Here is a 63660-nt window from a genome sequence, read left to right on the forward strand (position 1 = left end):
AGTTGTTAAACTTGATATTTGATGAACTGTTGATGTATACTCCATTATCTGTTCGTATGCCTGATGTGATATAAGCTAAGTAAGTATGATCTATTAGCAAATAAAGTGCTTTTGTTTGGGACGTGTTTAAGGTATGTGATTTATTTAGATATGTTATTGTGTCTGAATATGTTATACTCCATTATCTGAATATGTTATTGTGTCTGATATTGAATCTGATATGAATCATTAAGATTTGATCAATCTGTTCAACTAAATGTGGATGCCCATGCCCATGCCTTCTGTTTTGTTTCTGTTAAGGTAAAACTGGTTAAAACTAACTAACTTCCATTGAACTTAGAGGTGTTTATTTGTAATGTAGGTTCTTGAGTTGAACCAATTTTCCAAAAGGGACAAAGCCAAGAATGCGCCAAAGTGGTTGATCATAGTGCGATGTTATGCGTTACAGAAGAACACTTTTAGGAATATTTTTTAGATGGCGAATAGTATTATACGACACGAATATGTCTATCTTATCAAAGATTTAAGTTGTAATGTTTTATACTACTTTTAAGAGCCTGTTACAAATGATAAATGTTTCGTTCAAATCTTTCAACTTAATTTTTTTGAAAAATAAATAAAAAGTACATCCAATAAGGTTTTTTCCAATTGAATTTTTTTTAAGTATGTAAGTATTGTGATATCATATATTCGGATCTGGTAAATTGGGTTAGTAGGGTGTTACAAGTTAATTGGTATTAGATTTTTCAATTTAGTCGATCTTTTGGAAGTTGATTTAGAATCTGTCTTATATGCATAAAATGTCGGACCTGACTTAATCCCTCGAGTAAGTTAAAGATTTTTGTTAGATGAATACTTTAGCACATTATTAGTATTGTGGTAAATAAGACAGATGGAAATAAAAATGATAGTTTCATTGCTAAAAGAAGAAAAGTAATACAAATTGAACAAAGAAATTAGATACAAGAAAAGAAAAAGGTTTTCAGTTTCCCTCCTCTGCAGGCTGATTAGTTGGGTCAATAGGGGCTTCTTCTATCTAGGGGTGTTTTCTGGGGACTTCTTCAATATCAATTGAATCTTCGAAATTCTCCTCCTCTATTTTTGGCTTACTAAGAATAAAGAAGTTGGTCGATTGTTTTCATTACCTCTAGAACTTCTCCCAATCTTTTCCCTTAATATTGTAAACATTAAGTTCAGGGATTTAGTGGTGACCTTCTTATGCAATTGAAGTTCACCTGACTCAGGTTGAGAGGACCCGCAACAACTTGAGTGTGAAGGACTAGATTGGATCGTAGAATGGGCAAGGTCTCTATCAAATTTTTCTTAGTTTCCTCTCAGTACTTTTTCAGAGCTTCTTCATTGGATTGGAATAGATGATCGAACTCTAATAAATGTCGTTGGTCTTGAGAACTGTATTTCTCCTCCTAAGAGGACTCTCTGGCCTTTAGTTGACTGTTTTCCTCCTCCATCTGATTGAATCGGATTTCTAAATCTTCATATTTGGCTTTCCAAGATGAGATAGTGGAGTTGAGTTCCTTGATTTGGCTCACAAATTTTTGATGAGTCTAGCGTAGTTGAACCAATGACTGTTCGCCAAAATGCACAGTTTCCACTAGGCTTGCCAATTTGATGTTATTTTGATTGCAAACCTACTAAAGGGCCCAGCTCATAAGCCCATACTCAGTAGCTAATACTTGACAAGACCCTGTCAGTATTGAGAATTGTGGAAGATGAGGATTTGAGGAGAGGGAAGAAAGGAAAGGCTATTTTACCTACTAAGATAAGTTATTATTCTATTGTTGGATGGCATTGAGAGAGAAGGGATATTTCCTTGGCCTTATTAGATCACATTATTAGAAGAGTTTTCCTGTTTCACCAGATGGAGTGGTCATAAGTAAAGAACCAAGAAGGGCCTTTGGTTGACTTTGACATATTGTCTCTGACGTGAATGTAGCCACAATAGGAAACGAGACGTGGATTGGAGAGTCTGTAGAATTGGCAGACTCTATTGGTGAAACTAAAATAGATAGAAGGGCAGGAACATGAGGCAAGGTAGGAGCAGGAGGAGCAATGGCTCTTATAGGTGTATGCCCTCTCCTAAGCCTACGATGAGTCAACTATGGACAGCCACTACCCTCTGTGTCCTGGGTGCTTCCTTATACCCTTGGCCTTTTCTAAGACCTATCAACCATTGTACTTGGAAGGGAGATAATAACTATTTAATTTTTGCACACTAAGTCTAATAAGGCTAAGACGTCCAAATTGGCTGTTGGATTGGCAGAGGAATACTATATGTACGAGGAGAAGAAGATCCTACAATAACAACAAGAGAGTTAACCCAATTAGGAGAAGGAGTGGAAGACGTATAATAACTAATGATATTCCGAGGGTGTGGACGTATTCCACGTGTTTCATAGAAATAAAAGGGAGGTTCCCCCGTCCTTCCCACTAAAATCTGTGCCAAATTATCGTTGGCGTTGTAAGGCCAGACTATCTTAGCAAAAGGGACATTGTGAGAATCCACCCAAAGTAAAAGATCATTTGCCTGACGACTGTTTGGGCTCATCCCTTGCAAGTAGTATTGGAAGAGATTTTGATCAGTAACAACCTCTCCTAATTTTATGATACACCCCTTCCTTAAGCTCCGTAAGCATATTTCTTCTTAGGGTATGGACCATAAAGTGGGAAAGCTAAAACTACTTTTGAGCTTGCACGTGACCCTCACAAACTTGTCTTTTATGAGATGGAGGTTTAAGGCCCAATTATGGATGATGGGCTCGTAAATCTGGCTTGTACTAAAGTCGAATCTTTAGTTGATAGATTTTTTGGAAAATGCCAATAATAGGTAGCTCGTTGTGCAACAATAATCGATGAAATAAGCCACTAATGTCCACCAGGAAAAGGCAGAGAGTTGCCTTGGTGCAATGCCCTATTCATTGAGCACTGAACAAAAGAAAGCGTGAAGAGGCAAGTGAAAGTCAGCCTCAAGTAGGAAGAAGGGAAGAATAAAGCCCTTGGTGTTGTCACTCTGGTGACACTCCCCTTAAAGTAGACGGAAGTCGTAACCAAAGTTTGGATGAAAGATGAGCCACTAGACATTGGGCCAATTCCTCCTTTTAGCATTCGTACATAGGAGCAAGTACGCGACGAGTACCATTAAGACCTTTGGGTCCGATCACGGCAGCATTTCTAGGACTGTCTCTTCTACTACTTTGGGCTAGACCACCATGTCCTCTTCCACGTGTAGTTGATCTGACTATTTTGTATAATAGTAAAGATAAAATAAGGGGGGATTACCTTTGAAAAAAGTGTGAACTGAAAGCGAAAGGAAGCAAAATGACCTTGGTAAAGACAGAAATTAGGGTTCCAATGATGCAGTGAAAATTTTTGAGGGGGAATTGTTGAACACCCAGTATTTATAAAGAACCAAACATCCATGAGAAGTTTCAAATTTAAAGCCAATTGTTCAAATTCTTTAATCATAGCTCAACAATTGTTAAGGCTAAGGCTACAAGATGCTTAAAAACTCACGGGTACCCGCTAACCATGCCCACGAGTTTGGAATTCGCTAATCAATACTATTTGTCTACATTCGCACTAGTTGGAATCTTTTGAGTATACACTCCAGACGAGAAGACTGTTGTGACTATGTGTGGGCATTTCGCCAAGTAGTATACTACACTTGACCAGGAAGTTGGCCACACATCATGGGTAATGGGGTTTACTAGGTTGATAAATATTTCGAGGATGAAATTTCCCTGAAAGAGGGGAGAGTTGTCACACCTCAAGAAAGGCGGATCCAAAAAGGTGTGTAAAGTATGTATGTAAACTATTTGGTGCATTGTTGTAGCATTATCCACCACTATGTTGGCTTGATGGCAAGTTAGAGTATTGGCGCATACTAATGTTAAAGTATCTACCTATTAGTGATATCTAAGAATTTAATTACAGGGTATCTTCAAGGAAAGAAAGATTATTCCCAAGAAAGAGTACGGCTAAGGAAGAGCAAACCTCAGAGTATTGGTTGAGCACGAAGAGCCTATCAAGTGTCTGAGGAAGTTGTAGGAAACTTAATTGTCTTTACGACCACACCATCGCGAGTCACTCTCAAAGTATAGTACACTCCGTTTTCTTGAGACTGTTCAAGTTGGTTCTTGTGACGAGATTTATTAGGAGTTAGTTGAATTAATTTGACCCTCCTCATGACTTGTCAAATAGTAATGAAGATATTCGACAAATTCTATTCACCTTCCCTCATTTTTTTGCGGGAAATTAGGATATTTGGGTTACGTAAGCATTGTCACTTGTTAAGGTCCACAATAGGGGGACATGGAGTTTATATCTAGTAAGAGAAAAGACATTTTATATGACTTTACTTTCTACTTTAAGTTCTAGTTTCTATTTTACATTTGTCTACTAGGGTTTCTGCATGTCCTAAGGGCGATAATGGGTAAAACTTAGGTGATTTTGAGTTTACGAAAATTCATATTGTCAAACATAACAAGCTATATGGTGCCTTAGTGGAAAACCAAACCATACCTTTGTGGCAAGTCATATATAAAACCTTTGTGGTAGGTTACTTGTAAAGCCTATATGACGTAATGTCTGAAAAGCCTATCACGCGAATTTTGTAACACCTAAGTGGCGAGTTGTTAGTCTGCCTCTGTGGTGAGATCTGGGTATGCGTTTGAGGCATTTTTGGAAGGTTTCCTTGGCAGAGTACTCGACTGATGAATCTGTCATAAAAACTCACTAGGTTAGGAAAAGAGCTTGGTGTATAAGTAATTATGGGTGGTGTAAATGTCTACCAAATTTGGAAGTTCTCCCATTTTGTATCGAAGTTATCTAAATTTCTATTGGGTGATCTAAAATCTTACTTTCATTGAATTTAATATGTTGTCTGGATCTACGTGAAGTTACAGCGTGACTGGTATTCTGACATCCACCAAAGCCAGTATATGAAGCCTGTAATCCGCCAATCGAGTGGAACCTGTACAAGGATCTCGAGTAAAAGGCTGGGGTATAGTTATCTGTCAGGAATTAGAAAAGTACCTTTCAAAATCTGAAAGGAAGTCCTAAATTATTAAGTCGAGGAAATCAACACCATTGTTTAAAGGTAAAACTAGTTGTGACTCACTAAGTTCTATTGAACTTATAGGTGTTTATTTGTATTGCTAGTTCTTGAGTTAAACTAGTTCGCGAGAAGGGACCAAGTCAGGAATGTGCCAAGGTGGTTGATCGTAGTACGATGTTATGCATACATAGGGGAAATTTTGGGAATACGTTTTTAGATGGTGAATAGCATTTACACCATGTGTCGTATCCAAAAAATTGGGTTAGTAGAAATTGGGGTTTATGAACCAAGAGTGGTCATGACTCAATTTTCAAAAGTTATTTTTATGCATTAGATAATAATAAGTATTTAGTCTAGTGGTTAAGTAATGGTAGATTTTTCCTTGAAGATTTGATTTCGCGTCCTTTCCCTTATATAATTTTCTATTTTGAGCAATTTTGCTTTAAAATCCTAGTTTGTGTTTTGCCTTGTTTAAAAATAAATGTCGTTAGAATTTAACAAAACTTGGGAATGACATAGTGGTTAAGTACCTTAGGTAACTCCTAAGTGAACCAACCATGCTATCATCTTTTTCTAAATATTTTATCAAAGATGGTTATTCATTCCATGCAAAACCATCCATATTTGTGCACGTAACTCATATTTTCAGTTGTTTTACAACTCTTTTATTCAAAATTCAAAGGTGTAACTTCCATATTTAAGTGATGTTATTTTTCTAAGATCTTTTGCTCCAACTTGAATGTAATGTTGGAGATTTATGTTTGTGCCTTCCATCTTTCTCTCCCGTTCACTTATTTTCTTTGAATTTTCATCCACATTTTCTTTTTCTCCTCCTTGAATGGTTTTACTTATTGGGAAAAATTTATAGAGAAATTTTTCTGCTAGATCATTACATATAGTAATGGAGCCTAGCTCTAATGAGTCTAATCAATCAGTCGCATTATCGCACAAAGAAAATAGGAATAACCAAAGATGCATGGCATCATCGAATACCCTGTTGTACTTGAAGGTGTCACATAATTGCAAGAATTGCTTCAAGTGTTGGTTCAGGTCTTCCACCATGTTTCCGTTAAATTGCCACGCGTTTTGGATCATCTGAATGGTGGTCACTTGTATCTCAAAATTTTTGGCGTTAATTGCTGGTCATTTAATGCTACCTCACGCTGCATCGAGTGTAGGTAAAGCGTCCTCATGCAACGTTCTTTGATCCATTGGGACTTCTTCTCAGATATTCACTTGTAGCTCTTATGGATATTTAAATAATGGATTTTCTCAAGGTAAATTAATTACCGTGGGTGGATCGGTGTTCATTGGCTGATAAGTGTGCCTAAGTAGTTGCTCTGTATCTGAGTATGGTTTGATTGGAGTGTTAGAGCTTCAGGTCATAAATAACTTGAAAAATTAAAAACAAATTAAACAAATAAATATAAATTAGGAATTAGAAATTTTGTATCTATAGGTTTTAACGTTCTTACTTATCTTATTAATTGTAAAGTTGTTTCCTAAATTTAATGTTGAAACCTTCTCGACAACAGCACCAACAACTTGACCACCTATAAACGTGTTATCATTTATAGTAAAACATCACACCAAAAAAATATAAGATTAAATCGGCGGTGTCCCCAAGTATACGAGTCAAATTGTAATATAGTATATGTGTACAATGGAACAAAAGAAGTATTCCAAGGATTGTACCCAAGGGAGGATGGAATAAATCTATATAAAATATCTTTACAATAATAAGTCTAAATAGTAATAATTAAATACTATATTATGACAAATCATAAAAGGAATTAACTGCAGTCCAGTCAGTCACATATATATCTCTATCTTTTGAGAGTCATCCACGCTGATACCTAATACAAGGTATCTCCCCAATTGGACTTGATAGACAGCATATTAGACTTTCAATCGATTGCTCAATCTCGACTAGACTAGGGAATCTTTTAGATTATCTACTAATATAAGTCACATTTCTGTGTATTATGATTCAACCATATAATACAATTTAGTATTAGATAAACGTTAGATAATCAGTGAATCAATATTTGCTTTCATTTTGCTTTGCGAGCAAAAATTGTTGAGGACAATATATGAAGATATTAATGAAACTGAAGAATATTTTATTAAACCAATTTGTTCAAAAAATACAAGTACATAAATATGAAAATGCTACACTAAGGCATTAGATCCTAACACTTAAAGCACTCTTCGATGCTTTCTAATAGTAGATGTTATGGTCCCTTTACACTAGTAACTAGGTGTAAATTTATCATCAAATTTGAAACAAAGTACTTACATCCTTCGTTTTTGCATCTTATCTCATATGATGTGCTTCACTAGAGTACTTGACTTATTTTGAATTGGAAGTGAAGAAGGCAATTGGGCAAATGGTTGCAACTTTTTCCTGAGTTATTTGCTCATCTCTCATTCAAACCGAACTAATAGTTGCCTTTAGTAGTTTCAGTTTGAACAACCATATCCTATCTATAAGTTTTTGTTTGAACCCGCCCATGAATGTACTTACCAAGGCCTTTTGATTCCATCCTTGTATACTATGGCCCAACCTCTAAAACTCCCTTTGATAATCTCATAATGAGCCAAGTTGTCAGATATTTCACAAAGATTCATCAAAGTCTTCACAATCTATAAGACCAAATCGTGACCATAATTCCTCCATGAAAATTTCCCATGTACCTTCTTTTCCTTCTCCCTAGTAAGCTCATCACAACCATTGTCACCATTGGTTGGCTTCTTTTTCCATATGGAATGAGACTAATGTCACTTTTTGCAAAGATAGAGTGCTATGGTATTCAAAGAATTGTTCTACTTTTGTAAATCATTCAGTGGGATCATCTCAAAAATACTTGGGAAATTCAAATTTTGATCATTTGGAAGAGAACATTGGCCTCCTTCCCTTTATAATTTCTTCCTAGTTCTTATGGTAATGGATGGTATAATAGTTGGTGTTGTTGGTCCAATATTTGCTAAAAAAGCATGGCCTCAAATAGTTTTAATTTTGCATCCTCCAAGTGTCGTAACTTATCGATAAAATCAAGTTTCAACCTACTCATGTTGAAGTTGTCCTAGCCATCCTCCAAATTTTCAATTTTTTTCCTTAGTTTTCGTACCTTTGACACCAATGATAGGTCACAACCAAAGTTTATAAAATAATTAGAGATAGAAATTAAATTCTACTTGTGGTAAAAAAGAACCAGTGAGTTTATAATTGGAATAATGCTTGCCTTTATTGATGACTGAAAAAAGGTTTATATAGACCAATGAAATAACAGCTAGAGCTGGCAAACAGGCAGGCTTAAATGGGCTTGGGTAAAGCTTACTTTGAACTTAAATTTTTTGAGCTCAAATTAGTTTGGGCTTGGGTTTTCTCAAGCTTAGATCTATTGCGGGCTGGAAGTTTCTTGAGGTCGGGCCCTTTTTGGACTCAATTTTTTTAGATTTGGGCTCTAACGAGTTCAAATAATTTCAAATTTTATAGGTTATAAATATTTCAATTTCGAACGTAATAATTCATTTTACTTTGATATGATGAAAAATCACAAATTATATATATAATAAAGTTATTTTAAATAAAATAATTAAAGTGCTCATTATATGTAAAATTTATTATGCTATGATATTATATGAATTAATGAAAATATCTTTTATTGTTCATCATTATATTATATTGACAATTGAATAACCTTTTATCTTTCTTATTAAATTTATAAACTTAATACTTATATTTTAAAATATTTATTCCAAAGCTTAGATATATTATACTAAACCCAAACCCAAATAATATACATACCCAAACTCAAAATAAATTACTTATATCCCAAATCTCAAGTCCAAAATAAAAAGATATTAAGCTCAATACCAAAATACAATTTGTAAAAGTTAAAGCCCAATTCAAAATCTAATTTAATAAAAATAATATTTTATTAAGATATTAAATTTTTAATAATATTTTATGTATTGCTAGTTATAATTATAAACATATATTTTGATAAACTAATTACTCATAATTAGTGATGTAACGATCCAATTTTCAATGGTGTCTAAAAATGCGGTTTCGGAACCTCATTTCTGTAAATCAATTCTGTCAAGATAAAAAAGGAATATTTATGGAGTTATTATGTATATATTGAAGATTGGTTAAGTAATTTAACCGAGAAAATAGTTAATTAAAGTTTAGAGACTAAATTATAAAAGTTAAATCGCTTTTGATTTTTAATTAAGAATATGCTTGGGGACCTAGATAGCAACTATCTAAAGGACCAAAATGGTTAATTAACCAAGTTTAAATAGTAGATAGTGGAGTGTAATGATGTTAGCCATTAAGTTTGGTTAATTATAATTAAAGAATAAAATTAAGATTAATTAAAGTAATAGTTATGATTAACTAAATTAATCAAAGCTTGATCATGATATAAATAGTTGAATTAATTGGAAACCAATTCATCTTCTTCCTTGCTATCGAAAAAGAAAGAAAAGGAAAGGATAAAACTTCATTTGAAAGCTTGCATTCGACCAAGCAAATTACAAAGGTAACTAAGCTAAATTTATGTTTTTTTATAGATTAATGATCATTGAAGTTTGATTTAGCTAGCCCATGTATCAATTTGTTTAGTTTTTAAGTTTTTAGCAAGTTACCATTAGAGAAAAATTGATAATTTGGAGCTTAATTTGAAGGAATTGATAATTAGTAAGCTTAGATTGTAAAAAAGACTAAATTGGAAATTGAATTAAGTTTGATAGAGAACTTTGTAACATTAGGGACTAAATTGAATAAATAGAAAATATGTCGTGAGATTATGCTATGAATAGAAAGTATAGGGTCCCTAATGAAAGAATGCGAAATCGAATTTTAATCCAATGTTAGATATCAAAAAAATATGTGTATCCAAGTATAGGGACTAAATTGAATAAAATGCAAAATAAGATTGACTATGTATTTGGATGTGAATTGAGTGTAAACTAATTTTATTTTTTTATTGAATTATCAAACATAGCTAAAGACGATGTCGGGTCATTGTGAATGAAGGGAAAGTCAAGAACGATAAACAAGTAGAGGGAAATTTGGTTCATACTTTTATGATTCGAGATCATTATATATATACATATGCATGTCAATTGCATGATTAACTATCGAGGTAAGCTTATATTGTCAAATGAATTAATTTGTAATGAATGTTATTAAATATCGAGAATTGGACTGAATTGAAGATATTAGAAATAAGCATGATATAAATTGATAAATGCTTTATAATATGAATTAATGATGGAAATGGTATGGAATTATGTATTGCATATATGATGTTTTTCAATTGGATCATTGGTACCCTATTAATTGTTTGAGAAGAGTCGGATATAGTTGGCATGTCATAGGATTAGATTGTATACGGGTTTATGCACTTTGTGTGCTAGTATGCATTGTGTGTTAGTATGTACTATATGTGCTAGTATATTTGCTTCGTTTAGTCCGATAATGCACTATGTGTGCTAGTGTACTTGTTCTGGTTTGTCTGATGATGTAACAGCTCGTTTTCGGTGAAATAGGAACAGTGGTTTCGAGACCACAAATCTGAAGAGTAAATTATTATTTTATTATTAATTTAATGTCTATGAGATGTTAGTAAGGTGGTATTAAAATTTCGTTGAGAAATTTTGATGTTTGCATAATTAATGAAGTGAAAAGGACTAAATTGTAAAAAGTGTAAAAGTAGAGTTCTAGTTGTTAAAAATGCCAAAAGGCTATAAAAATTTAAAGTGAGTGGACTTAGATGGTAATTAAACCATTTCTAATGTTAATGAATATTCATGGCAAGGTTTTGTTGTAAATTTTAATAAGTAATAAGGCTAAAATGGTAATTAAAGAATTAAAAGGAAAATTAAGTAAGAAAAGATTAAATAATGTCATCTTTTCATTTTTTCTTCTTGCTTGGTCGAATACACCACTAAAAGGGGGGAGAAAGCTTTGTTTTGAATTTCACTTGCATGGTATGAATTTTAAACTCGTTTTTAATGATTTTTATGTTTTTGAAGTGCTCTAGAATAACGTATTTTTATGTCTTAATCATGTGTTTATTCTGAGCTTGATCCTACTAATTTGAGCTATTTATGTCCTTTTATCGATTAGGGACTGATTTGGAGGCAAAAGTAAAATTAAGGGACAAAAGTGCGAATTTGGAGACACAATGGGCTGATATGCGACGCAGGAAAAAGATTGTCCAAAAGTGCAAGCATGGAAGACACAAGGACTAAAAACGCAAAAAGAAGAGATTTTATTTTATAAGACTCCATTTTATTAGGATAATTAATATTAAGATAATTATTAGGATTATTTAATTTTAGGATTTTATTTTAATTATCTTTATTTATCTTTAATTAATTGTATTTATCTTTTTAGAATTTAAGTTAAATTAGACTGTCTCCCTAGCACTATAAATAGGGGGTGAAGTGACTCTATTGAGTGTTCATCTTTTTCTGTAAACACTCTACCCCTGAAAGTCTAGGCTTTTGTTTCTTCATATTTTCTTTCAATAAAATTTCTTTTTCCATTTTTATATTTATTTCTTTTTCCACCATTATCATGAGCCACTAAAACCTATCTAGCCGAAAGTTGTCAATATTCCCCAAAAAGGGTTCTTGAGGCCTAGAATCTGTACTTAGCCTTCTCGCCAAGTATTCATCATTTCTCCGCACTACGGGCTGACGCTTCCGTCCATGGCCCTTAAGAAGTAAGCTTTTCAGCATATGCAAAGGCGGCCGCTTTGTATGTTTTGGAAGGATTGCATAGTCGGTTCATTAACTTATTGCATCAGAGGTTGGCGAGCCAAAGAGACAAAATGACGTGGGATTCGCCATTGAGAAGCGTTGATCTAGCATAGATTACTTGCTAGAGTCAGGTTCCCTAAAAATCGTAAGTCTAATCTTTGGAGCTGGTGGTCGTAGGCGTCCTCTTCCACTATAACTAGCTTACTTGAGTTAAGAAGGGTCATTTAAAAGCCAAGGATCGAACCCAAGGCGGAATGAGACAACTGGAGGCTAGAATCTACCAATAAGAATTTCTTTTCCTTTAACTCTCTTTATTATTTTTATTATTTTCATAATCACAATTTCAGTCAACTTTAGATTCTAGTTTTCATTCTTTTCCAAATCAAATCTTTAATTCTGTTATTTTTATTTTTTCTGTCACGCAGGTTTTCTTGGGCATGATTCTGCCCAGGATTTTGAGAAACAAGAATTCGTATAATCCGATCCCTGAGGATTCGACCCTACTTCCCCTTTACTGTTCTTTTTCATTATTTTACAAGGAATAGGATATTTTTTGTGCTCTTAACGACGCATCAAATCTTGGCGCCATTGCCGGGGATCGGTAACGTACTAATCTTGTTTTTTGTTTCTTATAACCAGATCTACTCCAGGAACTCTTGCGTTTGATTCAGAGATTGAAAAGACTACAAGAGCTAATCGCAAGGAAACAAAGCTAAAGAAAAAGCAATCAGTGGTGGTTGGGACTCAAAGTAATCCACCGCCAGAAATCAGAATTGACGATGAAGCAGAGTCTAGGGTTAACAAAAACCCTACTTAAACTTTTGAAGGAGAAAAAGTAGTAGTCGATTCCTCTAAAGAAGTGCTCAACACTAGGGTTGACGAAAACCCTAATTTAGCACCTCAACCTATGGCTCAGATAATTCGGTAACTGGCCGAAGTGCCGGCAGAACAACCGCCACTATGCATCGTGTATCCTACTATGGATACTGATTTTGAATTAAAATCAGGCTTGATCCAGCTACTGCCAACTTTTCGGGGGTTACAGAACGAAAATCCCCACAAGCATTTGAAAGAATTCCATATGGTTTGCCTTAGTATGAAACCTCAGGGGGTAACTGAAGATCAAATTAAATTGCGCGCTTTCCCTTTTTCCCTAGCAGATTCAGCTAGGGAATGGTTATTTTATTTACCTCCTGGATCCATTACAACTTGGGCTGATCTATCTCACTTATTTCTTAACAGGTTTTTCCTAGCGTCGCGTGCAGCCGAGTTAAGAAGAGAAATCGTGGGAACAAGGCAAAAAGACGCAGAGTCTCTGTACGACTACTGGGAGCGATTTAAGAAGTTGTGTGCAAGTTGCCCACAACACTGTATAACGGAATAGTCTTTGCTTCAGTACTTTTATGAAGGCCTAAAACCCATGGAGATGAATATGGTAGACACTGCGAGTGGAGGAGCGTTGGTCAATATGACTCCACAACAAGCAAGAAACTTAATCTCCACAATGGCTGCAAATTCTCAACAATTCCGAGCCAACCCTGAACCCCCTAGAAGGGTTCACCAGCTAAGTAATTCGACCTTAGAAGATAAGGTTGATATAATTGATAATATTCTAAATTCTCTTGTTGCAGAAAAAGTAAAGATAGCCTGAGTATGCGAAATATGTGCTATCCCTGAACATACAACTGATGCATGTCCTAGTTTGAATGATGATACTATGGCTCATTTAGATGCTGCGGTAAATTTTCTTGGGCCACCACAAATGCGATATGACCCTTACGGAAATACCTATAACCCAGGATGGAGGGACCAGCCTAACTTAAGTTATGGGGTCAATCCACGATATAACCAGCCATACCAAAATCGGGTTCCACAACAGCCACAAGATTTAGGTAATTCTCTAGAAACATTGGTCAATAAATTAGCAACTAATATGCTTGATTTTCAATAGAAAACCGAGGCATCTATAAGAGAATTGACCATATCAATTGAGAAATTAAACTCACAAGGGAAGTTGCCATCACAAACAGAATCTAATCCAAGACAACACGCAAATGCAGTGACGTTGCGAAGTGGAAAGGTACTGGAACCAATTCCTGGCAGAAATCTTGGCCAAGAAAGTGCCCAAGAAAAACCTGAAAATGATGAACAGGACCCAGTGAAACCCCCGCTACCGAAAATCCAACCTCCATTCCCAGGACAATTAAATCTGTGTCAAAAAAGTAAGGAAGACAAGGAGATCCTCGAAACATTCAGGAATGTCGAGATCAATTTACCACTGTTAAATTCATCAGATAGATTCCGCGGTATGCCAAGTTCCTCAAAGAGCTTTGCACCAACAAATGAAAACTAATAGGTACTGAAAAGGTAAGTGTTGGTGACAATGTTTCCGTAGTGCTACAGCGGAAAATGCCGGTTAAATGTAAAGATAGGGGTATGTTCGCTATTCCATGCAAAATTGGCCATTTAGGAATTAAAAAGGCTATGTGTAATTTAGGGGTTTCCATAAATGTAATGTCTTATTCTATTTATGAATCACTTAACGCGGGTTTTTTGACAAAGACAGGTGTTATCATTCAGTTGACAGACAGGTCCATTTTGCATCCTGAAGGAGTCCTCAAGGACGTATTAGTCAAAGTTAATGGGCTTATCTTCCCTGCAGATTTCTATGTGATAAAAATGGAGGAGGATAATGCTCCTGGGTCTTCAGACATCTTATTGGGGCGGCCTTTCCTTAGTACTGCGAATACTAAGATTGACGTACGAAGTAGAACTCTCACGATGGAGTTTGATAGGGAGATCGTGAAGTTTAACGTTTATGGCACTATTAGTCACCCAAGTGAAGTCTTGGATGTAAACCGTGTCGACATAATTGACTCATCAGTAGAAAAAACATTTGAGTCATCTTATGGAGATAAATCTAAAATGATGTTTGATGATTTTGAATCTGTTAATAAATTATTGGCTCCTATGAATACTAAACTTCTACCTTCTGTTGTGTAGGCACCAGATCTGAAATTAAAACCACTTCCCGAACATCTCAAATGCACATTTTTGGAGAATGATGAGACCATTGCCAACTTAAAAGGGATCAACCCCTTGGAGGAAAATAAGGAACCAATGAAAGAGGCGCAAGGACGATTAAACCCAAATATGGTGGACGTGATAAAAAATTAGAATTTCCAAGCCCATACAAATGAAAGAATTCAGCTAGAACAGCCCCAATACTAGTTGAGGTGTCAAGCTAGCGACGTTAAACAAGCGCTTCTTGGGAGGCAACCCAATTTTTATTTTATTTTATTTTATTTTTATTTATTTTATCTTATTATTTTATTATTTATTATTTTCAGATATTAATAAAATTCTCTTCTTCTAGGTAAACCGAAACGAAGATAGGAAGAAATGAGAAATGACAAATCTGCAGCCAAACAGCCCCTACTCTACACTTTTGGCCAGCAACTAGTGGATCTCATTGCCATCATACGTGAACGATAGTAATTACACGGGGAGTTCCTCTACACATTTTTCTCCTATTTTATTTATTCCACATCGAGGACTATATGTTTTAAGTAGGGGGAGGCATTTCTTATTATTTCTGTCATTTTAGCTACTGATTTGGTTGTTGCTGCCCATATAATTTTTTTTGAAGCATATTTTGCCTCTTTTCTTGCTTAAGAATTTGACCACGACTTGCCCACTGTTTGACCCACATGCATGAGTCTTATCTACTGAGTTAATTATGATTTTGCTTGATAGATTTCATCTCTACTGTTTTATTTCTTTTAGTTTAAATAATTATGATTAATGAAGTTAACCCTATCTTGATTTTGGTAAATTTGATTAAATCTAAATACAAGAGGACACTTAATATAATTGCATGCTTAAAATATTTCCATGAATATTAAGGTGGTTACTGAAACTTATTTTTGACACTTGATTGTTTTTCCTAAGTCCACCAAAATTAAAATTTCGTTTAATAATAATAATGTTTCCGTGGTTATGAGTGCAGCTTAAGACGTGACTAGCTGAGTAACTGGGGTAGGGTGCTTGGGTTGTTATCCTATTTCGCGTCAAAAGGTTGTGTGACGTGTTAGGTAAAACTCCGCTAACCGGAATTAATTTCTAAGAATGTGTTGGGCTGAGTAACAGGGGTGAGGTGCTTGGTTGTCATCTCTCTTCACGTCAAAAGGTTCGATATGTTTTTAGAAAAAATAAAAATTAGGAGTATGTTGGGCTGAGTAACCGGGGTGGGGTGCTTGGCTATCATTTCTCTTCCCGTCAAAAGGTTCAATATATTCCTAAGTAAAAATAAATAAATAAAATAAAAATTCTATAAAAAAAGAAAAAAAAAAGAAAAAAAGTCATATTAATAAAATGTGAGGACTAAAGGTAAAAACGAATAGGGTGTCTTGATAGGTTTGGTAAATTACCTAATTTTCATGAAATAATCCAAGTTGATCTTAATTTTATGTGTGTTAATTGGAACACTTTTTCAATTTTACTTAAATCAAGCAAAAGGTTCTCTTTATTTTTCGTATGCATTTTCACTAATTTTTATAAAACTTTGGAGTAGTATTTCTTTCATGGTAGGATTTAATTTGCATAGTGGACAGGAACCATACTTGAGGGCAAGCATGGGCTAAGTAGGGGGGAATTTGATAATGCTCTAGAATAACATATTTTTATGTATTAATCATGTGTTTATTCTGAGCTTAATCCTACTAATTTGAGCTATTTATGTCTTTTTATCGATTAGGGACTGATTTGGAGGAAAAAGTAAAATTAAGGGACAAAAGTGCGAATTTGGAGACACAATGGGTTGATATGCGACGCAGGAAAAAGATTGTGCCAAAAGTGCAACCATGGAAGACACAAGGACTAAAAACGCAAAAAGAAGATATTTTATTTTATAAGACTCCATTTTATTAGGATAATTAATATTAAGATAATTATTAGGATTATTTAATTTTAGGATTTAATTTTAATTATCTTTATTTATCTTTAATTAATTGTATTTATCTTTGTAGAATTTAAGTTAAATTAGACTATCTCCCTAGCACTATAAATAGGGGGTGAAGTGACTCTATTGAGTGTTCATCTTTTTCTGTAAACACTCTACCCCTGAAAGACTAGGCTTTTGTTTCTTCATATTTTCTTTCAATAAAATTCCCTTTTCCCTTTTTATATTTATTTCTTTTTCCACCATTATTATGAGCCACTAAAACCTATCTAGCCGAAAGTTGTCAATATTCCCTAAAAAGGGTTCTTGAGGCCTAGAATCTGTACTTAGCCTTCTCGCCAAGTATTCATCGTTTCTCCGTACTACGGGCTGACGCTTTCGTCCATGGCCCTTAAGAAGTAAGCTTTTCAGCATATGCAAAGGCGGTCGCTTTGTATGTTTTGGAATGATAGCATAGTCGGTTCGTTAACTTACTGCTTAGAGGTTGGCGAGCCAAAGAGACAAAATGGCGTGGGATTTGCCATTGAGAAGCGTTGATCTAGCATAGATTACTGGCTAGAGTCAGGTTCCCTAAAAATCGTAAGTCTAATCTTTGGAGCTGGTGGTCGTAGACGTCCTCTTCCACTATAACTGGCTTACTTGAGTTGAGAAGGGTCATTTAAAAGCCAAGGATCGAACCCAAGGCGGAATGAGACAACTGGAGGCTGGAATCTACCAATAAGAATTTCTTTTCCTTTAACTCTCTTTATTATTTTTATTATTTTCGTAATCACAATTTCAGTCAACTTTAGATTCTGTTTTTCATTCTTTTCCAAATCAAATCTTTAATTCTGTTATTTTTATTTTTTTCTGCCACGCAGGTTTTCTTGGGCACGATTCTGCCCAGGATTTCGAGAAACAAGCATTCGTATAATCCGATCCCTGAGGATTCGACCCTACTTCCCCTTTACTGTTCTTTTTCATTATTTTACAGGGAATAGGATATTTTTGATGCTCTCAACGACGCATCACCCAAAGATCAATTTGTAAAACTGTTAAAGATTGAGGGTTATGCCATGAATGTTTTTGCGTGATTCTTGATGTTTAATGATAGATTATGAGTCCTTGTTGATAAATAAACAAGTTTTGTAAAGTGATTTTTGATGAAAATTATATTTAGGGACTTTTTTGTAAAATTAGTAAAAGTTCAAGTTAATTTATGAAATAATGGTTTATATGGGTTGATATAGGTCCCTAATGAAATCGATTAGCTTGAATGGGGAATGAAAATGCTTGGATTTCAATTTATGAGCTTAAGGACTAAATTGTGAAAAGTTAAAATGGTAAGGGCAAAATGGTAATTTTTCATAAACATGAATTGTGGACTGAATTGAATAATATAAATATTAAATAGATTGAAATTGTCTATTTAGATCAAGATAGACCACATACGAATTTAGATCGGGGAAAAGTTAATGGCTCGGATTAACCAAATTTCATTTCTCTACCCTAATCATCAAGGTAAGTTTGTATGGACTGTAATCATTTAAATGTTGTTTAAATTGAATATTTATTATGTTGTTTGATGCAAATGAATCAAAATATACACGTATCAATGTTACGACGAATTAACAAATATTGAATCTTGATTGAAGCTTAGGAATTCTTAGGATGTAAATGACATGTCATTAGGGATTTCATGTTTTGGGTGCTAGTCTTGAATGTCCTACCAATGGCTAAGATTCTGTATTTGTTGTGGATTCTCCATAGCTCGTGTGAGCATCATCATGTAGCTCACATTCCAACCCACAGCTCGTGTGAGCAGGCCCATTTCACAGTTCGTGTGAACAATGATGTAAAAGAAAGGTTAGGGTTATAAGTTTAAGCACACTTATTGTGAGCTTTTTTGAGTATTCGATGATATTCTAGATGGTTCAACAGGCAAGAAAAGGGATTGAAATGGTAAGTTTCCAAATGGAATTATGCATATGCTCATGAAAGGGATGTGTGAATCAAGTGATGTATTTTCTTATGAAAATTGACTATCATGTGGTTAATCCAAATTAGTTATGTATAAATGCACTTGTGTATTGATGATGATGTTAGTCTTGTGCCAAGCTTGTGGTTTGGGTTACATTATGTGATTTATGTTCTATTAACTTACTAAGAATTATATGTTTACATATTTTCTTTCCCATGTTTTATAGATCATCGGAAGCTCGATCAGTTTGGAACCTCGTCGGGGATCTATCACACTGTCCACATAAATATTGGTAGTTTTTGAATGTTTTGGCCAAAGTTATAATGTCATGTATAGGTTGAATTGTAATGTCATTATGATGAATGTTTAGTTGATAGATTGGCTTGTAAAACTTGTAAATGTTATCTTGGTTTGCTACCCTTGATGCCTTGATGGTTTATGTCATTGTGCTATATTATGTTGCATGTTTTGGAATGGCTTATGTGGCATGTTTTGTGATAGCTTGAATATGATAAAATTATGGTATGTTTGAAAGACATTGAACTAGTATTTGATGATGGAAATGTGACCAAATATGCATGTTTAGGTAAGTTTTGGAGGTTTGCATGTGAGGTGCCTTAAATGGCATACTAGTTAGATGAATTAGGACTTTTGAGTTGGACATTATATTTATGTTTTGATAGAATTTTGATGTCTTGATTATGTGTAAAAAAGGCCTATAGGTTGATGCATGATTTCATGTTGGAAGTGGCTTGATTTTGGGCAAATTTATGTACAAACGACCTGAGACATGGGCATGTGACTCAGGCATATGTGACACACGGCCTGGCGACACGATCGTATGTCTCCTGTAGATTCCTTTGCATGCAAGTCATTCAGTTACACGGCCTAGCACATGGGCGTGTGGGGTAATTTCGAGAGTTACACAGGTGTGTGACCCTAGTCAGAGAATTACAAGGGTGAGGACATGGGCTGGGACACGACCATGTGTCCCTAGTTCGAAGGTTACATGGCTTAAGACACGAGCGTGTGTCTTAGCCATGTGAGGCACACAGCCGTGTGACCCCTGTAGTCAAATTTTGTGAATTTTTCTTAAATTTTCCAAATGTTTTCAATGCAGTCCCGAATCATTTCTAAGGTATTTTTAGGGCCTTAAGGGTTCGATTAGGGACGATATGTATACGAATGATTTTTTTGTAATGTATTTATGATAATGTATGAAAAGTATGTTTAAATGTTTCGTTTGTTCAGTAATGCTCAGTAACCTTAATCCGACGACGGATACGGGTTAGGGATGTTACAGATGATGCACTATGTATGCTAGTATATTTGCTTCAGTTTATCCAATAATGCATTGAGTTTCCAAATTGGTGTGTTGATTGGATGATTCGTGTATCTGTCTTGAGTTTGAGTCTAGTTAATAAGGGTTTGTAAAGCATGAACTTCATAAATGATAATAAATTGAAACAATATTATGAAATGGTATTATATATGAATATGATTAGAGATTTCGTGTAAAAGACCTTGTGAATCGGTTTATATAAGCCCAGTGGGCTGATATAATAATAAGCAAATTAATAGATTCGATACAAAAATGAATAATGATATAAATGAATGGTATGAATTGAAAAGGAAATGGGCATACTTTTGATGGTAGAAAGTATAGTATGACATGTTTATATTGAATTGTTGAATCTGACATTGTATGATTTGGTTTATAAGTATAACATGGATTGGTGACAATGAAATGGTGGAAACTAAATCATGCAGTGATTATATTTATTGTGTTAATGTTTTGATTATATGACTTGAATCATGAGAATACCCCTAAGCTTTATCACTTAGTGTATGATTTGTTTGTTCTGCACATAGGCATTAACAGATCTCGAAGACTTGAGAAGTGATCCAACATCCAAACTGCAACACTCGACACAACAATGTTTATATAGTTCATTTAATTTCAATAAATGAAATGCACTTAGGTTTTGAGGCAGTTATATATTATAAATAGTTAGTTTGGAAATTTGAATTGTCATGTTACCTTGAATTACATATATCGTTGATTATGAGATTGGTTTTATTTTGCATATATGAAAAGTGTATATAATATTTGTATTTATAATTTTAATATATATATCTAGTTTAAAGCAAGACCATGCCAAACAAGACAAACATTTATAATAACTACTCGGCTCACTATTACCTATAAAAAATGTTTTCCATTTTATACAATTACGGATTCTAATTGTTTTCTGCTTTTATTTATAACATTTTTGTGTGCGTTTTCAAAGAATTTTTGCCATTTTCAATATAAAAAAGGAGGTAAATTTTACATCTCAATTTAATATAGAAAAAAATTAATATTGGGAAAAATTATACATCGTACACTTTTTTAAAAAGCCCATCATAATCTCATTTAGAATCAAATATGGCAGTTTCACTCGCTTTCTATATCACAATTGACCTCGATTTTGGATTTATTGTATTGTACAAAAGTTCAATTCACATCTATGTGAGTTTCAACTTCACTTCTTTTTTTTTTCAAAAAGAGAAATTATATCTTACTCTCATTTTTTAAAAAAGAAATTATATCTGACACCCATGCGTAATTTATATCCGTACACAAATACATAGTCCTCCAAATACATAAAGAACTTCAAAAGAAAATAAAATTTTAAACATACCCATTTTGAACACATACCTGGGTTATTCTTGCTTATGTTTTTTTCTTCAACCTTGAAACCAATACCGATTTCGGTTATCCCTTAGTTGAACTGAAATCACATTAATGAAGGACTCACTCCAAAATGCTACTGAAGACGAATTATATTAGTTTCAACCCGGGAACCTATGCTTCAAAGAAAACATTCATCGACAAACAACTAAATTTATCGATCTCATTCGATCGACAAACAATGATATGGGAAAAAGATAAATATATACAGAACTGAACGTTAATCATCATCAGCAACAAACTACAAAAGTTGCATCTGCCAGTACTAAACCTCGATTCTACAAATGTATAGCCAGTAAAGCCTACTTATAACACATTGATAGAATGAAGAAGCGCTAATCATGGCAGGCATCGTTTCAATAGGTAAAAGCATTTACGTCATGAGTCTTCCCAGATGAGTAGTCATTTTCAAGAACTATTTTATGTTACACGAATCAGAAGCACAACCATGATGAAAACACATATCATGGCTAACATTAGAAGCCATTGAAAACATGTAGTCTTAGAGGTTTCGGAATATATCTTCATTGCACGTACATTAGTATGCCCGGTGGTAGCAAGACTCTGCTCAATAGCTGTCTCAGTGGAATCAAGTATCTACAGTGCACCGTAATTAGTTTATAAGACCATCAACAGTTGTAAATAAAACATGAAAAGCAAGACCATTCTCCCTCACACACACATGCAATACGAATTTATGCCGGGAGGTGCATTAGAAAACATGAAACTGCAAATGCTCATTAGTTGAACAAAATGGATTGCAGAGAAGCATAAACTTGGCAAATACAGGTTTAGCACTCAAGACTTAAACAAATACTCTTAAAGCTTGGATGCTAATAACCAATGGGAGTTAAATATGAAAACATTGCTTCAATGATGTCATGCTATACGAAACAAGTCAGAGAGGTAACATGGGGAGAAATATATAAACACATGCTATTACAACATCCTCTTTTACCTTTAAAACCCAGTCATAATGCTTAGTTATTTCTTAGAAATACCTCTTTTGTTATAAAGCCAAATTAAAGTAATCCGACCAGTTAGAAATCAGTACAATGTGACCTAACCCAGACTTGAATCCTGTAACGGGGACAATCCTAACAGCTTCAGAGTAATTTGACTCTAAGCTTATATACTCCAAAACATGTAAGATTGGCACATAGTATGTCATATCAAGAATATGAAATCAATAAGAAATAATGGAAAAATTAAAAGTATACAAGCTGATTTTACCTTTTCAGTGTCCTCCAAGGACCGGCTCATCATGAGACTACGCTCTTTAAGTTGCTGTGCCAATCCAACCATCTCATCAGTTAAATCCTCTTGAAGCTTTCTGTTTTGGAGGAGAATATAAGTTAACAGCCATTAACAGAAAAATAAACCCAAATGAACATGGATATATATTCAAGCTTATAACTCAGGCTGCCTCTAATATGTCTTTGACATAATCAGTACCATAGTGAAATGAGCCCATTTACTGACACCATTGTTTCAGTTCCTTCCAGAAAAGAGATATCGTAATTTATACCAAATGTTAACCGTGTCTAGGACAAAGCATAATTTTAACTCAAGGTATCGCAGGTAATAGAAATAATAAATGATACCTGTGCTTCTGTATGTGTGCTTCTGCTGCAGCATCTAGTTTGATAGGTGCAGATGCATCAGCCTCAGTGATTTCATGAGTTCTATCTTTGATGTTCGAGGCAGGCCTGTTAAATAACTCCAAGCAATTGAAACAAAGTTTACAATAAAGTTCAACAGCTAATATGAATTACAGTCATCCTCAGTACATAAGATTGACTTACACAACTCTCCTTCTTAATCCTGGAGAGGAAGGCATGTGGTTTTCTGAATCCGATTTAGGACTCTGCTTAAAAGAGTTTCTTGTGATGGGCTCCTGGGATACCTTAATCTCGGGCTACAAATTAACCAGACAAAAGAATGGTTAACGATTACAAGCACGCATGTGGATAATCAAAAGGCATAACATGGAAGAAAGAATTTTACTGCCTATATATTTATAAGTCCTGCCCTATCATTTTTGGACTTCCTTTTTACAAATCCAAGCTATTCATTGAAACATTATAAGATAATCTTTAAAGAACATATAAACACACCAGTGGGGCAGTTAATTCTGAAGCAATTTCCTCAATCTTTTTTGAATAATCACTGACCACAGCACTTGAAACTCTGGGGAAGAAAACCAAAATAAATTTGAAAAGTCAATAAGCTGTCACGGAAACAAAACAACAAAATATGTAGCATAAGAGATGTACAGAGGAATCAGTTATCAGAGAACAACATTATCTTTTTTTTTTTTGCTTATGTTATTGTGTTGCATAACAAATTAGAAGTTCAAGTACCATCTGAATCAAATTACAGCATAATAAGGGAAGAAAAAAATCAACCTAGGTAAACCTTCAGGTGTTCTCTCTTCAGCTAACTGTTCTAAAAGTTCTCGTAAAGTCGCAACATACTGCAAATGACGAAAATAAAGGTTGAATTCTTTACATCATTCCCAAATTTAAAATGAAAAAAAAAAAAAAAAACCACTCCAGGGATGAAATACAATCATCAGTCTATGAAAGGCATTTAAGCAAAATTGTCACCAGATAATATAATTAATAACTAGACTTGAAACATGAGTGGACATACATGCATGAGCTTAGAATGATTCCTTTGTTGAGGTGCAGCTGCAAGTAACCTTTGAAAATTCACTTCTGTTTTACTCCTTCCCATCTCTAATCCCTGACCTGTAACCAAATTTTAAATAATTGATAAACAAGGCTAATAATCAAAGATAAGTAATAGTTCCCCCAAAAGTTAGCTGGACAGTCAGCACTGCATTTTATAGCTGTTTATTCATTGATGGTTGGTTCAAGGACAACAATACTCCTCCCTAGCAGCTTCATCAGAAATGGGAAATTATGGGGGCAAGTAAATTTATTACAAGAAAATAACATTAAATTGCCAAAAAAATATTAAATTTTAAAATCAGAATGCAACCAACCATTCAATTAACTTTTTCTATCGTGATTAACTAGCAGTCGGTTTTTACAAATACACGATTTATAGAATTTTAACAATGTATATTGTATTTTCTCAGGTCACTGAGTAATCCAAAACCAAACACTAGAAGGCCATACTACCTGCATCAGGGTTTGAAAATTGCTGAGCAAAAGACAGTACTGATGTACACTACTGATTAAGTGGATCTATCTTGAGTTTGGCTATGAAGAAATTTAGTTCGATAGCGTTATTTAATTTGGTAATTCAATGCTGTGTTACTCAAACCCGGTGTATCGGATGAGACATGTCCAACAAGGATGTGTTTAATTTTTTTCAAAGTTTTCCATGTATTTGGAACATCATTGGAGGATTATATCTCAATAAAACAATGTGGCAATCAAGCAGGTAAACACCAATCATCAAAAATCCATCATCCAAGTCCAATGAGGAAATGGAATTGGTCGTGCATATGCAAAAACTAAAAACACCCAAACAACGATATTTAAGTTTGAGACATTAATCGATAAATCCAACCCAGAAATATTCCTCAATTTTGTGGTTCTTCCCAAAACAAAAGACTGACGTTTTGCATACATTAAAAAGAACCCAAAAAGAGATTGGTGCCCTGAACAGACAAACAAACATGGGAAATGAAAATCAGCGAGAAAATTCACACAAATATGAAGATCATTTTGCGTAATTTTATCAAAGATTTGGAGGTGGGAAAAGACAGGTTGATCTTTAACGTATCAAGAAATACCTGCAGCAGGTTAAGAGTTGATTTGCTGTTGAATTGGGAGTGCAGCAGCTCCCCTGGTTCTCTGCGTTCCTTTTGGCCTTGGGATCTCTCTCGCCGGTGAGTGACCACGCCCTCTCTCTTCTTTCCGTCTGATTTCTGTAAATTTTTATACTACTTTATTTTCTTTGCCAATATCAAGACTCCCTTTGCTTTGTGTATCAGCGGTGACACCTTACAAGAAATTAAAAATAAATAATAATTATGGCTAGGAGATTTTTTTGGTAAACTATACAAATTGTGTTAAAATTTTCAATTTAGGTATTAAGGTTTATATTTCTTGCTGTTTTGGTCACCACAGTTAAATTAATAATAGAAAGTCTAACTGGTATGATTATACATTTAATTTTCAATATTTATATATTCTATCAATTAGATCCTAATTTTAAATAATTCAATAAATTTAACTATTTACATTACAAATTTTATCAATTGATCTTCAAACTTCCTAACCAAAGCTTTCAACTTTTAAAACAGAGACATTCAACATCTATTAATTGTTTTATTTATAATTGAAATGATCCAATTAGGTACATTACCTTTGTGTTTATATTTTTAAGAAATTAGTATTAGAAATTAACTAAACACCATTAAAAATAATAGAAAATAATATTTTTTTAAATATAACATATAATAAAATTATATAAATAATTTAATATTTGTAAAAGATAATTTTTCATGTAAAAGATAATTTTTCACTTTGAGTAGCATAATTTTCATTTTTATGAGTAGCATAATTTTTGTTTTTAATCAATTTGAATAATGATTTGACGCTAAATCAGATTATTAGTGATGCGTATTACTTATTGTGAATTTAAAAATTAAAAATAAATAGAACACGTAATAATCTCTAATCAGTTTATAAAATAAAAAATCATTATCAATGTAACAAAAAGAAATTCAATTAATTCTTTCACTTTTTTTTCTTAAGGAAAATTAAGTTTTCATGCTTTTTTTTTATATAACTATTAATTGAATAATTGAATTTTTCAAAGCCATTTTGTCTTAACTCTAAATTTAATATCCAATTTCAAGGACTAATTTCGTTGACTATTTCCATGTACTTTGAAGGAAATACCATAATGCTAACAAGAGTAAATCTAAATTATTTTTTTAAGGTTTTTCGTTTCTTGAGCTAATGTTTAATCAACCAAAGAGTTATATAATATTATATTTAGAAGAAAACTAATGAAAAAATGAAATAAAATTTTAAGATAAACTTATTAGTATCAGGAATTGACTCGAAAAACGACTCACTAGTTGAGAGAAGTTTTTCTTCTTCTTTAGGTTCTACAAATTTATAAATGTAGAATGCCTTTATTTTAAAAGATGAAAGTTTTGGTTAGAAAGTTTGAGGATCAAATTGATAGTATTTGTAAATGTAAATGGTTAGATTTACTGAATTACTGAGAATTAGGATCAAATTGATTTAATTTATAAGTACTGAGGACTAAGTATGTTATTATACTAGTTAAAAAAAGACTTTTTGTTATCCTTTTAACTGTGAGTGACCAAAACAAGAACAAATTCAATCGTTAGTGCCTAAATTGAAAATTTTTAAAGTTGGGTGACCAAAATAAGAACATGAGCATAGTTAGGTGACTATTTGTATAATTTACCCTCATTTTTAATAGATTAATTACTCCATCCGTGAGCTTTTATTAAAATTTTAAATAAAAATGCACCTATGTATAGTAATTTATTTTATTAAACTAAATTAGAATCTCTCCTATCTTAATTAGTGGGTGAAGGTTCGATCCTCACCTTGGGTGGGTATATGCAATTTTAAAACTCATGACTAATGTCTACTCTTTAATATATTTACGAAACTTGAAAAATTAGACATTATACTTGCTTTAGTGAATATCTTGAGAAAATTTATTATTATTATAAATATTATTATTAATGGTGAGGCCATTGATGATATCGGAAAAAAAATCATACACGTAGTAAGATTTTATTATTCGAGTGTTAAGAATTCATTATACTGAATTTTCATTCCTTACAAGAGATTGCTGTTCATACTTATATAGAGTGCACGCATGCAGGCTATAACTGCTATTTAACTAATTAACTACTAGCTAACAACCTTAACTGTTGACTATCAACCTTAACTGTTATTCTAACATTCTTCTGATTTCTTCAACTTTTGAAAGAACTTTAAGAGCTTTCCAAAATGAGACAAATTATTTTGTTGGAATTGGCTAGGTAAGGACATCTGCTACTTGCTTTGTTGAGGGAATATAGTTATTCTGTAGGGTACCATCAAGAACCTTTTCTTAAAGAAAATGGTGATCGATCTCGACATGTTTCATTCTATCATGATGAGTAGGATTTGTAGCTACGGATACTGTAGAGGTGTTGTTGTACCAGACCACAGGTGACTGGGAAAGTGTCAGACTGATTTTATTGATTAGTTGTTTAACCCATTGTAACGCCCCCACGCCCGAGACCATCATCGGAGTCGAGCTTGAGGGGTTACCGAACATAATTTATTAATTTAAGAACTTCAAATCATTTTTTTTCTACATTCACAGCTTTCTAGCTACTCGCGTCATAGTTACAAGAAAAATCATATCTCGAGTTATAAAACTCAAAATCAAGATCCGTAAATTTTCCCTAAATCTAGACTCATATATATATTTACTAATTTTTTTCTAGAATTTTTGGTTGGGCCAATTAGTACAGTTTATTAGTTAAAGTCTCCCCTGTTTCAGGGTTCGACTGCTCTGACATATGTGTATTACGAATCAGATATCTCTCTATACAGAATTTCAATGACTATAGGGTTTGTTTTTCTTAAAACTACACTCAATAAGGAATATTTACATATAAATAAAAACTTCTAATTATTTTTTTAAAATTTATTATGAATTTTTAAATTTAGAACAGGGGATCCAGAAATCACTCTAGCCCTGTTTCACAAAAGTTTAAATATCTCATAAAATATAATTTATATGCCTGTTTTGTTCAACCCACATGAAAATAGACTCATTAAGCTTCAATTTCATAACTTACTCATTATTTAGTTCCATTTATACTATTTTTAGTGATTTTTCAAATTCATGTCATTGCTGCAGCAACATTCTGTTTTAAGGCAAGTTTCATCTTTCCATGAATTTTTATGAACTAGATAACCTATTAAACTTCCATAATATCAAACATGATCTAAATTAGCCATCACCATGACTTATCAATATCAAACATTTTCTCAACCAAACATGGCCATATCATAAAATTATTTACACAAAATAGGTATATTGCTATACATGCCATACTTAAGTAGTTGCACAAGCCATTTACCAAGATAAAAGTCCTTTGGATAGTGTGATCGAACTTTCGACCTGTCCCGATTCCTGAGCCGGCTTGTTCAAAACTACAGTGAATGAAAAGGAAGGAGTAAGCATAACAATACAAATATACCAAACAACTTTAGCATGGTATCACCAAAACATATATCACATTTCTAAACATCATTCATCATCTTACCACCTTATCGTTGTTGTATCTATTTTCAACCCGAGGGTTAAGAACATACCTGTCCAAAGTGTCCATTTCACAACACTTACCAAAACGTCACTTGCATCTTAAGTGTTCTTCCATTTCACTAGAAATTTCACCCGTTGAACACATCGGAATACAACTCGGATACACGGATAATTTGCACATAAGTGCCTCATATGTAATCAAGAAATCATGTAACCCGCCCCTAAGTGAACTCGGACTCAACTCAACGAGCTCGGGCGTTCGCATCCATAAGTGAACTCGGACTTAACTCAACGAGTTCGGATGCTCAACCATCCTAGTGACATGTCACTTGTATCCTAATCTATTCCTAAGGTTCAAACGGGCTTTTTTCCTCGATCTCACATTTGCCGTCTTCCATGGAATATCGGAACCGATACTCGGTAGCAATTCATATTTATCAAGTAGTAAACATAATTTGCATATTACTCAACATTAAGCACAAAGCATAATATTTCACGATTAAAAATCAGCATATCATATAATTAACATTAATAACTTAAAAATAACATTTATGCTACATTATTTACACATAAACTTACCTTGGTACCAAAATATAAAGATTTTGCAATTTAGTCCACAATCTTTTCTTTTCCTCGATCGCGACTTGAATCTCGTTTCTCTTGATCTATAATGCCAAATTAATTTATTTAATACATACATTCATCAAAACAGCATTTAATACGAACTTTGGAAAAATTACACTTTTGCCCCTAAACTTTTGCATAATTACACTTTTGCCCCTAGGCTCGGGAATTAAACTTTATTCCTTATTCTTATGTTTTATAACATGCTGATCACTTTTCCCTTCTATGGAAACATCAAATTCTCTCTCTAACATATACTTGTGACTATTGGTATTTTTGCCGATTAAGCCCTTTTACTCGTTTTCACTCAAAACTGAGTAGCACAAGTTGTCTAACATAATTTAAAACCTCATATTCTATCATAAAACATCAAAATACACAAATTTCACCTACGGGTATTTTTCCAAATATAAACCCTAGGTTGAATTATTGCTAACATAAGCTTAATCGAGCTACCGGGATTCCAGAAACGTAAAGAACATTAAAAACGGGGATTGGAATCACTTACTATGGAGCTTGGAAGCTTGAAACAAAGCCTAGCTATGGAGAAACCTTGAAATTTAGGCCTAATGAAGAAGATGAACAAAAATTGGCTTTTAATTTTGTTTTTAATTCATTTTAATAACTAAATGACCAAAATACCCTTACTACTAAACTTTCCAAAAATTCCTTCCATGTCCTAATTTTGTCCATGAACTTAAAATCCAAAACAATTTCATACTAAAAACTTCTAGAATGCAAGTTTTGCAACTTATTCGATTTAGTCCCTACTTTCAATTTAAGCACTTTAGGCATAGAATTTCATCACGAAATTTTCACAGAATCATGCAATCATATCATAATCATCAAAATAATTATAAAATAATTATTTCTATCTCGAATTTTTGGTCACGAAACCACTATTCTGATTAAGCCCTAATTTAGGATATTACACCCATAGTAGGTCGGATAAGTAGTTGGCTAGACTGTGATACTCTGCTTCAGAGGATGATCTGGATACTACAACTTGCTTTTTGGAACTCCATGCAACAAGGTTGGGTCCCAGATACATCGCATAACCTGTAGTAGAACGTCGATCTTCAACAGACGAGGCCCAGTCAGCATCAGAGTAGCACACTACTTTAGCTTGTCCTTTGGAAAAGTACAGACCATGATCAATAGTCCCACTAAGGTATTTGAGCACTCGTTTTACAGCTTTCCAATGATTCTCACTCGGAAGATTCATATATTGACTTAATTTGTTGACATAGAATGATAAATTCGGCCGTGTTATGCATAGGCACTGAAGCATACCTACTGTGCTTTGGTATAAATGAGCATCAAGAAACAGAGGGCTATTATCTGTTGTAGTCAACTTAGGTGTACTCACCATGGGGTTTGGTGTAGCTGCTGCATCCAGCATTCTAGTCTTGTTAAGTATTTTTGAAACATATTTCTTCTGACTAAAGAGCAACCCTTGTGCCATTTGCTGAACTTCAATGCCTAGAAAGAAACTCAGCTTTCCCATGCCTTTGAGTGCAAATTTGTTATTGAGCCGAAAGAAACATTATCAATAGATACATTTGAGCTACCTGTTTTAACAATATCATCAACATAGACCATAAGTAGTAAGATGTTTTCAGGCGATTTTTGGATGAACAATGAGTTATCAGTCTTTGATGCATGAAAACCAGCTGAGACACCAGAAACTACATGAGAGTGTGAAATCATGCTTGAGGGGCTTGGAACAGGCCATATAGTGCTTTATTCAGCCTACAAACTAGCTTCTGACCATCTGTACCTGACACTTCAAACCCGGGAGGTTGATCCATGTAGATTTCTTCTGTTAGATTGCTATTGAGAAATGCGTTGTTGACATCAATTTGCCTCAAGGACCAGCCCTTTATAACAGCAGTAGCAAGCACAATTCAAATGGTTTCTACTCGAACCACTAGGCTGAAGGTATCTCAAAATTCAAGGGTAGCATGTTGAGAGAATCATTTTGTGACCAACCAAGCTTTATTGTAACATCTCGAATTAGGGTCTAATCAGAACAGTGGTTCCGGGACCACAAATCTGACGTAAGAAATTTTATTTTTATTATATTTTTATAGTCTACGATTTCACAGAATGATTTTGTAAAAATTTCGTTCGAAAATTTCGACATTTGGGCACTCAATTTGGTCAAAAGGACTAAATTGTAAAAAGTGAAAAAGTTGAGTTCTACATGTTAGAGGTGTGTAATTGTTATGAAATTTTAAATGGGAGGTACTTAAATGGTATTTAGACCATTGTATAACTTTTTGGACAAAAATGGCATTGATTGGGTAAAATTTGAAAGAATAGTAAAAAAGGCATTTTGGTAGGGGTAAAATGAATTAAAAGACAATTTTTAAAACCCAAATGTGTCCCTTTCTTCTTGCTTCAGCCGAATGTACCAAGATCAGCCATGGTTAGGGTTTTTTCAAGCTTCTAAGCTCAATAGTAAGTGATTCCGAGCTCCGTTTTTAACGTTCTATGCATTTTTGAAGTCCTGGTAACATGTTCTAGCTATTTCTACCATTTATTTGAGCTAGAGTTTGTGTTTAAAAATTTACCCATGAATGATATGCATGTATTTTGAAGTTTAATGGTATAATATGAAGGCTCGGTGTGTAATAAACGACTTTTACTAAGCAGGTTTTGATGAAAACGTCCGAAAAGACCGTTTTGTAAAAATTGTAAAATTGGTCATAAAAGGGTGATTTAATGGAAATTAGGGGCTTCCATAGTTATGAAAATGATCGTCTAGGCTTGAAATGCAAGGAAATTGAATAAAAATCATTTTACGAGCATTGGGGAAAAAGTGCAAATATGTGAAAGTTTAGGGGTCAAAATGCAAATTTGTAAAATATGATTTTTGGACCCATATGAATAATGTGACTAATTAGTAGGCTAAATGTGATATTATAGATCAAGGAAAACAAGATTCGGGCTTAGAAACGAGGTTGAACAAGGTTAAGCACAAACTCGAAATAAATAGTCGTACAAAAAAACGAGGTAGGTTCATATGTCAATGATAATGCAATGATATTATTGTTTATACTTGAACTTAAATTGATGTGTTAGCATTGTGTGATGGATATTTATTTAGTTGATATAAAGATTATATATTGTAACAAATGCCTAAATATAATTGTATGCAATACCATGTTTATTTTATGGACTAATGTCTAAATAATAAACATGGAAATGTGTTGAATTGGATGTACATTGCATGATCAGCTATGCATAATGAGATACTTGATGAAAAGATAAAAATCCCGGTTGAATAAAAAGGGAAATCTGATGGATAAACCATGGCTTATGTGACTAGAGATCCTGCATGTGTTGCAGAAAAGGATTTAGCCCGAACGGGTAATCCGTTGATCTCAAATATAGAAAAGGATCTAGCCCGGACGGGTGTTCCTTGAGTGATCAAGCCTCCCAAAGAATATGTGTGCATTAAGGATTTAGCCCAGACGGGTAATCCGATTAGGATCTGAATTTAGCCTGGATTGGTAATTCAGATCCGATCTCATTTGAGTATATGTTGTTGTAGGGGATTTAGCCTGGACTAGTAATCCCGAAAATACTCTATGAGTTTATATTACGAGGGATTTAGTTTAGACTGGTAATCTCGCCGTAAGATGTGAGGTTCGTGGGAGTGCGTACTTGAGATGATCACTTGTATGACTTGACAGTAAATGGATTATCCATCAAAATTTTCGAGAAATCCAACGGGTATTATAATGAATAACGCAATGAAAGTCTCGAGATGGGCATGGTGATAAAGCTAAAGGTAACCAATATGTTATGGATATGTACAGGTACGTACATTATACTCATAAGTGATTCCTTATTGAAATGTGATAAATGATGAGTAAGCAAATTCATGCATATGTATGTGTATACGTGATGAACAAGTGAAAAGATTTGAAAGATTAACCATCCTTATGCTTATGATTATGAATTTTATTGTAATATCATGTTAACTTACATTGTGTAATTGAATATGGGATTTATGAAATAATGAGTCCATGATCAATGTGATAATGAAATTATGATAGCTATTGTGATTTTGCACCGAAACAGTGTTGAATAGCAGCAGTAGCCCGACTTTGAATTCACCATAAATGGTGGAAGTCGAATTAGAGGATGAATAATATATGAAGTTAAAGATTAATGAGCCTAGTTTCACATAAAGGAAACTATGTAAGTAAAGAATTATGTATTATGAGATATTTGAATTCTTGTGAGATAGAGTTGGAGTGATTCCAGACTCCCCTATCTTAACTTTGGGAAATCACTAGAAATTTTACAAAAATGATTACGAGTTAAAATTCATGACTAAAATCATTAATGAGTCTATTTTTAAGAGAAAGAGACAGGAACATTATTCGAATCTCATTCTATGAGATATTTGATTTTTAGTAGATAGAGGTTAAAGCTGTCAGACAACAAAACAGGGAGAGTTTAAGGAATAAAATGTACTTATTGGCTAGACCGAAAATTTTGTGTTAAAAAGATATATGAGTCTAGTTTTATAAATTAACGGATCTTAATTTAGAGTCCTGTGTCTCGAGATATAAATAATTTATCGACTATGACTCGAGTAGATAGCTTGACTAGAATATGAATAAAAGTGTAATTATAGTTGTTTTACCTAAGGAAACAAGTTGTCATAATGCTTATTATTTTCATATGGACTTACTGAGCGTAAAGCTTACTCCCCCTTCCATTTCTTCTAGTGTCCTCAGGTCGGCTCGGGGTTGGAGATTGTCAGAGGCAACCTCACACTATCAAGCTACCATCTTTGGAGTATCGTTGAAACTTAATTTCTTCAAGTGAGTAGCATGTATAGGGACTTAATTATTGATTTGTGTTTTTATGTTTTAGCCAAGATTGTGACACCCCTAATTTGACCCTAGTCGGGAAGTGGTTTCGGGACCATTAAACCGAGTCATAAAAATAATTAACCGTCATAATTGATGCTCATTATATGTACATGTGCATGTGTGAAAATTTCATGTTTGAATTTTGTTAATTGTAAGTGAATTTTATCAAATAGGACTTATGTGAGAAAATTTAGAAATGTGCTAGGCAAATGCAAAGTGGCCTATTAATGCATATTGTGAAAATGATGGGTTTGCATGTCAATTTACCCAAATTAAGGCATAGTGGCCGGCCATGCTATGAGTGGAAACATGTCACAAACATGTTTTGTTAGTGATGGATGTTAGGAACAATAAAATAAGGAGTATGGGATACAAAATATATGCCTTTTATATTAATAAATTAAATGTTAAATGAATAAATAATATGAAATATGAACTTATATTAAAAGAAATGGGTGATAAAAACAAAGTTGGTTCATCTTTGTTTCTTCACCTAGCCGAATTTCATAAAAGAAGAAGAGTGAAGGATGGTTTTGGGGACCATTCGGTCAATTGGAGGCAAATTTGAAGGTAATTTGATGTGGTTTTGTAAATTGTTGATGAATTTGTGTTTCTCCTTTTTTTTCTAGCGAAACCCACTTGATAAATTTAATTTTTATGAGGCATTTTAGATTTGGCCTTAGTGAAAATGAGTGAGGAAAATTGAGTTGAGGATAGAAGATAGTAAACGAATGTTCAATGGATAATTTGATACCAAAATTCATATGTTTATGAGCTTGTTTTGAAAAGTATGTTACATGTGAGTGATTAGTTCATGAAGGGATTTTCGGTTATGTTGTTTTGTATGAGTAATGGATTGTTGAGTTCATGCTATTATGAATAAAATTGATTAAGAGAGGCTTGAGATAATTAAATATGCATGTTGGTGGTAAGATGAGCATTCGGTTTTTATCATGGAAGCATAGGAAGCTTGTTAAAGTTGAATTTTAGAAAAGTTAAATGTGTGTGTGCTTGTGCTAGTGCCGAATGTGCCTAGGGTGATTTAGCATTGAGTTTGGTGTTATATGAATTGAGTTTTATGGTTTTGGATTTTTAAGTGTTGTTAAATACTTTGAATAATATATATAAGTGGCTTTGATATGTGAAACTCGGCCAAGTGGTTATAAGCATGATTTTAGAAATTCAATGATATTCGGCCGATTTGAATAATTCATGGCACCCCAAGCAAATTAGTTTTAGATGTTAATAAATATTGAAATTATTTAAAAGCATATTACCGAATGTGATTTTAGTTAATGATTCGGTTATGAGTGCTGATTTGTTTTATAATTAGCCGAATGTGTATATGTATACTATGAGGTGGTTTAGCTTAAAGAAAATTAAGGTGCTCGGAAGGTGATTGTTGTGGATAGTTTAAGTAATGAAATTTAATTTCTGTTATGTAAAGTGATGACATTGCTGTTTGCAAATTTGAAGTCAAAAATTGTTGATTGAGCATCAAGAGCTTATGGAAACAAAGTCGGATCGTGGAAAAAGGGAAATTGGTCGAATAGTCGGAATTGACGTACATTAGCGATCGAGGTAAGTTTTAAGTATTAAAGCCTATAATGTGATTGAGTATGATATGTTAAGCACATATTAAAAGAATCATAACTCTATTGTAAATTTTTATGCATACAGCCTAATGGCTATTATGAAGTCTAGGTAAGTTATTGATATGATATGTTGCCAAATGGATATGATATTATGAAGTGCTAAAAGGATATGTCAGAAGAGTAAATTTGTGATAAACCTGCTTAGGACAGCAGCAGTAACATGAATTTAGAAAATCACCGTAAATTGTTGGAGTTGAATTAGAGGCTGAATAAATTATTAAATTAAATCTTAATGAGTCTAGTTTCGTATAAAAGAAACCGTGTAAGAAAATTAATTTTCGATAATGAGATATTTAAAGTTGTGTGAGACGGTGTCAGAATGACTCCGAAATCCCCTGTTCTGTTTTTAGAAAATCATTATAAATTGTACAAAAATGGTTATAAGATAAAATTTATATGCTTAGACTCCTTAATGAGTCTAGTTTCAAATGAAATCAAATACATCACATTTTGAATTCTGTAAAATGAGAAATTTGATTCGTAGTGAAGAGTGGTCAGATTAGTCAAACAGTGAAACAGGGGAAACTTTAAGAAAAATCTGGTATTGATTGGCCAAACCTAAAATTCTGGAAATTTTATGGATGGAAGATATACGAGTCTATATTCAGGAAAAATTAACGGCAAGTGATTTGGAGTTTTTTAGCTCCGGTTATAAATAATTTAGTGACCATTGCTCAGGAAAACAGCTCGTAGTGAATATGTGATTTTGTTGTAAACATGGATAAAACTTGTTTTAGTTGCTCATAAGCTATTGATTAAACCCATACTTGAATTCTAAATCGTGATATTGTAAGCTTATGAGTATTCGAATATGAAATGATAGTATGGCGTAAAATTGAATTATTCATTGGAAAGTGATGGATGTAGATTCGGCCAAGACCAAGTCTGTACATGATAGTATATGTGGTATGTGAAGTATATTTGAATAAATGTGAAAGTGTATATATATGTGATAAGGCCTAATGGCCGATGTGATGAATGTGAAAGTGTATATATATGTGATAAGGCCTAATGGCCGATGTGATGAATGTGAAAGTGTATATATGTGATAAGGCCTAATGGCCGATGTGATGAATGTGAAAGTGTATATATGTGACAGGGCCGAGTGGCCAACGTGATGGATGTGAAAGTGTATAAATGTGATAAGTCCCGAAGGGCGTTTGTGTCAGTACTATATCCGGGTTAAAACCCCGCAGGCTTTATGCGAGAATATTATCACTGATTAATGTCCGTAAGCTTCGTGCTCGTACTATATCCGAGCTCTAAAGACCCGATGACTACGTGTGGGGATTTTGTCCGGGTAAGACTTCGTAATAAGAATTGCTTATAAATATATTCAATGCGAAAGGTTAAACAGGTATGTACTCCAAGTTTATATGTGAGCTTGATTTGCACTAAATCATAAGGTAGTTATGTGATGCATACGAGAGCAATCTATGAGACTATTCCTATGATTATGTGACATCGGATCAGTGTGAGAGGTTATGTGAAATCATACGATATATCTATGTCACATGAGCTCAGTTTTATGTGAAAGTTTATCTGCCTATTGTATATGATGAGATGTGCATATTCGGTAAAGGGATGGTATGCCCGAAGGAAGAGTGAAATAAAAATACGAACAACTATGTTATAATTTGATTGTTATCTGTTGACACTGCTTAAAACTTACTAAGCATTGTAATGCTTACTCCGTTTACTCCGTTTACTCTGTTTCCTCTGTTTTATAGATCTCATTTGGAAGCTACAGGCTCGGGGATCATCAGCAACTAGTCACACTATCACTATCCATTGTTTGGTACCGCTACGTTTTGGATTAACTTATGGCATGTATAGAATAGACTAGTGGCGGAAGAATATTTTTGGTTAATGTATATAAGCCATGCGAAAATGACATCTTTCGAATGTTTACTTAGGGAAGTTTAAATTTTATCTCTGGCTGTGCTTAGTACTTATTTAAATGAATGATCTTTATTTCAAGAAAAAGTTCAAAATTTTACTGTTCTGACATGAGTTACAAGTCCGGTAATGCCCCTTACCTATTCCGGCGACGGTTACGGGATAGGGGTGTTACAAAGATGTTGGCTTATATTAATTCATTATATATAGCCATTAGATGTGGCTTATAATGATTTTGACTTGTAAGCCTATTTGCCCATGGTATGTGTTAATGTCTTGTGATGTGGTTATGTGATTATGCTTGTTCACTATGTATGAGAAGTATATGGCACATGTACATGATGAATGCCCCAAGACCATTTGAGATGGTCGTGGCCATGGAGTGAATGTGTCGCATGGTAGTAAGATGATAATGATTGAACATGGACAATTATTGAATGTGTAGAGATTAAGTGTTGGGTAATAAACACATGTATGACAACATGCAAATTATTTAGTTGAATTTCACCAAAGGTTGATTAAACATTAAATTGATGTTATAATTTGTGTCTATGATGTGTAAAAGTATGGGGAAAAATAAGGTCAACATAAGGCGTGGAAAATAGCCTAAGTGTTAGCTACACGGGCAGAGATACAACCATGTGTCTCAACCGTGTGGAGGACACAGCCAAGTACACGGGCATGTGGCTTGGCAGTGTGGTATAAATTATTTTGCTGACGTCATAAATAGAGAGTTAAACGGGTTGAGGACACGGGCCTGTCCCAAGCCACACGGGCGTTTGTGACCACACAGACCCACCCACACTAACGTGTGACTCTCTAAAGCAAGAAAATTTATTAAGTTGCCCAAAATTTATCGAATGTTTTTGGTTGTGTCCCGAATCGTCCCGATGCATGTTTTAGGCCTCGAAGGCCTGTATAAGGGATAGTATGCATGTGTTTGAAAAGTTTTAATTTTGGGAAAAATTTGGTGACCCGATTTCGTATGTTTATGGATGTTTAAGTTGGTGACCCAGTTTTATATGTTTATGAATGTTTAAGTCCGGTAACGCCTCGAACCCTGTCCTAGAGTTGGATACGGGTGAGGGGTGTTACATTTATGCCGTTCTACTGTCCCATCAGCCTTCTTTTTGACTTTGAACAACCATTTGTAGCCAACAGTTCTTCGATTAGCAGGTAGAAGGCAAAGAGTTTATGTGTTATTTTGAAGCAAAGCTAGAAGCTCACTGTGCACGACTGCTGTCCAACTTGCATTCTTCATGGCTTCATGAATTTCACTAGGAGTATCACTTGACAAACTAGCTGCTTTGATTAGGTATGCCTTAGGTTTGAAAATACCAGCTTTACTACGTGTGATCATAGCATGAGAGTTGATAGAAGCTGAGAGGTGAGGCGATAGATGTGATAGAATGTTGATAAGTATACTTAATGACGATTTGATGGATTGTTGGTAGATATATTAGGGAAAGCTGGCCTACACAGAGACTGACCAGTACTGAGGGAGTTGACCAGGGGGTTACCACGTGAGGCACTGATTGAAGAACCAAGTATGTCATTAGAAGGTGAGATGGGAGTAGGTAGGTAGGTAAGAGCCAGGACAAGGAGTTTGGCACTAGATTTTGGTGATATTATAGGAGAACCAACCTTGGAATGGATGTTTTAAAAAAGAAATACTGACTCATGGAAAGTTACATAACGAGAAATATACGTTTTACCATTTTTATCTTGACACTGATATCCATGATGTAAGGGTGAATATCCTAGGAAAATGCACTGTGTTGAGCGAAATTGAAGCTTATGTGTGTTGAATGACCTTAGATTGGGAAAGCAAAGACAGCAAAAAACTTGGAGAAAAGAATAATTTGGTTTGACCTGAAATATCTTTTCATAAGGTGTTATATTTCCTAAAGGAGAAGAAGGCAACCTATTTATCAAGTATACTGCACTGCTGAAAGCATCATTCCAGTAGGACAGGGGCATAGAGGCATGTGCTAGCATGGAGAGACCTGCCTCTACAATCTATCTATGCTTTTGCTCAACTAAACCATTTAACTCAAAGTTATACGAACAAGTAACATGTTGTCGAATGCTATGCTGAGCTAAATACCCTTTTAATGCCTAAAATTCACCACCACTATCGGTTTGCAAGGCAAGAAGCTGATAGCTAAGAGTTCTTTCAGCCTGCTTATGAAACATTGGAAAGACAGTAAGCACCTCTGGTTTTGTATGCAAAAATAGATCCAAGTGTATGTAGAGTATGCACCAGTGAACACAATATAATAAAAGAAGTCGTTGGAAGAAACTAGAGTTGGACCCCATAAATCTGCAACTACCAACTGAAGTGGCTTAGAATGCTCAGTCGATGACTTAGGAAATGGCAACTTGTGTTCTTTCCCTAAGTGACAATCAACACAATCAAGAGAGTCTTTATTTGAAGTAAAAGGCATATTACAATGATGCAGTGCTTTTTTAAGTGTAGCATTACAAGGGTGTCCTAATCTAGAGTGCCATAAACTCAGAGGCATAGTAGCAGTAGCAGAAAAACATTGAATTGAGGCAGAAGGGACAACAGTCTTGGACGAGCCAGGTAAAGAAAGTTTATACAAGCCATCATGGACAGAACCCCGAAGTAGAACCTCCTTAGTTTGAAGATCTCGAACCTGACACTGTGTAGGAAAAAACTCAAACATCACCTTATTGTCTTTTGCAAACTTTGAAACTGACAAAAGGTTTTTGGTTATTCCAAGCACAAACAATAAGGATCTCATGAATAATGCTCATGATTGAGTACGAAAAGAAAACTAGCCAGTAGATCAGACAGTGAGTGCCATACCATTGCCAACATATACTTTACTTGGGCCAGTATAAGAGCCACTTTCACCTAGAGCAGTAAGAGAGTTTGTGAGATGATGAGTTGCACCTGAGTCAGGGTACCAGGCATTATCAGCCATTATTCCAGATGTAGCAAGAAGAGCCTGAGGGTGTGATGGTACTGATGTAGGAGGACTGACATGTTGCACTGGACCAGTAGCAAAAGGATTAGCCCAGGAAAGAACGTTGACTAGTGGAGAAAATAATCCTTGGTGCAAGTGATAAGGTGCAACAGCCATAGGAGGCGGTACCCAGGATGCGATAGGAGTCCCACTGCCAAACATGCAGACATTTGCTTGAGGAGAGAGAGGAAGCCTTTAGTTTGTGCTCTTGTAGGAGGTTTCAAATCGGTAATAGCATCGATCAACCAAGTGACCGGATTTTCTGCATAACTGACACTGAACACGAGAGCCCGAAAAATGTCTGCGCCCGCGACTACGAGTGTTTGAGGTGAGTCGATAAGCTGGCACAGACACACTGTTGCTGTTAGGCACCTCAGGGGAATGAGAAACCATATTTGTCGAGCTAGGAGTTTCCAGTGTTGTGAGTTTCTGGCGCGCTTCAGCATCAAGAAGCATCGTGGTTACACCTTGGACACTATAAGGAGCCTGACTCGCAGTAATTATTGTAACTACAGAGTCATATTCAACGGACAAACCATTGAAGATAGCAGTCACATGTTTTTACCCACTAATGACCTATTCGTAGCCAGCAAGACGATCACAGTAACCCTTGACTTTTATTTAGAAATCTCGCATGGAGAGATCAGCTTTGCACTGTGAATGTAACGCTCGTCTATAAAACATCAACTAGGAGGTGGTTTTGCTGTCACACACACTAACAAGCACATTTCAAATCTAAGCACTCGTATTTAGGTCAATGATATGGGAAGAATAGTAGGACTTACTGATGACAGCAACCAAGATGCAAGCGCACTGTCTTGCTGCTCAAATCGATCGAACTCAGGATTTGGTTGTGACACCCCAGTATCATAAAGAATTATCTGAGGAGGAGGAACAATATCAGGATCAATGAAATGCTAAAGTTTATATGTTTTAATCACTAAAAGAACCTGTTGGCGCCATAGTAGGTAGTTGTTATCATCAAGAAGTACACTGATCTTCTTGGTAGAGAAAAAATGACTGTCAACTCCATCGAAAAAATTGGACGCCATAGGTGTAGTAGACTGCTCAGCAAATGGACTGGAAGGAGTCATGAGACACGCAGGAAATCAAGAAGCAGTTTCCAAGAAGAGAGGAAGCTCTGATACCATGTTAAGAATTCATTATACTGAATTTTGATTCCTTTCAAGAGATTGCTGTTCATACATATATAGAGTGCAAGCATGCAGGCTATAACTGCTAGTTAACTAATTAACTACAGGTTAACAACCTTAACTGCTGACTATGAACCTTAACTATTATTCTAAAAACTATTATTCTAACATCGAGTGTATAAACGGAGGTAAAAGAATAATAGATAATTAGTTGTTTGGAGGCATAAAAGAAACTGTCAAGTGAAATTTCCAGAGGTAGAACGGCGTTGGCCAATACAGTAATCATACAAATTATGTGAACCATTAGAGTTAACACATTTTATTCCAGATTCTAAATTTTAAATTAAATTTAATAATAATCCAAAAAAAAAAGCTAATAATAATTATAAACTCTTCTTTTCTAAAATATTGGTTACTAGAACTAAGTTTTATTGAAATTGAAATTGAAATTGGATTAACCACTTTCAAAAATTTTCATTAGTTAAATTTTAGGAACATATTCAATAGTTTTTATAATTTAAACAATTAAAAATATTAAGTATTTAGGTTTTTTTTTTATCAAACACCACTTAATCTTTAAAAATTATTATTGTATCAAATACTACTTACACATCAAAGTTTAAAAAGTAGTGAACAATTTTTGAAATTTAAGCTTTACAAATTATGTTTACATGATAGGCTATTTTTCTCTCTTTCTTTAATATTACTTATATTTTTATTCTCAGGCCCATCCTTGGGGTCGTATGGAGGTGCAGTCGCTCAGAACCCAAGGCTGAAAGGGATCCAAAATATTGTTTTTTAATTTTTAAGGGACCCAAAAAAAATTTTAACTTTTAAAAGTTATAATTATTAATGTTTTTTTTGTAATAAAAATTTAAAATATATATACCTTTATATTTTAGATTATTGTTAATTTTTAGATATAAATTTTAACATTATATTTTTGTTTTAAAGATGAGATTTGTGTTTATTTGTTTAGTCAATGTTTAAAATTTTTATTATTTGTACAAATATCAAAATGGCTTCTTTGATTAGAGAAAATGATCGCACAGCAATGATGATTAATGTGCTGGTAAAAAATATTGTTATTTGTTATTCGCAGGTATATTTATAAGGTTGCATGTCATTTTTTATTTAATTCAAATATTTAAACTAATGCGACAATTTAATATGGTAGGGTGAGTACCATGTGTTGAGGATGTGTGTCCATGGTCTAAGTTACTAGCCGAATAAACAGATTATGCCATACTTGGAAGCCAATAGATTTAGATCAACGGAATTGCTCCGGATGTTTGAGTTGAGGTGCAACTTAATATCCGCCTTGATTGAGTGGTGGTACCTGGAGACCCATACATTTCATTTTTTGTGTGGGGAGTGCACAATCACCTTGTTCTAGCTTTGAAAAATCATTATAAATTGTACAAAAATGTTTAGAAGATGAAATTTATATGCCTAAAATCTTAATGAGTCTATTCTTAATAAGTTTATTTTCAAAGGAAACAAAAGAAAACATAATATGATACTTGTATTGAAAGATATTTAATTTTTAGTGAAGAAGAAATGAAATTGCCTAGCAGCAAAACATGGGAGGTTTTAAAAAAAAATTGGTATTAATCTAATTTGAAATAAATTCTAACATTTTTATGGCAAAAATTTCATTAAGTCTAAGTTTCAAAAATAAAAAGCGGATCTTAATTTTGAATACTATAGGTCTGGATATAAATAATTTAGTGACTACTACTCAAAAAGACAACTTTGTTAAAAGTATATGTATAAATAGTGAAAGAATAATTTATGTTACATAAAAGAGTGTCATACGAAGGCTAAAGATTCTTATATAAATACTTGTAAATGAAGGAAGTGGAATGGAGAAGAGGAGGAGGAAAAATAATAGAAGGGTTATAAAATGAATTAATAGTTGATTATGACTGATCAAATCATATTAGTGTGAATTTAATTGATTATTGAGATAGAGAATTAAATTGAATAAAAGTGAAAATATTAAAACTAAATGAAATGGTGAAATTGGTTTGGAATTGAGATGGTATGTTATGTTATGTATGAAATGATATCATGAGTGATAAATTGATGATATTGAGATCAATAGAATGAGAATTGAACTTGTAAAGGAATTGGATAAATGACTACCCTATTAACTGCTTGGGTATAGTTATTTCGACTATATGTCGATGAGTGCTAGACGCATTTTACTTTGGACATTCCAATGAGTGCGAGGTACAACCTTTATTTCGAATATACCGATGAGCGCTGGGCACAAACTAATCAATTCAGACATTCCGATGAGGCATTTGGAGCCAAATGGTTACTTCGACTATGTGTCGATGAGTGCTAGGCACAATTTTTACTTTGGTCATACTGATGAACGTTGGGCGCAATCTATTTCTCCAGAAATTGTCTAATGAGGCACTTGGTGCCAAAATTGGGTTTTGGTTGGATTTGTGTATCCGTTCGTGCCCCAATCAAGTTGATAAGATTTAATATGTAAAAAAAATTATAATTGTAATGAAAAGAATTGTTAATGTGGAAGAAATTTGTAACTAGATTTATAAATGAAAGATTAGTACGAAATTGTGGTGAATTCAACGATTCAGTTTGAGAAATGACATGTTAATATGAAATATTTCTAACTAGTTATTTGTTCATATTTAAGATGACTCATAAGACACATTTATCATTAGATATTGTGTGTTGATGATGAATTGAATTGTGATTCTGAAATTGATTGTGAATATATATTAGATTGAATTGTAATGAAATCATTGTCAAGTGATAAGAATAGTGTACAGGGTATTGAGTAAGCATATACGATCGAATTCATAGTATGATATGTATTTGAAAATAATTACAAGATATGATATGTAAAAACATGAATGGTTCCATTAGGCGTGATATTATAATTGGAATTAAAAATTAAAAAATGTAATGAAATAGATTGACAATAAATATGGTAATGAGCGAGTTATGTGAAATTGGTATAAGTTAGCGACTTGATAAAAGATATTGAAATGAAATAGTATAATGCTATGGAATCAATTGTGCACACACATATATATGTGGATAATAACAAAGGAAATACATGAACTTCTATGTGAATAAATTGGAAACGAGCTTTTGGGAAGGCTAAAATGAATACAAATGAGTCGATCGACTTCAAAAGGAGACTTGAATTTATTGTTGTGGAATGAACATGGAATTGATTTTTATAGTTTTAATGATATAAATGTTTGATTCATGATTGGTATTGAGTTTTAAAAAGGCTTTATGATAGATGTTGGCATGAAAATGAAATTGATCACTTATATTTCAATGCTAAATGAATTGGTTTGCCATTTGATATGAATGGCATACTAGTTGGATGTTACAATTTTCTAAGCTTGCAAATTTTTTTATTTGAATCATAAAAATATTACTAAGTTCTATAGCTCAACATACGGTTTGTTTTTCGTTCGCAGGATAGGTATAATTCAAGATATTTGAACTACAACTTCAACATCCAGTAAAAAATCTTGAACTTGTCAATATTTGTATATTCTGTTTTTATTCTAAGTTGGCATGTACCTAGTTGAGTCTAATTTGGTTTGTTCTTAAGTGAATGCTTTTGTTGAATTTAATCCTTTAACATTAAAATCAACAAAAACTACTTTATAAAATAGTCTTATTTAACAATCAAGTTTAATGATAAACCGTAAATTATGGCAAGAAGTTCTATTCTTCATTTTTATCTAGCAGCTTTATCTTGGGCTAATCTAGAAATTATGTTTAATATTAACGGGCCATTGAGAAAACTTCAGCTTGTGATTGGTTCTTTAAGAAAAGTCCGTAAATTATGGCAAGAAGTTCTATTCTTCATTTTTATCTAGCAGCTTTATCTTGGGCTAATCTAGAAATTATGTTTAATATTAACGGGCCATTTTAAATTTAATCCTTGGATTAGTTCTTAGAGCTTTTGTGAGCTCGTATAAATCCTGTAAATGGTTGGTTATTGTGATTAATGTTTGTTTGATTGAACTAAATCTTACAATGGTTTAAAGTTGAACAAAATTGATCGTTGGCGACAAATGTGACATCCTGTAACTCGGACTCGACGATCAAGTCGGGTGTAGGATGTTACAAGACAACTCTATCAAACCATCAATTTTGATACTTGTAACCATAATTATTTGTAATTATGAACAAATATTGTAATTCAAATTATAAAATTTTGATACAGTTTAAACATATTTTCAGTATTTCAAGATAACATTGGACTTATATCAATGAAGCAGCTTTTTTGTATTTCATATTTAAACATGGTTTTTATAAATGTGATTGTTGAAATTGAAATTAAGCTTGGATTTTGAGTTTTTGTAAGAACCTAAGTGATAAATAGATTTGATAGTTAGGCAAGATTTTTCCCTTAATATTTGAAAAATGTATCGATACTATGGAAAGGGTATTAATACATTTGTTTTTTACTAAATTTTTTCAAACATCGAAGCTTAAATTGGTATCGATACCAGGCAAAGGTGTCGATAATCGACACCTTTTTTTTTTTGCTAAATTTTTTCAAACATCAAAGCTCAAATTAGTATCGATACTGGGCAAAGGTATTGATACTTTGACCCTAGTATCAATACTATGGAAAGGGTATCGATACATATTGTTTTGCTAAATTTTTCAAACATCAAACCTGAAATTTATAGACTATGATTGTTTCATTAAAACTTCATTAAATAAAACTTAGGGGTGTTACAGAAAATTTGGTATATTGATAAAAACATTTAACATACATTTGAACATGAGGTACATAAATTCATATTCCACTCGACCGTGACGATTGTCCAGGGTTGTAGTTTTGATGCTGGCAATTGTTTCGACTATGACCAACTATTCTGCACATACTGTAATGTTTAGGGTCGATCATCTTCATTAAGTCTATGTCACCATGAATCCAGGTGACGTGCGGGTAACCTTTGGGCTTCCTATTTAGCCCCAAGTTTGGGACCAACTCGAAAGCTAGCGAAGATACTTCCCATGTCGACACATCCCGCAAGGTGGGGAACTCTTTCCCCAAATACACAATATGTGTTTCAGTGTGTACACCTCATCGATATATTGTTTGACATAGATCGAGGCGTCAACATAAGCTGTAATGACATGCGCACACGGGTACCAAAGTTTCTAGAACTTTCTGTAGTTGCACCACCTGTTTTAGAGATCAACTCCGTAGGACCTAGGCAGGGTACCTGGTTGATGACCAACGGGCTCTGCCACCTAGAAAGTTTCCAATTGTCGAGAATATAATTCTACATGCAACGACCTCGCTCTCCGGGCATTGACCACCATCACCTTCCTAACCTCATTGACATACATGTGTCCTGCCTTTATCTGCTTTACTTGTTTCAACCTCATTCTTAACATCAAGGTTGCTAGCCTATAGAACATAGTTGAAAAAATAGATAAAATTGGAAGATGTTGTGTATGCTTCAAGACGGAGTTAACGGTCTCTACCAGGTTGGTGGTCATATGACCATAACGAGATCCGTCATTAAGCTTTGAACCTATTACCACAACTCTATACTACTGAACCATTCCTGAAAATCACGATTGGTTTCATCGTTTATATCACCCTGAAGCCTCACCAACCTCTGCCTGAAACGTTGTTGTTCTAGCTCGTACCCTGCATATGTATTCTGTTAAGACATGTTATGTTCCATTATACAGTTTGTAAATGTATTAAAAAAAATAAAAAAAATGAAATTGAGAATTACCCATGTTCATGACTTGTTTGTGTCAATTCGCATTCTTGAAGTCCAAATGGAAGTTAACTGCAATGTGGTGGATGCAGTAGACGAATCTCCACGAAACACCAGAACACCTAATCATGACAACTAACCCTTTGTTCTATTGGAAATGATGTAAACATTGTCTTGTTTAACATACCTCCGCAAGTTTGTCAAAAAAAAATTGCCACAATTCCATGTTCTCCGACTCCATGATGTCAAACGTTATCGATAGTACGTTTTGGTTCCCATCTTGTACAATCGCAAAAAGGAGGATCTACGTATATTTTTTATATAGCTAGGTCCCATCAACCTGCACAAGCGACTTGTACTGGGAAAAGACCCAAACGCATGGATCGAATGTCCAGAACATTCGGTGAAAAATTTTTCTCCCCGGTTGTAGTTGGTTGTTTGGGTCGTAAAAAGGCAACGTCTACAAGTCAACAGCAGTTCCTAGCATGTACTCCTGCATAGAATCTTTCCACCTTTGAAGTTCATTGTACGACATATCCTAATCTCCGTACAACTTCTCTAAGCCATCTATTTAGCCAACTATGCCTTTTGGCATGACACTTGATACTGGAATCGTTCTTGCATTTTGTCAATCAAAACTGATACATGAACGGTGGGCATGTTGTTAACTAATGGCATGCTACAGTTGTAGATAGTTTTCTCATGAAGTTTGCGATGGTCTTGCGTCATACATACAGAAGTGAATGTATAAGGTCCAACATATTTTCGGATCTCCCATAGTGGGGACCTCTAGATAAATGCAGCTCGTACCTACCACTTGCACCATTCTACCAACCTCCAACACTCTCCAACATAAATTGCCGATTTAGAGTTAGTGACTTTGTAGTCAATCGACACTTCATGCTGTACCATTTGATGACAAATATGCAATAATCATTATTTGCGAATTGTTGGCCCATGAACAACCCTTCTGATTTAAGATCTGCCGCCAATTGGTGAGTATGTATTATATCAGGGTACTCGGATGCATGCATTGCACCGGGATCTACGTTCGACATGTAGGCCCTATAGTCATTGCGTATGACAATGCCATGACTTGGGTTCCCAACTGAAGGGGTGAAAACATTTTCATCATCACCCGTGCCTTCATCGTCGATATCATCTAGGACCTCATCTACACTGGGGTCACTAAAATCTTCACCATCGTTATTAAAATGACCATTATTATCGAATTCATCTTCACCATCTGTATCGATCTCAATCACGACTGGATGTATCTATAAACAGGGACTCGGATTATGGTTGTCATACACAATCCAAGCTTGGTTTGGATTTTCGGCCCATGTCGATGTTGCTCTACCACCGTACTATTCTGCCCATCCAACATTAAGTTCAATGTCAAACCCACGCATAGACAATCGCCTATTGGAAAACACTTTCGGAACCTCCGTACATGGGTCTTAAACTCCATATTGTTGACTTAATAGAGTGACATCTTTAACAAGGTCTACATCCGCTAACTCAGCAAACAATTGAATCGGTTCAGTTTCACCCTCCTAGTTGGGCAATACAGTGCGACCATTGTCTCCACGTTTTCATCGAATAAAAGTTCCATATCGGTAAATTTGATAGGATTTGACGAATCTGGAAATTTGTAGAATAGTCTTGACATCTTTCTCCCACAAAGTCAAACAATTTTTTCACTAAACTTTTCTTTCATATCATCGACATACATATTATTATTAAACTTTTTTCCTATTTGCTTGCGGGATTCAAATATACAACCAACAACTGTTACTAAAATTACTCCATTGAAATGAATGTATATAAAGAATTGGTTATCCATTTCGATACTAACTCGAACTTTATTTTCTTCCCTCTTTTCTTTTCTCCTATTCTACTAAACAAATTTTCTTCCTTATTTTCTTCTCTGAAACTGCTATAAGAAACTTCAACAAAACACAAACATTCAAAAGTAACAAATTTTTGGTCGAGTTTAGGGTATATATAATGACCAGCAATGCCACCGACAATTAAAAAAATTATTTTTTTAAAACTAAAAAAAAGGCTTGAAAAGAAATTGAAAAAGCAGAAAGAAAGCTGGAATAAAAAAAGCAAGGTCCGATCACGAATTCCCCTGCTTTTCTGCTTTACAGCTTTTTTTTTCAGTTTTTATACATATATATTTTAAAGTTTCAGGCTTTTTCAAAAATATATATTGATGCCACCTTACCCAGTGACCGACACCAATTTTTTTTACCACTAATGTGTCAAGTAACACTTATGAGAACTATTAAAAATGCCATTTTTGTAAATAACTTTTTACCTACCCATTTTCGTAACTAATTATTTTTAGGGTAATCTATAAAAATAGTCACTTTTGTTTGTCTCAGGTTACATTTTAGTCACTTATGTTTGAAATGTTACGTTTTTGTCACTTATGTTACTATTTTGTTACGAAGTGATCACTCTACCGTTAAGTTCCATTATCTCTCTAACGATAATCCTACGTGATAGTCTAACTAGATTTTAGATGTCAACTTGGATTTTTAAATGATATGAAAATATATTTTTAATTAAAAAATTTAATTAATTAAAATTTTTAAACCTAAATCTTAACTAAAAAAACTGTCCATCTCCTCTTTTTAATTTTTCTTTAGTCTCTTCTTTTTTTTCAATGATTTTTTTTATTTGACTGGAAAAATTATTATTAAGATCAAAATAATTGAAATCAAACTGACTGTTTCATAAAGATGGAAGTATGTCTTCTTTGCATTCCTCTATCTCTTTTATTCAATACTGAAAAATAAAAGATTGAATTTTTTATTATTTAATGAAAACTCTAAATTAAAATTCTTGATATGAATATTAACAACTAAAAGAATTTCAGATAAAAAAAAAGGGATACCCACAAAGGGATGTGAACAAACAAGGCGATTCAGATTAGAAAAAATCCGATTGAGAAACTAATTATTCAAGAACGTGAAGAATTGGAAAATACAATGATTTGGAACAAAAACGATTACCATCTTCTTATTTGTCAACAGCCACTTCATTTTAAGTTTTAGAACATAAATTGTCGGTGAAGAACACATACCTGGACTCTCCATTGAATCCTCTTTTGTTTTTGTATGTGAATACAAAATTTTGATGATAATAGCTTTTTTAGTCAATTGAAAAAGAAAACTAAAAAAAGGGGGAGATGAACGGTTTTTAACTAAGATTTAGGGTTTAAAATTTTTAATTAATTAAATTTATTTAATAAAAAATCTATTCTCATCCCATAAAAAAATCCAAGTTGGCACTTAAAATCTAATTAGTCTGCAACGTAAGATTACCGTTAAAGAGATAACGGAACTTAACGGAAGAGTAATCACTTCGTAATAAAATAATAACATAAGTGACTAAAATGTAACCTGAAACAAATAAAAGTGACTATTTTTATAATTTACCCTTATTTTTAATATTATTTGTATAAAAAAGCCTTAAAGTTCGTGGAAAAAATGAATCGTTTCATGAATCAGCATCAAATCATGAAATACAGTTAGGAAAATACAAACTCTTTTATTGCAACTATATATTAAATGTATTTTCTTTAAAAGATATATGTTAAATATTTTACAAAAACTAACAGCGCCAATGCTCAAATAAAGAGAAATAAACTTCCACGCGCAGAAATCACTGAAAATCATTTACAGCTTACACAAATTTCAGATGCAAAATTCAATCAAACACGATATAGCTTTATAACCTGCTCGATCTTGGCACGACAAACAGGGCAGCCCCATTTTTTCGCTTTGATCTCGTTCAAACATGACATACATCCGGCAACATGGCCACAGGGGACACAAGCTGCCTCTGATGGAGCATCCAAACATATCGTGCATGAAGAAGGGCCCCCATCTTCCTTTGTTTGACCAGCATTAGCAGCTAAGTTTTCAGCACCCGAGGAAGGCATATTGATAGGAGTTGAATCGATTGATGGATATTGGATTGGACCATCTTCTACAATCTCGTCCATGGCTGGTGGAGCTGTTGGGACTGAATCTGCAGTTTGTACTCCCATAAGAACAGAAGAGATATTACTATTGTGAACATTGGTGCCAGCGGTTGAGTCTCCACTGGAGCTAGCTTCAGTCATTGTCCATTCACTAGTACTTGCCTTTGAAGGGGGAACCTCCACTGGCCCTACTGAGCTACCATGGGCACTTGTACTTGCAGAGTTACCCCAACTGGAGGATGAAATAGCTTCATTGCCAGTATGCAACTCAAAACTGGGTGTCTCCGCTATAGCTGACTGGATCGAGGCATTAATTGCCATTGCTAATTCTAAATCCTCTGCATCTGCTGGAGCAGTTGGAGGCTGAGAAACATGCAGAAATGCAGGACCCCTTGCCTGCATATTTCCGATGCCATAAAATAAACATAGACATTTATTATTCAAAAGCATCATGAACAAAATGTTCCATATTTCAACAAGTCTTGAGTGGATGAACAAACTAAACTACCCTGATGTTTTTACTTAGTACTGTGCATGTACTCTGCAACTCAACAGCCTTCCACCCAAAAACCAAAACTGTACCTCTCGTATAAAAGTTAGAATGTCATGTAATTTCAATGAAAATTTTATTCACTCGTCCAGGTTTGCTTCTGAGAAATGTGAAACTCTCTCCAGCAAACAGAATTAAACAAATGAACTTATCATGTGTCAATCACATCTTTGTTAAGCTATGGTAACTTCTCTGGGAACCCCAAAAATGTCCATTAGGAAATTTATAGGACTATTTTAAACAAAATAAGAGGAAATGGCATTGAGATGATAACAGAATTGTTCCTTTTGTTAAAGTGCTATAAGTTACGCAAGGTCTGCAAATAAGCAGAAATTAAACATCTGTAAATGAAGGGAGACTGATACCTGTGGAATTCCTTTGCATGCATCACAAAACCACTGCAGCTGCTGGCGATCATTTTCATTTCCAGGTGCAAGTTTAATGCGTGTTTCTGAAAAAGAACCAGATCATGTTGATGTGAATTGTAACATAGAAAATATACATTTATCATCCATAAATGCACATACTTATTCATAGTAATATTACAAACATCATAACAAATAATCAATGTTCACCTAATTATTAACAAAGTAGTCATAAGGGGAAAATAAACCCAGTAATATAAAGAAAGTCTAATGAACTGGAGTACAGTGAAGCTGTAATTTAATGTCCTAAAATTTCCAGTACCAAAGAACTCTGGTTTTATCCAGTTTACATGCAACTTGTGTATATTTCAGGGTTTTATCTATACAATCGTAAATGACTGAAAATTACCATGCTTACGCCTAACTATTCCAGCTTTACACCTCGCCTCTCGGGAGGTGTAAATGGTTCGTCTCCGCCTCCCTCGTCTTGAGACTATGCATAAAGATAAAATCAATCAAAGTATGTCGACTAAGAAATCAATCCGATTTCAATTTCCATAATTTAGCCAGAAAAGATTGACAACTAGATATATTGGCAAGAGAAATTACTGCTGGAATTATCAACAATTGCCACAGAAGGATCAGGTTGGTTAAGCTTTGGCTCTTCCAAATTAGCTTTCCACAATGCAATAACTGTACGTGGTTGGGCATCCTGATAATTCACCAATTACCAAATAAGTGATGGAAAAGCATTTAAGGAGAATATAAGTTTTAACAGTACAAAACAAAGGAATTAAAACTATAATTTATTTTGAAGTATGATTTAATACCAAAGGACCCTTGACAAATCCTGGTTTGTGCTAACCAAAGATATAGCATTAATGCATGAATGCATTAGACCAAGTGTTACTCAAAATTTTCTTCACTTAGTTAAGTAATAACACACCAAGCTTAGTACTTTGAACAATCTCAAAGGCATCTTGCAGCCTCCATGTATTTTATATTCAATATAATAGTAGTCAATTGAAAGTAAGCATTTAAGAAAGTGGAAGCTAACTTGAATATATTTCAAGCCAGTTTAAACCAAGCTTGTTGGTTTTTATTCTTATTCAACTTCATTCAAGAAAGAATTCAGGTTGACAAAGGCATAAGTCTAATTTAGAGGAACTTGAAGAGCATAATATTTGGCTCATTTCTCCTCTTTTTGCACCCTCCTTAGACATGCATTGCTATAGACCCAAAAAGAGTTGCGATACCTGCAAAGTAGAATACATGGCCAGCTCCAACTTGAAAGGTTTTGAATTATTTCGGGAACCAGTTGGTAGAACAACCACCCAACTGTAAGAAACACATTAATAAGATGATGATGCTGAACAAATCGCTAGAAAAGATAAAATTCTATTCGAGATTTATATGAATAAAAACTATCTGGGCATATTCTTCTATGGCCTATGGTGATCCAAAAAAACGCAAGAGAAAGAAAAATTGAAATTAAAAGGTACACTAAACAATAATACCCACACTTTTCTTGAAAGCAACTGAGGAACAAACATTTCAATAAATCCTGGCCCGTAAAACTCCCGCATCCAACCAGAGAATAAACATATATGATCCTGCACAGCATCAGAAGGCAAAATAATCTCACTTAAGAAAGCACTTAGTTTTACAAGAAAAGTCAAAAGTTCTGAGTAGATCATAAAATCATAAATATTCACAGTGAAATTCCAGTTATACCTCAATTGCCCTTACAACATTGACATTTCCTTTCACCCTAGCAATATCTAGAGGTGTTTGACAATCATCATTCATCACCAACGGATTAGCTGAAAGTTCGAACAAGTTGCTTATTGGACTACTCTAAATTTCAAATCAAACATATTCATCATGCAACGACTAATAACTTAGTTTTCCGTAATATATAACAGAAATCGATAAAACATGAACCTCCATGAGAAAGAAGTAATTTGACTGTATTTAGAAGGCCTCTTTTTGCCGCATGGTGCAAGGGTGTCCCCCCATGACGACCTACACACAAAACTGAACCAAGTTAATACACTATCCATTTCGATAAAGCCTCCAAAGCTTCTTTTCTTTGAAAACCTTAAATTTCTTTGCTGAAATTTGGTTAACGACCATGAGAAAATTTCCAGCAAAATTTTCTACTTAAGCAGGCAAAATGGAGAATTGAAAGAAACAAAGGTCCTTCAAAATCATATGTTGCTATTAGGAATGGTTCTTTTTCCCTAAAAACACTAATTTATTTGTTGAAAAAAAAAACCCCTCGAATTTTAACTTCATGAACAAACAATTAAATAAATTCCCTTGGAAAATAATAAAATTCGATAAAGAATGGAAACCTGGACGATAAGCGTTAACGTTAGAACCAAGTTCGATCAAAGTCTTGGCCACATCAAAAAGCTGTGGATTCAAACACGCTAATATCAACGGCGTTTTCCCTTCTCTATCCATCCACTGTCAATCCATAGCTCCAAAAAAAATCAGATTAATTGATCGATTAATTCCATATTTAATCACAGGTTAATAAAGGGGAAAATCAGATTAATTAGTTGGTACCTCGAGGCCTGCGCCTTCACGGAAAAGAGATTTGATCCCTTCTGCGTTACCATAATTGACTTGATTGTATAGCAACTCGTCTTTTGATTGTTGTTGCCCCATTCAAAAGAAAGCTTCTGATTCTTTTTCTGATTGGTCCGATATACAATTTGGCTCGTACTTTTCCGGGAAAACTATTTCCCAGAAAACGAAATGGAAAAAAAAATCCCGGAGTTAGGATCGAGAAATAGAGAAAGGATCGTGAAGTTTTTTTTTTTTTTTAATACAAAGGTTTGTGAAGTTTTTAAAAGGGAAATTTTAGTTAATAATTTTCTTTTAGAGATTCTTAACAGAGAAGAAATTTGGAAGTCGAAATATTATTCTTGACTGCTTATCCAAAGAAATATATATTTATTTGTTTGTTTTAATTATGACTTTTTAGTTTTTATTTATTTATTTATTTTTCCAGGAAGCCGCTGGCCTAAACACGGTTACTTAATGAAAATGAAAATCTTTTGACACGTTCCATTTACATTTTTAAGCGTAGATATTTTCACAATTATGAAATGACAAAATTAATATAGAGATTTTTATATTAGAAGTTAAATTGTATTTTACTTTTTTATATAAAAAATAAGTAATTTAGTCATTATATATTAGGTGAAAGAATAAATTGATAATTTTTGTTAAAAATTTCATTCATTTCTATTATTACAAAATGGTATAATTTATAATAATAGATGAAAATTTTAACATTAGAAATAGATTAAGTATTTAACAAAACGACCAATTTACTCTTTGATTTAATGTATATGGATTAATTTGTTCATTTTTTTAGTGCGGGGATAAAATGCAATCCAACTTCTAATGTCATAGGCCGCAAACCAAAGCCCATGACCATTGCGCACAAAATGTCCCATAGAGGTCAATAAATTAAATGAGGCTCATTTGACTCGATTGAACTGGCTCTACTCATGAAACAGATTGAGTAACCCATCTACTTGAAACCTTGGTAGCCTAATAAAACACTCCACTAAAACTACAGTTATTAGAGTAATTAATGTAAATCTTAAGAGATAAAGATGTATAGAGTTTAAATCCCTTAAGACTCTCATACTGTAGATAGGCACAAATCTTGACCATCGATGCAACTTAATTTGTACTAATGAATTTGGGGGAGCTCAACTATAAATAGAAGTCTCCCCCTTCATTTGAAATCACTCATTGTAAACCTTTAAAGTAATATATTACTTTTAAGAGCATTTACTCTAACACTTAGTGTGTGCTACTTTTCTGTGGTTTTTTGTTCGTTCGTGGCTTCTTTTATCTTTTGAGTTTGCTCCTGCTTTACTTTGGTGCCTTCAAGAATTTCTATAAGTATTCTCATTTTTCGAGAGTATGCTAACTTAGGCAAGATTTGAACCCAAGAAATCCCCTAAAACCTTTCGGTTTGCCAGATAAAAGTTCTAGACCCATGATAGTTGGTACTTGAGCTAGTGTTCAAAGACGCCGATAGAGATGACGAAATGAGGAGATTAACAAATGTTCCAATGAAGATCCATGAGAGTTCAAGGAAAAATAGTAGATCGAGGGATATGCTATCAAATTTAGAAGGTCGAGTGACCGATCTTAAAGAATTCATGGGTAGTGTGAAGAAAACACTCAAGGTAGTTGAGGGACACATCGATGAGTTAGAATCGATAAGAGTGTAGTTCAAGGACTACGTGGCGGATGCTCTCAATTCTAGTCAGGATGTGATGAGAGAGACCCTCAATGCTACCATGGATGATCAGACCGAGAAGCTGATAAGGAAGAATGATACTCTCGAAGCCACGGTAGTAGCTTTGAAAGAATAAGTGGTGAAGCTCAAGGGGGAGCTCACTATCTATAAAGTTGCTCTAAGTAATGAGATGTTGGCTTCAGGACCAAAGAAGCACAAAATGGATCTTTCCAACCTGCTCTAGGTAATGATATGGATAATTTTCTCTCAGGGATTGAACAATACTTCCATGTGATAAGCATCGAGGATGATGCTACTAAGGTAAACACTATTTTTGTCTATTTTACTAATGTCACTCTTTTATGGTGGTGTCATAGGTTCACAGATGAGAGACGAGGTGGGACTGCGATTGGGACTTGAAAGCTGTTCCAAAATAAGCTGAAAAAGTAGTTTTACTGCAGTATGCCTAGAAAGAGGCTTGGGCTAAGCTGCGTTGGTTTATGCAACAAGGCATTGTTCGGGAGTATGATTGAGAGTTTAATGAGTTGATGGTTCAAATCTCTGACTTGAGTGAGAAAGAAGCTTTCTACTAGTTTAAAGACAGGTTGAATCCTTAGGCGAAGTAAGAGTTGCGTTGACAAAGTGTCACACCTCAAGATTTAAAATTCGTATTTTTAATTGGATATGCGGTGGTGTAATCTTATAAGTTAGCCCATCTAACATCAAAATTAGACCCATTTTGGGCAGAATCGTTTGAAGATTTATTTTGATGTGATTTTCCATTTAGCGAACTTTCACTTTTCTAGTATTGGTGAATTCTTGCATTGACGAATTCTTTCGTGCATGAACATGCCAGTGGTAGGTTCTTTTATAGTTAAGATAATTGTTTTTTATTTTAACCAGGGTAGGTGGGATATGTATCGGTTACGTGTCAAACTCTTAATAAAGAACGTGTTATTTTGCATAGCACCCATAAAGCCTTGTTAATGGTGTTTGATTAGTGGAATTATGTCTGATTAGTGGAACTAGGTGCGATTAGTGGAATCATGTGTGCATATAAGGTGATTAGGTAACCCATTATAATGGGATTACGGGCTAACCATAAATAGGATGAAGGCTTAACGGAAAAGGACTTTATTTTCCATTTCTCTATTCATCCTTATTCTTTCAAAAAGAAACCTAGAGTGTTATTACTGTGTGAAGAAGGTACCAGCCTTCACCTTGATAAGTAACTGACTTTCTCAAGCCAACTGCTACTAAAGAAATGGGAGAAGGCCCTAGTATAAAAGGGAAAAAACCCATAGAATAGGTAAAGCTCATATTGGTTATATTTGGTGAGTTCCTTCCACTCGTGATTCTGTTAAATTTCATCTGATTTCCTAATAGTGTTGTTTTCCAGGCAAGCATGTTTATTAAAAATCAATAGTGCATGTCTATGATATTGAAATAAAATGATAAAGACAATATATTCATGAATAGTTGTGAATTGACACTGTTCCTTAGCGCACAAGCTCCATATCTGGAATGGTGGAAGGGGGAAATGGTGGAAATTATTGATATGTGATGGGAGATATGTATGAATATTATGATATGGAATGAGATTTACCTTCAGTAAGGCATGTAAATGCCAATCACGAATGGTGAATGCCTTGACCTTTTGAGGGAACACGTAAGTGTTCAAATTAACAAGGAGGACTTGTGGAGGTTCGGTTGGATATATGAAATAGTTTCTCATTGGATCATTAATGTGAATATGAAATTATGGCTCTTCAGAGCAATTTGTGGATTAGAAGCTAATGCAATGAAGGGGTCTGTGAATAGTCTATGTAAAGCATGCAAGTATTACGTAAGTTAATGCATGTAAATAATGTAACGCCCCGTACCCGAGACCGTTGCCGGAGTCGAACACGAGGTGTTAATAGACTTAATTCATTACTTAAACAGCTCATACAATTCATTTTAAAATTTCTAGACAAGCTGGCTAACTGCATCATAGTCTCTTTAAAAATCATATCTCAAGTTCCGAAACTCGAAATCCAATTCCATAAATTTTTCCTAAAACTAGACTCATATATCTATCTACTAATTTTTTTCTAGAATTTTTGGTCGGGCCAATTAGTACAGTTTATTAGTTAAATTCTCCCCTATTTCAGGGTTTGACTACTCTGACCTCTGTGTATTACGAATCAGATATCTCCCTGTACAGAGCTTCAATGACTATGCCATTTGTCTCTAATAAAACTAGACTCAATAAGAAATCTATACATACAAAGAATGACTTCTAATTATATTTGTAAAATTTATGGTGAATTTCCAAAGTCAGAATAGGGGATCCAGAAATCGCTCTGGCCCTGTTTCACAAAAATTTAAACATCTCATAAAATATAGCTCATATACCTGTTTTGCTTCTTCCATATGAAAATAGACTCATCAAGCTTCGATTCCATAACTTATTAATTATTTAATTCCATTTCTACTATTTTTAGTGATTTTTCAAATTCACATTACTACTGCTGTCTGAATCTATTTTATGGTAAATTTTACCTATTTCATGGTTTCCATGGATTAGCTAGCAATTTGACATACATAACACCAAATATGATCATGATTAGCCATTCCAATGGCTAATCATTACCAAGCATTTCCATACCACTCAATAACCATATCATAAGACCATATATACAAAATGATTATAATGCTATACATGCCATACTCAAAATATACAAGCCATTATGCCAAGATGGTATACGGATAGTGTGAGCGAGCCTCCGGCCGTTCCCGATTTCCGAGCTGGCTTGTCAAAACTACAAGGAATGAAACGGAGGGAGTAAGCATAAATGCTTAATAAGTTCACATGCAAATAGCAAGTAACATAACCATATAAGCAAACATAAAACATCATTTGCATAATCATCACCAAGACATTCATATCACATTTTCATTTATCATCTTACCATATTATTGTTATATCGATTTTTCAACCCGAGGGTTAAGTACATACCTGTTCAAAGTACCCGTTTCACAACACTTACCAATACGTCCCTTTCATCTTGAGTATTCCTCCATTTCAGTAGAACTTTACCCGTTGAACACATCGGAATATAATTCAGATACATGGAAAGTTTGCACATAAGTGCCACATATGTAGCCAAGCTACCATGTAACCCGCCCGTAAGTGAACTCGGACTCAACTCAACGAGCTCAGGCGTTCGCATCCATAAGTGAACTCGGACTCAACTCAACGAGCTCGGATGCCTAGTTACATCTCTCGAACTCGGACTCAACTCAACGAGTTCGGACGCTCGCATCCATAAGTGAACTCGGACTCAACTCAACGAGTTCGGATGCCAAAATATCCCAGTGACATGTCACTTGTATCCTAATCCATTCCTAAGGTTCAACGGGACATTTTTCCCAATCATATGTCTCAACCATGTTCTATGGAATGTCGATACCGATACTCGGTAGTATTTCACATTTTCCAAGTATATCACATAATTTGACATATTATCAAACAATTGTCACAAGTATGATATTTCATAATAATTATCATATCATTTAAATAACATTAAAACATTTAAAACAATAACTATGTTACTAACATTTACATATGAACTTACCTCGTATGCGAAAATGACTACTTTTACCATTTCGTCCACAACTTGGTATTTTCCCCATTTTAGCCCGAATTTCAGTTTTCCTTGCTCTATCATTTAAAATATAGTCTAATTAGGACTCACATTATTCAAATTGACCCAAAATCATATTTTGGAAAAATTACAATTTTCCCCTAAACTTTTGCATATTTACACTTTTGCCCTAAAGCTCATAAATTAAACTTCAGCCTATTTTCTTATCTTTTATGACACGCTGATCATTTTTCCCTTCTATGGAAACATCAAATTCTCACTCTAACATGTACTTATGACTATTAGGTATTTTTACCGATTAAGCCCTTTTGCTCGTTTTCACTTAAAACCGAGTAGCACAAGTTGTCTAATTTAAAACCTCATATTCTATCATAAAACACCAAAATACACAAATTTCACCTATGGGTATTTTTCCAAATATAAACCCTAGGTTAAATTATTGCTAGCATAAGCTAAATTGAGCTACCGGGACTCCAAAAACGTAAAAATCATTAAAAACGAGGCTAGAACAGACTTACAATCGAGCTTGGAAGCTTGAAAAACCCTAGCCATGGTTTCTCCTTGCTATATTCGGCCATGGGGTTGAAGATGAGCAAAATTGGCTTTTAATTTTGTATTTTAATTCATTTTACCCCTAAATGACCAAAATGCCCTCACTACTAAACTTTCCAAAAATTCCATCCATGTCCAATTTTTGTCCATAGACTTAGAAATTAGTAAAATTTCTATTTAAGACCTCCTAATTAATATTTCAAAACAATTTCATACTAGAAACTTCTAGAATACAAGTTTTGCAAATTATTTGATTTAGTCCCTAATTTCAATTTAAGCACTTTATGCATAAAATTTCTTCACGAAATTTTCACACAATCATGCAATCATATCATAGACCTTAAAATAATCATAAAATAATTATTTCTATCTCGGATTTTGTGGTCACGAAACCACTATTCCGACTAGGCCCAAAATCAGGATATTACAAATAATGATTAGAAGAATGGGTATCCGCGCATTTTGTAGATAACAATGTAAAGTATCCGCTTGTAAACTAACTTGGCTGTGGTATGAAATTGTTGCTGTTTTGTGAACTGGCATGACTAACATTGTAACATTCCATTTTTCAGTGGTGTCGCAAACAGTAGTTTCGAGGCCACAAATCTAACGAGCGAGTTCATAAGTATTATATAATAATATTTATGAGCCAAATATGGTACTAAAATAAATGTTGAATTGGTAATTTATGCTATTTGAGAGAATAATTAGGTTCAAATGGTATGACCCTAAAGTTAAGTGGTTTTAGAAAATGAGGTATTGGGACATCGTTTCTATAAATCAAGTTGAGAATATTTTATTAATTATTTATGGAGTGTTATTAAGGTTGTATTAAAGTTTCGTTAAGAAATTTTGACGTTAAATGATGATATGAAAGGATTGATGAGTTAAATGATATACTTATATATGAGAAATCTATTTATTTTATGGATGAATTTACCTATATCATGGATAAATACACTAACTCGTGAATTGATAATGTTGTTTAGGCTTATGTTAAGTATTTGAAATGGAATAGAAAGTAAGTAAATGAAATGGTTCCTAATCTTATGAAAAGGTTGATGATTGCGTAATATGAAACGGGTAAAAAAGGGGAGTGAAACGGTAAGTTCATAATTAGGATGTAATATGATGATATGAAAGGATTGATGAGTTAAATGATGTACTTATATGTCAGAAATCCATTTATTTTATGGATGAATTTACCTATATCATGGATAAATGCACTAAATCGTGAATTGATAATATTGTTTAGGCTTATGTTAAGTATTTGAAATGGAATGGAAAGTAAGTAAATAGAATGGTTCATAATCTTACGAAAAGGTTGATGATTACGTAATATGTCTTATAAAATCCTATTATGTTATGAATGTAAAATATATGTGATGCTGATGGACTAACTCATTTGTGAGTTGATGGTTATGTAGTTTTATAAATCCTATGGCATTGGTATAGATTTATATTTATCCTATAAAGTTCATTATTGAAATAGAATATTATGTTTAAAGTTTATACGAGCTTACTAAGCATTCATTGCTCACGTAGTTATTTTCCTTTACTTTACAAATTATCAAAAGCTCAATTGGTTAGAATTTTGTTGGAGATCTATCACACTATCTAGTGGACAAATTGGTAGTTTTTGAGTAATTTGGTTACAATTTATAATGGCATGTATAGGACGAATGTAATGGTATTATAGTGCATGTGTTAGTGATGTTTTGGTATGTGTAAGGTTTGGAAAGCTGTATTGGTTTGGTACACTTTGATACCTTACCAAGTTATGTGATGTTGATTACTTTAAAGTGCTTGTTGATATAATTCACTTGGCATGTTGATGATAGTTAGAAAATGGTTACTTGTGACATATTTTAGTTCATATTTGAACTAGGCTATTATGTTTGAAAATGGTTTGAGAGTGATTTGGTATGTATATGTTATGTAAGTTAACTATATTGGTACATTTGATGCTTTGTTGATTTGTGTCATTGTGACTATATCATGTTGCATGTTTTGAATGGCTCAAATGGCATGTTTTGTGATAGAAGTGTTAATGGTCATAATTGTGGCATGTTTTGTTAGAAGTTGAATTATGTTTGATGATGGAAATGTGAACAAATGTGCTTGTGTAGGTAAGTTTTGATATTGCTTGTGAGGTGCCTTGAAATGACATATTGATTGATTGATTTAAGGCTATTGAATTGGTCATTATATGCATGTTTTGGCAAGGTTTTTATGTTTTTTATGTGCACAAAATGCCTTTAGGTGTACGCATGGTTTGGTGTTGGAAATGACTTGATTTTGGGTAAATTCATGTCCACACGGCCTGAGACGTGAATGTGTGACTCAGCCGTGTGTGACACACAGCCAGGCGACACGGTCGTGTGTCCCATGTAGATTTTAATGAATACAAGTTAGGCTGTTACACAGCCTAGCACACGGCTTGGCACTCGGGCGTGTGTAGCTATTTCCGGAGTTACACGTCCTGGCACAAGG

The 63660-nt window shown here is 34.0% G+C and overlaps 3 protein-coding genes across 5 annotated transcripts; all 3 read right to left on the bottom strand.

Annotated features, from left to right (window-relative positions):
* Positions 1-21695: 21695 nt before the first annotated feature.
* LOC107915406 (uncharacterized) lies at positions 21696-25587 on the bottom strand. Of its 2 annotated transcripts, none has more exons than XM_016844597.2 (8): positions 25278-25587; positions 24164-24261; positions 23917-23984; positions 23626-23698; positions 23314-23426; positions 23113-23217; positions 22742-22841; positions 21696-22105 (listed from the first exon to the last, which is right to left on the bottom strand). In XM_016844597.2, the coding sequence occupies exons 2-8, from the start codon at positions 24245-24247 to the stop codon at positions 21929-21931; spliced, it is 720 nt and encodes a 239-aa protein (XP_016700086.1). In that variant the 5' UTR covers positions 24248-24261; positions 25278-25587; the 3' UTR covers positions 21696-21928. The 2 variants fall into 2 exon arrangements, with proteins under 2 accessions (XP_016700086.1, XP_040934867.1); XM_041078933.1 differs by having other exon boundaries at positions 24164-25142; positions 25278-25498.
* A 4766-nt stretch (positions 25588-30353) lies between these two features.
* On the bottom strand, positions 30354-31236 carry LOC107939962 (secreted RxLR effector protein 161-like). The gene is made up of 3 exons (XM_016873679.1): positions 31206-31236; positions 30997-31113; positions 30354-30907 (listed from the first exon to the last, which is right to left on the bottom strand). The coding sequence occupies exons 1-3, from the start codon at positions 31234-31236 to the stop codon at positions 30354-30356; spliced, it is 702 nt and encodes a 233-aa protein (XP_016729168.1).
* Positions 31237-51321: 20085 nt separating this feature from the next.
* LOC107915276 (putative E3 ubiquitin-protein ligase XBAT35) lies at positions 51322-55657 on the bottom strand. Of its 2 annotated transcripts, XM_016844470.2 has the most exons (10): positions 55267-55657; positions 55050-55164; positions 54637-54717; positions 54427-54515; positions 54214-54305; positions 53949-54030; positions 53302-53404; positions 53102-53185; positions 52693-52778; positions 51322-52173 (listed from the first exon to the last, which is right to left on the bottom strand). In XM_016844470.2, the coding sequence occupies exons 1-10, from the start codon at positions 55366-55368 to the stop codon at positions 51505-51507; spliced, it is 1503 nt and encodes a 500-aa protein (XP_016699959.1). In that variant the 5' UTR covers positions 55369-55657; the 3' UTR covers positions 51322-51504. The 2 variants fall into 2 exon arrangements, with proteins under 2 accessions (XP_016699959.1, XP_016700006.1); XM_016844517.2 differs by lacking the exon at positions 53102-53185.
* Positions 55658-63660: the final 8003 nt, after the last annotated feature.

This window comes from Gossypium hirsutum, chromosome A10 (assembly GCF_007990345.1).
Source record: "Gossypium hirsutum isolate 1008001.06 chromosome A10, Gossypium_hirsutum_v2.1, whole genome shotgun sequence".
Taxonomy (NCBI): Eukaryota; Viridiplantae; Streptophyta; class Magnoliopsida; order Malvales; family Malvaceae; genus Gossypium; species Gossypium hirsutum.

What these genes read in the sequence shown, in the direction of transcription:
- LOC107915276 (XM_016844470.2), bottom strand. Translation starts at nt 55,368, where the DNA reads ATGGGGCAACAACAATCAAAAGACGAGTTGCTATACAATCAAGTCAAT. An exon ending in CGTTAACGCTTATCGTCCAG is followed by an intron (nt 54,718 to 55,049) that starts GTTTCCATTCTT and finishes TTTTGTGTGTAG; the next exon opens with GTCGTCATGGGGGGACACCC. An exon ending in CATGCAAAGGAATTCCACAG is followed by an intron (nt 52,174 to 52,692) that starts GTATCAGTCTCC and finishes GGAAATATGCAG; the next exon opens with GCAAGGGGTCCTGCATTTCT.
- LOC107915406 (XM_016844597.2), bottom strand. Translation starts at nt 24,247, where the DNA reads ATGGGAAGGAGTAAAACAGAAGTGAATTTTCAAAGGTTACTTGCAGCT. An exon ending in CAGAATTAACTGCCCCACTG is followed by an intron (nt 23,427 to 23,625) that starts GTGTGTTTATAT and finishes GTTAATTTGTAG; the next exon opens with CCCGAGATTAAGGTATCCCA. An exon ending in GGATTAAGAAGGAGAGTTGT is followed by an intron (nt 23,218 to 23,313) that starts GTAAGTCAATCT and finishes GTTATTTAACAG; the next exon opens with GCCTGCCTCGAACATCAAAG.
- LOC107939962 (XM_016873679.1), bottom strand. Translation starts at nt 31,236, where the DNA reads ATGGATCAACCTCCCGGGTTTGAAGTGTCAG. An exon ending in TCCCGGGTTTGAAGTGTCAG is followed by an intron (nt 31,114 to 31,205) that starts GTACAGATGGTC and finishes ACTCTCATGTAG; the next exon opens with TTTCTGGTGTCTCAGCTGGT. An exon ending in TGATGATATTGTTAAAACAG is followed by an intron (nt 30,908 to 30,996) that starts GTAGCTCAAATG and finishes GTTTCTTTCTAG; the next exon opens with GCATTGAAGTTCAGCAAATG.